Below are 60,948 nucleotides of genomic sequence, written 5' to 3'. Positions count from 1 at the left end.
GGAAGGGCCATACCTGAGGTGATCCTCGACTGGGATAAAGAAAGGGGACAGCGATGCCAGGAAGGAATCATTTCACCAAAAAGGAAGCAAAAGAAGCAAAGCATGGGGACAGAAAAGGATGACTATGTTCAGCGAAGACCGATATAATGGGGATTTTACGTAGGAGAGCTCGATTGCAGCGTTCAGTTTATATAAGCAATAGGCGAGAGACGTCGGACTCCACCTTTGAACAACTTGCTGCGGGTAACCTTGCACTCATGCTGAGGCCAGGCTTCAGTTCTCCCCCTCACCCATAGACATAAGGAGATGTTTTCTAAGGTCCAATTCTACTTTAGTATTTTGGAGGAAAAAAGATGGGCATCAATTAGGGGTCTATCTGGCGGTGTAGGCAAGCCATAGAAGAGTCTGGAATGGTGCAGTGGGAAAAGAGAGAGGGGAAAGCTATGAGAGAAAGAAATGCACGTTGCCTGGAAACCACTGGATGTGGGAATCGTGGGCGACCAGGTTGTTGGATTTCAAGCCCATTTGCTTGGAGAAGGGGTGATGCACCAAGAGAAAGAAGGAAAGTGGCAGGTGCTGGTTTCGTGGCGAGGATGAACTCGGTCTCCGACCTGCCGACTCCGAGGTGTCGGACAAGTCCTGGTGGACACATCCCACAAGTTACAGAAAGACACTTCGGGAGGATGTGCGGGCTGAAGGAGAAGATTCAAGAGTCTACATGGCTGGGGGCGGTTCAGTGCTTTGGGATGGGTGAGAACACAGAGGGAAGAGGGAGGAAGGAAATGCTGTGAGCAGAGGGAGAGTTGGCAAAGGCAGGGGTCTGGGCGAAGTGGGTAGAAAAGCCAGGACAGTAGGGAGGAGCAGCCAGGGCTGCCTTGGGGATGCGGGCGAGCAGGGAGTTTGGAGGGGATGAGAAGAAACCCTAGAAAGTGAAGAGGGGTGGGCTACAGAAAGTCCCTTTCTATCTGACCTGGGTTCACTGATATTCAAGGCAAGCCAAGAGAAAGAGAGAGAAGGGAGGTCAGTGTTGTGAGATGTAGGAAAAGACACGTTTCGGAAACCTTCGAGAGAATTACTTGTTTTCATTTTATAATTTTCTACACACCTTCCCCCTCCTTTTTCTTGTTGCAAAGCTTGGGGGTGCTCCTGGTATCCCCCCTCCCCCGGCCGTGACCAAGGGCTCCACTAGGGTATGCTTTACCGGGGTCCGACTGGACGAGATTTGAAAGTGACACTAACTTGCTTTCCCCCCAGACAGACAGACCTAGAGTTCAATGCTGCCTGCGGGAGGGGGTCGGGCGCTTGGGAGAAGAAAGCCCCAAACTCAGCAAACCCAAAGGCAAACTTTGACCGCTTGACAACAAAACCCAACTGCTGATAAAAGTGTCCCAGGGTGTTTTCTTTTCCTTTCAGGGCTAAGACTCGGGAAACCACAGAACGAAGTCAAAAGGTGAGGGCGGCAAAGCCACCTGGCGCGGGCACCTGAGCAGGTTCCGTGTGGCCCCGCCACTGGGCGCGATTCAAGAGGCGCGGGTTTTGGTTTCTAAGCCTCTTGGCTCTGCGTCGGGTCCGGTAACCTGAGCCCTGTGTCTCCCCGCGGTGCCAGCGCGTGATCAGGAGGGCTCCTGGGCTAATGGTCCCCAGGTTTGGGTTTCAGGGGGTGGGGACTTCAGGCGGGGCGGCTTTGGCAGGCGGCCCAGATTTCTGGAATGTGTGTGCGCTGCCTGGTGGGCTGAGCAGTTTGGCATCAGGTTCCTGCCTGCGAACTCAGGAGAACAATAGGCATGTGGTTCCAGGGCTAATTAGCTGTGTGAAAGCCTCGGGGGCCCCAGCTCTTCTCCCGGATGGCTGTGTGCTTGGCTGGGCCCCCAATCTAGGGGCCACTGCCTCTGGGGAGCCTGCTTGAACACTCCCGGCTTTGGGGACCCGCAGGCAGAGCGGTGCCTGAGGAATTGGAGTCAGAGGGTGGGAATCAGACTTGGGACTCACGTTGGTGACATTAGATCAGGAAGTGGTCCTGTGCAAAGCCATCGTGTTCTCTTTGGCACGTTTACGTGCTCGCTCACGAATAGGTGTGGGTGGAGAGACTCGTTCCCTGTCCGGCCCCTGCCGTATTTGGCTGTGACCACCTCAGAGCACTGTGGTCATCTCATTTTCTTACAGAAGGAAAAGTGTTCTTCTCTATCATTCACCTTCAGCGTGTGTAATATCTCAGGGAGGCGTAGGCTGAAATGAAGGCCAGGCTGTGGAAGGCTCCAGGGGTCATGGGACACCAGCCAAATTCTTGGGGGAATGTACTGTCTGGATTAGTAGAATCTTGGGCTTGAGAGAGTCAAAAGGTCTTGAATACTCGACAGAAGAAACAAGTGTGAGTTTTCATTCAAGATCGTCTAACTCAACGTGGGACAATTCGGCTTGACATAAAGCTAAATTAAGAATGTTCGTGATTTAACAGAAATGTTTGTGACAGGGATCTTCCTGACAGGAGGACTTTTCCAGAGGCTGTGAAACCCGAGGAGAGCTTTAACTTACAGCTTTGAACGTGTTCATCGAGCTTAGCAAACGGGGGCCATCCTTATTCTCACGGTCAGCACCCTCTTTAGTCTGAATGGAGAACACGGGGAGAAGCCTCACAAAGTGTGAATGGAAGGAAAAGCGTTTCTTCATTACTTTCAACCCAAAACGCAACTGCTTTCCTCAGACAGTGCTCCTGCACCTGTCCGTCTTTCGGTAAGCGGCTCGGTCAAGATAGAACACTTGGGCCCCGCTTTAGACAGCCTCGGTGCGGCTGTGGTCGAGGAAACACACGACAATAGCTCCCCCACAGCTCTTCCAAATCCAAAAAGATTCTCACCTTTTTGTAAATTTTTTTTTATCTTTTACTTTTTTTTAACGTTTATTCATATCTTGAGAGACAGAGCGCGAGCAGGGGAGGGGCAGAGAGAGAGAGGGAGACAGAATCCGAAGCAGGCTCCGGGCTCTGAGCCGTTCAGCACAGAGCCCGACGCGGGGCTCGAACTCGCAGACCGTGAGATCATGACCTGAGCCGAAGTCGGACGCTCAGCTCACTGAACCACCCAGGCGCCCCCGATTCTTACTTTTTAAAGGGATGACAGACTCGGTGCCTGTTAATGCATCTGACAAGTTCCGCCCGGTGCTGACCGTGGCTGTTCTACCCGATAGCGAGGTGGCCATCGGATCTACGGCACGGGCACCAGGAGGCAGCGTGTTACAGAGGCAGCAGCTCGGGTCCCACCCAGGCTCCGCTCACACAGACTCTGCCTTTTGGCAAGATCCGCAGGGGATTTGCAAACTCCGGAGGACAGAATAAGCAGGTGCCGCTGTATCTCGAGTGGAAAATTCTCTCTTCTTTGTTCTCCTGTGAACTCTGCTCTCTCCCCTCACCCTTCTCCCGTGTCTCCCCCCGTTTAGACTGTTAATCCACAGAGGTGCACCGGACCACCCTTGGGACACCTAGACTTTTCTCTGTATGAAGCCCGTAAGGTGATTTGACAGCTGGAGACCTTCCTGTTAACAGCCATTATAATAAAACATTCCCCCAAACCAAATTCGACAATTATTAACATGTTTAAACAGAAAACGATGTTTACTAAGGCATTCTTCCTGAGGCTTAACATATCCTGTGAAGAGGGTGGGGTGGGGGTGAGGGGAACAGACGGAAAGGTTAGCTCTACCTGTAGTTCAAGGTAATGTCAGAGCTAGAGGTTTAAGTAAGAAAAAAAAAAACCACCCCCTCTTTCTTAGAAGCTGGAAACGGAGATCCTTTTACAGGTACAATCAGTCAAGGAAAAACCCGTGTTATTAAAGTGACTCGGTTCAAGTAACTGGAGGATGTGCTCAGTAGCCGCGGTTCCCCTAACTCGGTTCTGTGCCGAGTGCACCTGTGGAACACCTTTTTGTCAAGAATGTGAAAGCACTTGGATAGCGGGGGCTGGGGGGGACGGGGCCCCAGCTGCATTTCAGCTCCACGGCAGGTGGGACCCCGGGGGCTTTGTTGCCACCACCCTATTCTCGACGCCTGGCACAAAGCAGGTGCCCAATCAGTACCTCCTTGACGAAGGGTAGCAGTAACTTCCACTTGTGTCTGGGGCCAAAATACCCAAGTCCTTTTTTAAAGTTGATGTATTTATTTTGAGAGAGAGAGAGAGCGCGTGCAGAAGGGCCCGTGCAGAAGGGGCAGAGAAAGAGGGAGGGAGAGAGAATCCCATCCGGGCTCCGTGCTACTGCTGTGGAGCCCGACGCGGGGCTCGAACTCCCCAGCTGTGAGATCATGACCTGAGCTGAAGTCGGACGCTTAATGGACTGAGCCACCCAGGCGCCCCCGAAATACCCACATCTTTTAAGGATATGAAGGTTCCTAATTTGTAAGCCCTTGGAAGCATGTGCTTTCTGTTCCTGGCATGCCACCGACGTGCAGAGGTGATTTGCAGGTGTATGTGGACAGAGGAAATCTGGGACTCCCAGGCCTCAGGGGCGTCTACTTAAGCCCTGCACCCCACGTGGGGATGCTCCTCACAAGGCGGACTCCGCCGTTCGCCAAACGTGTGCCCACCGTTTACGAGGCGCGTGCCCCCCCGGGGCTGCACATGGCCCTCGGCGAGGAGATAAAATGCAGCTCTTCATGGTTCGATAGGAGAGGCACCCATTTAAGCAAATAGTGACACTACTTACTTCTTTAAAAACATATGACATTTCTACTCAGGAGCGCAGAGGAAGGGGTGCCCAGCTATTCCCAAGATGAGGGTGGGAAGGCACGGGTGGCTTCCCAGGCTCGATCCCGTCGTGGACGTGGCTTCTCGAGGATCGGACGATGTTCTCGGGGCAACAAGCGGTCGTTTCTTAAGGGTTTGCTGTGTGCCAGGCACGGCTCTGACTGTTTGGCACGTGCCAGTTCATTTAATCTTTGTAACCACTGCCAGTGTATTGTGCCCAGTCTGCAGATTGGGAAACCGAGGATTGAAAGGCAAGGTACAGGTGCGGCTGGTAAGTGACAGAGTAGGGAGCCGCTGTGGGCTGTGCGATGCCAGAGCCCTTGTTCTCCGGCACAAGGCTACACTCTTGTCCAGCAAGAAGAACAAGCTGCTGGCAGGAGGAAGAGGTGTGTCCAGACCTTCTATGGAGGAGTGAAGGAGCACGGCATGTTCTGGAAGTCATTTGGTGTGACCTCTGCACAGAGCTTGGAAGAGAAAGTAGGGGCTGGGCCGTGAGTTTAGACTTTAACCTTAGGACTCTTTTCTAGGTGATAGTTATGGAAGGATTTCCTTCTTGTTGTGGTTACATATGCGTAGCAGAAAATGTAACCATCTGAAGCATTTTTGTGTGTAGTTCGGTGGCATTCAGGGCCTTCACGTTGTTGTGCCACCCTCACCACCATCCGTCCCTGGGACGTGTTCACCTTCCCAAGCTGAAACTCTGTCCTCATTAACCAATAGCCCCCATGACCCCTCCCCTGGCCCTTGGCACCCACCATCCCACTTTTGGTCTCTATGGATTTGACTGGTCTAGAACCTCACGTAAGTGGGATCCCACAGCATTGTCCTTTTGTGACCGGCTGATTTCGCCTGGCATCACATCCTTAAGGCTCACCACGTGGTAACGTGTGTCAGAATTTCCTCCCCTTTCAAGGCCGAATGACATTCCACTGTAGGTGTAGACCACATTCTGTTTTATCCACTTGTCGGTTGGAGGGACACTTGGGTTGCTTCCCGCTTTTGGCTGTGGTGAATCGAGGGCTTTTAATCTGGGGAACGACAGAATCAGATTTCCATCTTGCAGGTAGGGAGGGGAAAATAAGCCTCTGGCTGCCAGTGCGAAGTTGACAAAGCCGAAGACCGCGTCCCCCTCACGTTTCCAGCTCCAGGCACAGTGCCCAGCGTGTAGTAATTACTCATTGAATGAATGAGTCCGTCTATGTTTTTTTTTTTAATAGCAGAAATCTCTATAAAAGGTGGAAAATCATCTTTACACTTCAAAATTGAGGTAAAGGAGAGGAAAAGAAGATATCGTAAAATGAGGTCCCTGAAAATACATTTAAGCCACCAAGCACTAGCTGCATGCTGGTTATTATCCTCATTATTTTCTCTATGTTTCTGGTGTCCCTGGCGAATTGCAGTTGAGGTCAAAGGCCAGCCTTCATCAGTATCACACAGCTTCACTACAGTGTTGCTGTTCTTTCTTCGCAGCTCCCGCAGCCCAGGTATCTGGGCAGCTATCCCGACTATTCAAGTGAGTTTATGTGAAGTATTTAGAAGCTCAATTTGCGTAGAGGGTGCCTCTTTCTCCAGCTTAAAAAGTACCTGTGTGTCTCCGGGGGATCTGTGTCCTAGTTTGCGTTCGTATTTTACTGGAGTGTAGACAGATTAGAAACCCTGACTCCATTAGGATATCGATTGTACGGTGACAAATTTCAAACACACGGATGTAGGGGAATAAAGAACACGGCGAGCGCTGACTCAGATTTGACGGTTGCCGCTTTGCTTAATGGATCCATTTATAAAATTCTGGATATTTAAAAAAAATATCTCTTCCGTCATTTCGTTTTACTCCGATGAACCTCAGATTGCGTCTCTAAAAAAGCATAATTTTCCTCCGTAATCACAATGCTACTTGCGTGCTTAAAAATTCGTATTGCTTGCATCACCAAGTTTTCTTGATTGACTCCAAAATGCTTTCTTACACTTGGTTGGTTCAGGGGAGGCCTGCAGGTGTTGGTTCGTTAGGGCTGCTTCAGCAGAATACCATTGAGCGGGTGGCTTACACGATAAACACTTCTCACGGGTCTGGAAGTCGGGAGGTCCGAGATCAAGGTGCTGCAAATTTGGTATCTGGGACCAGGGTCCTCTTCCTGGTTTGCAGACAGCAATCTGCCTTCTTGCTGTGTAATTAATGTGGCAGAGAGAAAGCTCTGGTCTCTCTGTTTTTCTAATAAGGGCACTAATCCCATCATGGGGGCCCTGTACTCATGACTTCATCTAAACTTAATTACTTCCCAAAGACTTCAGCTCCTACCACCCTGGGGATTAGGGCTGCAACACGTAAATTTGGGGTGGGGGGGCACAAATTGGCAGTCTGTAACGCCCCATGAATGTATCACCATTGCACCTATTTATAATGTCTCTTGAGACCCTTTTATTACAAAGCAGACCACTCGCCTTCACATCGTTGTTGCAGGAACCGGGTCATATGTCCTCTAGAATGTTCCACATTTGGGATTCGGCCATTGGTTTCCTTGTTCTGTCCTTGAACTTGGTCTTCTGCCTGCCATATTTCCTGTAAGAGGAGGTTACCTCTAGAGAATTGGTCAGGGTTAGCCTCCTCATTTTTGGCAAGAATATTTTACACGTGATTCTGTTGCTCTCTCTGGCCTACGTTGGGAGGCCCACAACATCTGGTCATCCCACCTCAGGGCTGCTAAGAATCATTACGGACTCAGAGTGATCTTTAAAAATATACAGTAAAAAATGGTTTTTCTTCTTACTCCAAAAGTAAGACATATTAATTGTAGAAGATTTACAACATAGAGATAAGCAAAAGAAATAAAACTGTCTTAAAATCCCAACCCTAGGTAACCGCCATCCACATTTTGATGTAGATCCTTCCAGTATTTCTTCATAATATGTATTATATCATAATCATCTCTTTCCACTTACTGTGGCTATCTTTTAAGGTACTGAAATATTCTTTTACAATGTCGTTGGCTGTCTAGTCCTTGTATATTGGAATCAGAATTTATTTAATTAACCCACCACTTTTGTAGAATTCGTGAAAATCGTGAATCTACCGTCCCAAAGCTCCTTCAGAAATGGCCCCAGACCCGTCTGAGAGCAAATGACTACTGCGTGTCTACCTGTTTTCTGGATGGCTGCCCCTCACTTCTGGGAGGGTTGGGGTGAGGTTAGAGGTGCTTAAGGGCAGGAGTGGGGGTGGGGGTGGGGGCTGGGTGCCATTTGAGAGTTTTCCTGAAGCGTTGAACTCTATCTTCTGTGTCTTACCAAATACCCTACCTTGTTCTGGCGTTAGAGACCCCCTTTCCAGTCTGATGGGCAGATTTCTTGCACTCGCCCCACCCCTGCTCCTCAAAATGTCGTCACTGACCAGTAGCATCAGCTTCTCAGAGCTTCTTGGAAATGCAGTCTCAGGCCCTGCCCTAGACGGGCTGAACCGGAACCTGCATTTTAACCAGCGCCCCGGGAGGGACGTGGGAGACTCACTGTTAGAAAGTGTTTCTACTCAATTAATGGCTGGAGAAGCTGGTGCAGTGCGCGATTCACGTGCCGAATTCAGCCATGGAAAAAATCTTCACAAGGGGCCAACTCAACTGGCTTTCTTTGTAAGGACGGAGGAAAAAGCCAGGGGTGCATTTTGGAGAGGTAAACCTGGCGGTGGCCAGGAGCCTGGGATTTGCTGTTCAGACTCAGTCTTGATAACTGTGTGATGTTAATAAGTTACAAGTGGCCCAATCTTGGCTTTCCACCCCAGTATAACAGACTATATTTCTTATTTCATAGGAATGGTCTGAGGTTTAAACTTTTTAAAAAAAGTTTATTTATTTATTTTTGACAGAAAGAGAGAGAGAGAGAGAGAGAGAGCACAAGCAGGGGAGGGGCGGAGAGAGAGGGAGGCATGGAATCTGAACCAGGCTCTAGGCTCTGAGCTGTCATCGCAGAGCCTGATGCAGGGCTTGAACTCACCAATCATGAGATCATGACCAGAGCTGAAGACAGACGCCCAACTGACTGAGCCACCCAAGTGCCCCTTGGGATGGTCTGAGGTTAAATAATACCATGGGCATGAAATACTTAGCACAGGGCCTGGCACATCCTAAGTGCTGAGTCAGCTATTTCATTCATGATCGGAAAATGCTGTTTTAGGAAGTGGCGTTGACAGCAAAGGTTAATTGGTAAATATCACTTTGGGGAATACCAAGATGCTGAACTTTTTCCTTCTAACTTCAGCGGTGAAAGAAGTCACCCACCAAGTTTAGCCGCTGGTCCCATGAACAGGAAGTGATAAACCATTTTAGGTTGAACGTCCATGTTGTGTTTGGAACAACTGCTCACTACATCCCATAAGCTGTCTTATTCTTTTACCCAATGAGAAGGAAAAAAAACCCCACAAAAAAACCCAAATTCCCTTCCCTCTTTTTGTAAAGGTCTTTCTCTTCAGTACAGGTTGAGGCTTAAATACGCTTTGATTCCAAAGAGACTGTATTTACAAAGAACCTTCATCTTTAAAAAGACCCGTCTAGTTCAATTCTGTAGCGTTCTAAGAGAGCAACTCAACAAAGAACGTTGCAATGAATCACACAGCGGACTATTCTTTTTGAAGTGAGTGAAATAAAACTACTACCAAATGCGGTGTGGACTTTTTCCAACCCCTAAAATAAATATTTGTAAAGCGAGCCTCACTGGCATGAAGGCCATGGTGATAGAGGATTGATCCATGATAACATGTTTCTTAAAGATGGATCTCCTGACAATTAGAGGTGGAATTCTTATCCTGGAATTGAGCCAGAATGAGTAAAATCCTTTTAGGAGTTAAGTACTCCCCTCTGTGAAGGAAACACACTCTCTTGGGGGGCACTACTTAGTTCCAGCGAAAGGCATTGACCCTGTTGCTGGTTGGAGAAATAAGTTTACCTTGTAGGAATCACCCCTAAATTCTTAGGATTCTTTTAAGTAGGCGAAGTGTCGTCCTAAATAATTTTACCTTCAGACAGCACGAGCTATCCTCGCTATCCCTGTAACTATTCTCATCCTAAGATACTTTCTTGCTTCCGGTCGCTCCTGAGAATCTGGTGTTCCCCTTGTGAATTCGTATTATCGAGTGGATTTGCTAAGTACCGTAGGATGAACTCTGTTCAGGGTCCACTCTGCCTACGGGTTTCCTGCGGTCACTGAGGGGACAAGGACAGTCTATGTCACCGTGGAGATGGCATTCCCAACCCGTAATCCGGGTTAATGAGCCTGATCCTGTGGCAGAATCAATAAATATGCACATTTCTAGAACATAGGTGTGGTTTATTTGTATATAATCGGTTGCAGAATTTATGTCCGTCAAAAGGCTTATCAGTAAGCTAAGCATAGTAACGTAACTAATTATACTTGTGTCCTACTTGGGTACTTTTATAGTTTCAAATATTATTAAGCCCACACAAACCCACAAAATGGGTATTTTTTCCATTCTTAGTTTACCATGATCACTGCTTCCTAATGATTTTGCGTCTTTTTAGAGTTTTCTGTGCCTGTGGGCCAAAGATTCAAACTAATCTGCTTATAGCAACATTCTGTTCTTTCACATCCTGTGAATCTCCTGCCACCCCTTCCTCCTGTGCCACCCAAAAAGACAGCACATATCCAATTAAACTCATTGTTTGATTTTCATTAGCGTTGTACACGTTTCTCCTAACTTGCTGACCCACGAGCCAATGTTTATTTCCTAGGAAAGGCTTGCGTTAGTCCTTCATTTCTCTTCTTCGAGTGAATATATTTTCAAAGTTAATTCGTGTTCTTCATTGTCACAAACTTAGAAATATTTAGAAAGGACTTTGTAAAAACATCTGCCTAACCCTCAGGTAAACAAGCGAGGAAAGGCTACACCGGACAGAATTTCTTTAGAGCCAAGTCTAATGCAAAATGTTGATGCTTCCTGCCTTTCTCCAGAGCCTGACTTACTAGAAGGTCCTGATTGTTGTTTAACTGGAACTTGGTCTGAGGAACCCTGAGGATAAATTGTCTTGTGAATATCACTCAGCCGCAGACATTTTTGCTTTGGGTTTTGTAGCGAAAGCCATGAGTTGGGGAAAGTCACCATTTCATTTTGAGGCTACCTACTCAAGGAACTAGACCACTTTAGCTCTGCTGGCTGTTCGGTTGCTGTGTTAGTGATAATCCTGCACGAACATGGTTCACCCCAAGGTCCTCTGGCATGATGGACCCTTTGCTCTTCACCATCCTACTTTCTGTCTCTATGGATCTGACTCCTCTACGGACCTCATAGAAGTGGAGTCACGCTGTCTGTCCTTCTGCGACAGGCTTGTTTCAGCCTGGCGTGATGTCCTTAAGCTTCATGTATGTTTAGGATGAGAGAAGATTTAAGGCTAAATTCCATTGTGTGTAAATTCTGTTTTTATGTGTTTACCACATTTTGTTCACTCATTCATCAGTAGGTAGACGCTTGGGTTGCTTCCCCCATTTGGCTTTCATGGACAGGGCTGCTAGGAACATGAGCGTGCAAATACATGTTCAGGTCCCTGCCTTCGCTTCTTTTAGGTATAGGCGCAGAAGTGTGATTCCTGGGATACGGCAATTACATTATTGTATTTTTGAGGAATCCTCTGTACTGTTCCCACAGCGGCTGCATCATTTTATATTCCCACCAACAGCGCACAAGGATTCCAATTTCTCCACAGACTTACCGACATTTTGTTTTCTGTATTTTTTTTTTTTGTTTGTTTCTTAAATACGATACCCTAGTAGGTGTGAGGTAGTGTCTCATTGTGGTTCTGACTTGCATTTTCCTAATGACTAGCGATGCTGAACATCCTTTCACGTACCCTTCGGCCCTTTGTATATCTTCTTCGGAGTAATGTCCTTTGTTCATTTTTGAATCAGGTTCTTTTCTTTTCTTTGCTTTTCTTTCTTTCTTTTTTTTTTTTTTTTTTTTTCAGTGGTTGGGTCCTTTGCTTTTGCAGACCCAAGAGAAAGTGAAGACAATTCCATCAGTCAGTCAATCAACATGTCTTACCTTAATGAGGGAGGCATTACATAGACTAAGTTGGTGCTAAATTCTGTTTAGTTATTTTTATTATTATTATTTTTAATCTTTATTTATTTTTGAGAGACACACACACAGAAACACACACAGAGAGAGAGAGAGAGAGAGAGAGAGAGAGAGAGAGAGGGAGGAACAGAGAAAGGAGACTTCAGGCTCCGAGCTGTCAGCACAGAGTCTGAGTTGGGGCTCGAACTCACAAACTGCAAGATCATGACCTGAGCCATTGTTGGACGCCCAACTGACTGAGCCACCCAAGTGCTCCTAAATTCTGTTTAGATGGCAACACTGATGGCTGCCTCCAGGTGACAGGACTTGGTATTTTCTCAGAGGCCAGCTACCTGGAATTTACCAAGGGACTTTGGGACTGCCAACTAGGTTGTGGGAAGCAAGGGAGCAAAAAAAACCCAAAAAACCCATAAATCAGCCAGGAAAGCTCGCTGATCAGAAAATCCCCTCTTCCCCTGGTACAACAGCCCCCTGGGTCCTAACTTCAGTCTTTAGATATGATCTAACCACTAGGAGGAAAGTAGGGTCCCTGGAACAAAACACATTTTGGCACTTATGGCTCTTCCAGATAAAAGCTTACATTTTTTTTTTTTTTTTAACATTTCTTTGAAACCAGGGACTTAACATGATTTAGGCTCGTGAAAAGCCATCGTTAACATGCACTCTTCTTCAACTACGACATGGACCTTTACTCCACACGCTCTCTAAACAGAGATAATTACCATGGTAACCACAGTGTCTCACGATCTCACACATACACTTGCACCTTTCTTAAAGAAACACAGAACACAACAATGTAGAATTAAAACAGTAAATCATTGGGATGTTTTTTATTTGTTGTTACATAGTTGTCAGAATTTAGAGAAGAGCTGGACATTGTCATCCGCTATCAATTGTACTTGGAAAAAGTAGACGTTTGGCCAGGCCCTTTGACATCTTGCCAGAAAATAAGGGCTTGTTTGTAACATTGTGTAAGCAGTGACCGATGGGTTTCTAGATTGTTATGGTCAGAAGACTTTCAAAGCAGAAATGTCATGAAGAACAGAAAGTACTGAGCAGTATAGATTTTTACATGACACATTCACTGGGCCCACTATCTTCAGTTAAATTACAGTTATGATTACCCTAAAGTTGGTAAAAGTTTGCGCAAACATGCTTTTTTTGGTAACATCTAATTTTATCTTTGGTTGTATTTGGAAACAGGCACAACAATTTTGTTGTGCCTTCAAGTCTTTCTCCCTCTCTCTCTCTCTCTCTTTTCTGGCTATGTAAACAAGTCTTTTATTGCCCTATGAATACTTGATGAGTGGTCAGCAGAATGAAACCCATATGAAGCTTTCATCAAGAGGCATCTCCAAGCAGCTTCTGACTAACTGCAGCCTCTGGGACACTGGGGACACAGCGAAGCCAAAGACCCATAGGCTGAAGATAAGTAAATTACAAACGCTTTTAGTAAGTCACCTTCCCTCAGTTTTGAATGTTTCACAATGTTCGTCTACGTATGAAGAGAAATATCTCTCCATAATTCCCCATGTGATGAGGGCTACTTTCCTTCTAGCTAATGGAATGTATCTCTGATTCGTCTATCGTTAACCGCTGTGTCTCTGGAATACCAATGTTTTGATGAGAGAGAAAAAGGACCCTCTTCTGTTTGATTGTTTTCTTTTAAATTAAAAGTAGCAATAAATCTAGCTCAACCAAAATAACTGCTGAACATTTCATATTAACACAGCAGTGAAGATGAACTTGGCCAGTGCATGATAAATGTTTCTCTGTGCTTAGATTGGAATGCCTCCAAACCCTTAAACTCCCACACCAATTTGGAAAGGCCTACCTGAGGTTTTTATATCCTTAGCCTGAAGATTCATTTTTCATTTAAAGATTGAGCTCCGAGGTTTCAAGGACAGCCACGCTATACTTCTGTAGAAAGTACACAGAGATAATGTTGGAATGAGAAACTTTTTTTTTTTTTAACCTGGTAAATACATTATTTGTCTTCCAAATCTAACTGCTGTGTGCTTTTCTGTGTTGTCTATAGTTTAATTATAAATCTATAAGCCTACGTTTCATAAATTAAGACACAAAGCAATTGGTGATCTCTTTAGTAAGTGCGTACCTACTATGCGGTGGCTTAAGAACAGATGTGACATGATTCTGATCCTTCCACTGCTATCTTGTTTAAGAAGGTGGTGCATGAAATGATGACATCAGACAGCCCACGTCTGAACCTGACCAGCCAGTTGAATGCTGTCTGCTTTCTTGTGCATAGGCTACAGTAGTCAGGGATGCTTTATGGAGGAGGTGAGACCTGAACAGGTGCATGAGCAATGGATCGAGTTGGGAGGCAGACCAACTGATGATGTGAAAGTGAAGCTGGTTGGTGGACCTCTGTTTGAAATAGTTATCACTTGTTTCACTTTGGGCTCAAAAGTGCCCCAGGTGCTAGATGGTGTGGAGATCTTGTCCTCAAGAGTTTTGCTCACTGTAGTTGGGGGGTGAAGTTGAGGGATGGCCAATTCAGACCCGGGAGATGAGCTCTTCCTCAAGTCTCACATTGGCTATGAACTTGCCCGCACTCCACCCTTGTTCAGCCTTCCTGTTTACTGGACAATTCCCCCTCACCCTCCGGTCTCACTTCACATGTTGCGTCTTTAGGGATACATTTTCTGACATGTCTGGAAAGGTAGAAATCAACTCCCCTCTTATAAGTGTTCATAATCCCTTGTATTTTCATTTGTAGCTGTGGTCACAGCCTATTTATTTATTTTTTTATAAATAATTTATAAAAAAATTTATTTTTATTTTTTTCTATTATTTTTTCTATTATTTTATTCTATTTATTTTTATTTTTTATTTTTAAAAATTTACATCCAAATTAGTTAGCATAGAGTGCCACAATGATTTCAGGAGTAGATTCCTTAGTGTCCCTTACCCATTTAGCCCATCCCCCCTCCCACAGCCCCTCTCATAACCCTCAGTTTGTTCTCCATATTTATGAGTCTCTTCTGTTTTGTCCCCCTCCCTGTTTTTATATTACTTTTGTTTCCCTTCCCTTATGTTTGTGTGTTTTGTCTCTTAAAGTCCTCATATGAGTGAAGTCATATGATTTTTGCCTTTCTCTGACTGACTAACTTCACTTAACATAATACCCTCCAGTTCCATCCATGTAGCTGCAAATGGCAAGATTTCACTCTTTTTGATTGCTGAGTAATACTCCATTGTATATATATCCCACATCTTCTTTATCCATTCATCCATCAATGGAAATTTGGGCTCTTTCCTTACTTTGGCTATTGTCGATAGTGCTGCTATAAACATAGGGGTGCATGTGTCCCTTCAAAACAGCACACCTGTATCCCTTGGGTAAATACCTAGTAATGCAATTGCTGGGTCGTAGGGTTGTTTGGCTTTTAGCTTTTTGAGGAACCTCCATCCTGTTTTCCAGAGTGGCTGCACCAGCTTGCGTTCCCACCAACAATGCAAAAGAGATCCTCTTTCTCCACATCCTCGCCAACATCTGTTGTTTCCTGAGTTGTCACTGTTAGCCATTCTGACAGGTGTGAGGTGGTATCTCATTGTGGTTTTGATTTGTATTTCCCTGATGATGAGTAATATTTATTTATTTATTTACTTATTTATTCATTCATTCATTCAAATTGAGGTATAGTTGGCATATAACATTACATTAGTTTCAGGTGCACTAACTACATCATGATTTGAAATTGTGTTATGAAACTGTCACCACAGTAAGTCTAGTTACCATTGTCACTACACATAGTCACAGCTTTTGTTTTTTCCTTATCTAAAAAAAGTGTTTTTAAAGTTTATTTACTTTGAGACAGTGAGAGAGAGTATACGAGCAAGGGAGGGGCAGAGAGAGAGGGAGAGAGAGAGAATCCCGAGCAGATTCCACACATCAGTGAGAAGCCTGACGGGGGAGGCTCAAACTCATGAACCGTGAGATCATGACCTGAGTTGAAACCAAGAGTCGGACGCTTAACCAACTGAGCCACCTTTTTTCCTTGTAGTACGCTCTTTTGAGATCGACTGAACCACTTTCAAATATGAAACACCGTATTATTAACGATAGTCATCATGCTATACGTCCTCGCGACTTGTTTATTTTACAACTGGAAGTTTGTACCTTTTGACCCCCTTCACCCATTTTCCCACGCCCTTCACAACTACATTTTGGTTTGTGTGATTATTTAATTGTCTATGTAACCCCTGTTAGTCCTGAGCTCCATGAGGCCAGAGACTGCTGTCCGGCGTCGTGAGCCTTACATTTCGAGTGCTAGCATCTAGGACCTAGTACTTGGCATATAGTAGGAGATCAACGAATATTTGACGAATACGTACTGTTGGAGAAAACAGGTGGATTCCTAGTGGATGCTGTCCATGTGTGGGTTAAGCTCTTCCTAATTCTCATACTCATCACCTACCCAGACTCCTTGGGGGTCACCTTTATCCACCTTTCATGTTGTTGTGACTCCCCATAGGCTCCTCAGTGCTTTCGTTGTTTGTGCTTTTGCCCTTTTCCATGAAAACAGTTGCTCATGCCGCAGGAGTAAGCCCCCCAAATACAAAGCTGATCATGCTCCTCTCCACTGAAGGTGAAAACATCCTCCTCCCACGTGGTGAGCTGCTACCGGCTCCACCCCGAGCGCCTGACCCTGTCCCCTCACACCCTCTACAGCGCCTCCTGAGCTCTCTGAGGTGTCTCACACTCCTCTGATTTTCACATGCGATCCTTCCAGGCAGGAATACCTTTGCCCCCTGTCTTTTATCTGGAAAAGTCATACTCATTCTCAAGACCCAACCCAAATAGTTCCCTCCATGAAGACTTCTCTCTAATCAGCTCGATGGCTCTTCCATTCCTGTGGTTTCTTCAACCATGCCTAGTCGTTCTACTTTTCGCTCTTGCCACACTGTGCCGTAATTACTACCCTACGTGTCTATCTCACTTGCTAGGTGGAGTTTCTGGAGGCACAGAGCATGCCAGTCACGTAATCACTCCCATTTTGTCCCTATCACTGAATACAGTGTCTGTCACAATAAATATTTTGAATGAACGAATGGATGAAAGGAAGTTTTTTTAATGGTCTTATCCACATCTTAGGAACTGACTAATCTTTCTTTACAGGAGTATAAGCTCCTCTCTAAAATTATATCCCAAGCTTTTGGAGGCAGAAACAGTTTCTTACATTCTCCTCATGTATCACTTCGTGCTAATCGCACATAATAAGAATGCACTATTTGCTGATTGATTGAACACTTGAGAGCCATTCCTTTTAACATCTGTTTTGGTGCATACAAAAATAATTCTGGCTTATAATAATATTGTTAGAAAAATATCAGGAAATATAATTTCTCACATCAACTTGTAGAAAATGTCACTTTATTTATTTACTTGTTTATTTATAAAGTTTATTTATTTGTTTTGAAACAGAGAGAGAGTGAACACAAACAGGGGAGGAGTAGAGACAGAAAGAATTCCAAGCAGGCTCCGCACCATCAGCACAGAGCTAGACATGGGACTCGAACTCTCAAACTGTTGAGATCCTGATCTGAGCCAACGGAGCCACCCAGGTGCCCCAGAAAATGTCATTTTAAATGATACATCTCCAATTCTCCTTTTGAGAGTTTGCTTCTTGAAAGAAGCGAATGTAATGTACAACGTTACAACTGAAGGTTTTGAAAGTTTTATTTTTGAAAATATTTTATTCCAATTAATAAAATTTCCTATGCAAGTTCATGATTTTTTTTTTTTCTAGAACATGAATTAGAGATTTAGTAACAGATCATTGTAATGAACTTTGAGAGTTCATGTTTTGCAATTCGGAATGGTTAAGTATATTTGATAAAGGCACCTATCACTGAGAGTCCAAAAAAAAAATGCATTAAGAATCCTTAGAGTGGGAACCGAGTTGAGCGGGGATTGTGGGAAACTGCTTAGACCAGTGGTCCCGAGTGTGATCCCAGACCAGCAACATCAGTATTGCCTCTATTCTGGTTAGAAATGCACATTCTCAGGTCCCATCTTGGATCTACTGAGTCAAGAATGCTGGGGGTGAGGTCCAGCAACCTGAGTTTTAAAAACCCTCCAGGAGATTATGGTGCATTCTAGAGTTTGAAAACTACAGCTTTGGTCAAACTTTTCCCCAATTCAGTGACCTTCCTTCCTTCCTTCCTTTCTTTTCTTTCTATCTTAAATTTTCTTAAATGTTTATTTTTCAGAGAGAGAGAGAGAGAGTGTGAGCAAGGGAGGGGCAGAGAGAGAGAGGGAGGCATAGAATCTGAAGCAGGCTCCAGGCTCTGAGCTGTCAGTGCAGAGCCTGGTGTGGGGCTCGAAGTCACCACACGAGAGGTCATGACCTGAGCTGAAGTCAAACCCTTAACTGACAGAGCCACCCAGGTGCCCCGAATGACTTCCCTTTCTTAACAGAAGGCCATTCAACCTCTGCTTGGCTTCTTCCATTAGGTGGAGACCTTATCTCCCAATGAGGAAGCACATCATACTTTGGAACTGGTAAAACATTCTTTTAGTTTTGATTGGTAAAATATTCTGCCGACTTCCTTGTAACTTCCATTCTCTGAGCTATGGTGTACTTTCTGGAGCTCTCTAAACTAAAAAAATTGCTCTCCACGGCACTGCCCAAAGCGTCCGTGCCCCATTCTGCATCCGTTCCCGGGGGAAACACTCCTCAGTCTGCCCGGCAATCCACATAGGTCATCTATCCGTCATGCCCCCGATGTAGTTCTGCTTGTCCCGATTCTCACTGGCATCCTAGATTTGGGCCGAACAGATCGGACAGTGTTTCTATCCACGTGGTTGAAAAACATGTTCGGGGGCGCCTGGGTGGCGTAGTCGGTTAAGCATCCGACTTCAGCCAGGTCACGATCTCGCGGTCCGTGAGTTCGAGCCCCGCGTCGGGCTCTGGGCTGATGGCTCAGAGCCTGGAGCCTGTTTCCGATTCTGTGTCTCCCTCTCTCTCTGACCCTCCCCCATTCATGCTCTGTCTCTCTCTGTCCCAAAAATAAATAAACGTTAAAAAAAAAAAAAAAAAAAAAAAAAAGAAAAACATGTTCGTTGTTTTGGTCCACCGTGTTATAATTTTGAGGCACATTGCTCTTCAAGTAAAACAGAAACGGACAGGGGAAAAACCATTCTATGTTTCTTTGACATGAGCTGCAGTTATTGGTACTTGGGCGTTTGCCTTCTGGTACTGTTTTATTTTTCAAGGTAGTTTTGCTTTTATTAAAGTATCGTTTGCAGAGTGGGTTTATTCATTTCTAAATCTTTAATGGGAAGGTGAGAGAAAATCACCACGTGGACAGATTTAGAAAGCAAAGTCATTGCCATGGGAATTTCCTTCCCATTTTCAAATTGGCCGTGCTTGCTTTTTTAAAAAAAATTTTTTTTTTCAACGTTTATTTATTTTTGGGACAGAGAGAGACAGAGCGTGAACGGGGGAGGGGCAGAGAGAGAGGGAGACACAGAATCTGAAACAGGCTCCAGGCTCTGAGCCATCAGCCCAGAGCCCAACGCGGGGCTCGAACTCCCGGACCGCGAGATCGTGACCTGGCTGAAGTCGGACGCTCAACCGACTGCGCCACCCAGGCGCCCCGGCCGTGCTTGCTTTTAAGCTTCTTGGGATATACAATTAAGTTTATTGACCTTAATAAATTCCACTGTAGGTATACATTAAGTTACAAGATGGGGAGAAATATTCAAATAGAATGATTTAAAAAAATATTTCACTTCTCCCATTATCTTTGAACGTTTTCCCGCTACTTTGCTTATGCTTTAAAACAAATGGGCTCCTTTTTGTATTTCTAGTTCACATATACATATGAATATATTGCTTTTTTAAGCTTTATGGAAGTATAATTGACAAATGAAGTTTTAATATATTTAAAGTGTAAGGGGTGCCTGGGTAGCTCAGTTGGTTGAGCATCCGACTTTGGCTCAGGTCATGATCTCACGGTCCGTGGGTTGGAGCCCAGCGTTGGGCTCTGTGCTGACAGCTCAGAACCCGGAACCTGCTTCAGATTCTGTGTCTCCCTCTCTCTCTGACCCTCCCCCACTCTCGCTTTGTCTCACTCTGTCTCTCAAAAATAAATGTAAAAAATAATTTCTAAAAACAAATAAAGTGTAAAATATAACAATTTGACATAGGTACGCATTGTGAAAGAATTTCCACCATGGAGTTAATTAGCATACCTATCACCTCACACATTTATTTATTAAAAATTTTTTTTAATGTTTTTATTTATTTTTGAGACAGAGGGAGACAGAGCATGAGCGGGAGAGGGGCAGAGAGAGACAGAGACAGCATCTGAAGCAGGCTCCAGGCTCTGAGCTGTCAGTACAGAGCCCGACGCGGGGCTCAGACTCACAGACTTTGAGATCACGACCTGAGCTGAAGTCGGACGCTTAACCGACTGAGCCACGCAGGCGCCCCACATCTATTTATTTTTACTGTTATTTTTTTGGTGAGAAGACTTAAGTTTTACTCTCTTAGAACATTTTGATTACACAATGCAGTGTTATCAACTGTAGTCACCATGTTACACACTAGATCCTCGGATCTTACCCATCTTGTAACTGAAAGTTGGAACACTTTTCCAGCCTCTATCTATTTCCCAGCCCTCAGACCCTGGCAACCACCATTCTAGTCTGTTGCTATCCATCGGGCTTTTTCTCCTCTCTCTCTCTCTGAAAGATTCCACATACAAACGACACCGTGCAGGATTTGTCCTCCTCTGTCCGGCTTATTTCAATTTGCGTAGGTTCATCAATTGTTTTCACGGATGGCAGGATTTCTGTCTTTTTCATAGCTGAATAGTATTTCATTGTGTGCATATACCACATCATTTTTATCCTTTTTTTTTTTTTTTTTTTTTGGTGGACGCTTAGGTTGTTTTCATGTCTTAGCTAGTGTGATGCTGTTGCAGTAGAGTGAGAGCCTAGGTTGCTTTCGGATAGCTGCTTTCATTCCTTTTGATACATACCCAGAAGTAGGATTGCCAGATAAGAAGGTAGTTCTATTTTTAATTTTTGAAGGAAATTCCTTACTGATTCCCAGGGCAGCTGCACCAATGTACCTTTCTGTCAACAGTGTGTAAGGATTCTCTTTTCTCCACATCCTTTCCATTACTTTTTACCTCTTGTATTTTAATTTTTTAAAAATGTTTTTGGTAATAGACATCCTAACAGGTGTGAAATGATATCTAATTGTGATTTTGATTTTATTTCCCTGATGATTAAAGTGATGTTGAGCATTTTTTTCATGTACCTGTGGCCATTTGTATGTTTTCTTTGGAGGAATGTCTGTTCCTGTCCTTCGTCCATTTTTATTTTTGTTTTTTAAAGTTTATTTATTTATTTTGAGAGAGACAGAGACAGCATGAGTGGGGAGGGGCAGGCAGAGAAGGGGAGAGAGAGAATCCCAAGCAGGCTCCCCACTGTCAGTGCAAAGCCTGATGGGGGGCTCAAACTCATGAACTGTGAGACCATGACCTGAGCCAAAAGCAAGAGTTGGATGCTCAACCGACTAAACCACCCAGGTGACACTTTTCCCTATTTTTAAATTGAATATTGTTTTGCTCTTGAGTTATGTGAGTTCCTTGTATATTTTATATATTAACCCCTTACCAGATATGTGATTTGCAAACATGTTCTTCCAGTTGGTAGGCTGCCTTTTCATTTTGTTGACGGTTCCCTTTATTGCATAGAAGCTTCTTAGTTTGGTCTAGTCTCATTTGTTTACTTTTGCTTTTGTTACCTTTACTTTTGGTGTCAAATCCAAAAAATTATTGTCAAAACCAGTGTCAAGGGGCTTACCTCCTATGTATTCTTCTAAGAGTTTTATGGCTGCAGGTCTTAAGTTCAAGTCTTTGAACCATTTGGAATTGGTTTTTGTGTAGAATAAGGTAAGAGTAAAGTTTCATTGTTTTGCATATGGATATCCGGTGTTCCCAACAGTCTCTTTATTAAAGAGATTATCCTTTTCCTCACTGTAGAGTCTTGGATCCTTTATCATGAATTAATTGATATATGCATGAGTTTTTTTTCTGGGCTCTCTCTTCTGTTCCATTAATCTACACATCTGTAATATTGTTTGACATCAGAAAGTGTGATGCCTCAAGCTTTGTTTTTCTTTCTCAAGATTCCTTTGGTTATTTGGAGTCTTTTGCTGTTCCATACAAATGTTAGGATTGGTCTTTTTATTTCTGTGAAAGATGTCATTGGAATTTTGATAGGGATTGAATTGAATCTGTAGATTGCTTTGGGTAGTATGGACATTCTAACAGTATCAGTTCTTCTGATCCATGAGCATGGGATGTCTTTCCATTTATTTTTGTCCACTTCAGTTTCTTTCATCAGTGTCTTATCGTTTTCAGTGTATAGATCTTTTACATCACCAGTTACATTTATTCTTCTTGGTGCAATTATAAATTGGATAGTTTTAATTTCCCTTTCTGATAGTTCATTATTAGTGTACAAAAAAGCAACTTATTTTTGTATATTGATTTTGTGTCATGAAAATGTACTGAATTTGTTTATTAGTTCTAACAGTTTTTTTGGTGAAGTCTTTGGATTTTTCTAAAGACCAAAGTTTTCACCTGTAACCAGAGGCAATTTTATTTCTTCTTTTCCTCTTTGGATGCTTTTTGAAAAAATTTTCTTTTTCATGCCTAATTCTTCTGGCTAAGACTTCCAGAACAAAAGTGTAATAAAAGTGGCAAGTGTCTTGTTCCTGATTGTAGAGGAAAGATTTCAGCGTTTCATTGAGTATGGTGTTAATTGTGGGCTTGGCATAGATGCCTTTATTATGTTGCAGTACATTCCTTCTATACCTACTTTGTTGGAGGTTTTTTTTTTTTTATCATGAAAGGGTTTGAAATTTGTCATATCTTTTTTTCTGCATCTACACAGATGGTCATGTGTTTTTCATCCTTCTCTTTGTTAATGTGGTATATCATATTGATGTATTTGTGTATGTTGATTCATTTTTGAATTCCAGGAATAAATACCACTTAATAGTGGTGTATGATCCTTTCAGTGTATTGTTGCATTTGGTTTGCTAATATTTTCTTGAGATTATCTACATTTATGTTCATCAGGAATATTGGCTTATAATTTTCTTTTCTTGCAGTGTCCTTGTTTGGCTTTGATATCATGGTAATGCTGGCCTCAGAAAATGAGTTTGGAAGTTTTCCTTCCTCTTCTATTTTTTGGATGAGTTTGAGAAAGATTGGTATTAATTCTAAATTAGATGTTTGGTGAAATTCACCAATGAAACCATCTGGTCGGGACTTTTGTTCATTGGGAATTTTTTGGTTATTGATTCAACCTCCTTACTAGTAATTAGTCTGTTCAGATTTTCTATGTCTTCATGATTCTGTCTTGGTAGGTTGTATGTTCCTAAGAATGCATCCATTTCTTTTAGGTTGACCAATTGTTGGCTTATAATTGTTCATTGTACATATTTTTGGATGGCAGTTTTTATCTTTCAGCACTTTGAACACATCATGGCACTCCCTTCTGGCTTGGGAGGTTTTTGCCTAAATATCTGCTAATAGTTTTATGAGGGTTTCCTTGTATGTATCAAGTTGCTTTTCTCTTGCTACTTTTAAGATTCTCTTTGTCTTTAACTTTTGACAAGTTAATTGTAATGTGTCTTGGTGTGGATGTCTTTAGATTTATCTCATTTGGAACTTTCTGAGCTTTCTAGATCTGGATGTCTGTTTAGGTTAAGGAGGTTTTCAGCCATTATTTCTTTGAACAAATTTTTGTTTGTTATTTATAAATATTTTTAATATTTTGAAATTCTCACTTTGTTCATGCACTGCTCTCCTCACTGGGCAATCATCTTTATGACCATTATTGGAATTCTTTATCAGATAATGCACTTATATCCATTTCATTAAGATTGGTTTCTGGAAATTGATCTTGGCCTTTTGTTTGGAATGTATTTCCCTGTTTCTTCATTTTCCTTGACACTCTGTGTTGGTTTTTCTGCATTAGATGAAACAGCCACGTCCCCCGTCTTGACAGACTGGTCTCATATAGGAGATCAACCTTGTCAGCCTGGTAATAAGCTCCTTGTTGTCTCTCAAACCTTTGTGATTATCAACACCATCATCATTGTTCCCAGTAACTCCCAGTAGTTGAGAATGTTCTAAGGCCCATCAGTGTCCCAAAGGGGAGTCACAGTTGGCACCTAGGTGCAGGCTTATTAGGTAGGAGCATCTCCCTCTGGCTACAGCTGGGAGATTGCAGATTTAAATTTCTTTCAGGGAGAAACTGGGAGATGGGCACTTTTGCCTACTCCCTCTGCACTGAGCCTGGGTATATAGCCACTGGCAGGGGTGGGGCAATTCTGTGCCCATTTAAAAACTGCTTTTTTTTTGTTTGATATAGTCTTGTGGAACTCATGAATGCAAAGCTCATTAGCTATCAGAGTTGGTTGTTAGGGGGGGGGCCTATCCTACCCAGGACAGCTATAAAGGCTGGAATTCCAGACATGTATGCAACCTCTTTCCCGAGGGATGTTGGTGTTGGTTTTATTGTTGGAGTGAGTTGGAGAAAGAAGATGGTGGAAGTGTCCACTGGCTTCCCTGGGTTCTAGGAAGATGTGTGCTCTAGATGTGTGCTAATTAGGAGCCAGGCTCTAAGATAGCAGCTTGTCAACATGTAGTCAAGCCCCTTCCAAGCAGGCATTTTTGCCTGCTTCTTCTGCACTGAGTCTTGGGGGGGATAGTTATGGGGATTGTTAAGACTACTCCTTTGCTACAGTCTAGTGGGACTTACGGATGCAAGCCCGACTGGCTTTCAGAGCTAGATGTTTCGGCAGCCTGTCCACGGGGTGAGAACCTTAAAAGCTGGGGCACTAGATAATATGGCCCAAACCCTTTGCTCCGCAGGGAGCTGCTGGGGATTGGAGATTCTGTGCTGATTTCATGGCATTCTGCCAGGAAAGGGGTTTATGGCGAGAATGTGTCTCAGTCTTCTCTATGCATTTTGATACAGGCATTTTTCTCATTCACCCAACAGGTAGGAGTCACCACGGATTTCTCTGAGACAATCGCTCCATGGGTAGCTACATATTTGGTGCACCTCCGGGAGCTGGTAAGTTTATGTTTTGAACCTGGTTGAAGCACTATGCGATTTCCCTTAGTGTATCTGATATTGTTGTTTTGGGCTCATTTGTTCCAGTCTATTGAGATCTTCTAAATCTCGACTCTGCTATACAACGTATCGCCTACTGGCTTGAGAATTGTGTTTTCTGTTTCCTTTTCTCCTTCTTCTTCTTCTTTTTAAATAGAAATGTCCACCAAGTCAAGCCCATGAGCTAACACTTGAGCATATCACTGGGAATTCAAATCGACCTGACTGTGTTAATTGAAAGTCTTTGGCAATTCAATCAGAAATCTACAAAGCTTTATTTTTAATTTTCTAATTTTTATTCCTACCCACAAAAAATACTACAAGAGACTTGCTAAATACCGGATTGAAATTAAGAAACCGAGTGTCTATGGCATACTTCTGCTTCACCACTAGCTGCTCTGACAATCTTAGCCAATAAGTAGCAGTGGGGATCATTGTCAAAGTGCGCTCTTAGTGAATCAGTGCTGATTCTCAGTGATAAGAGCCTCCTTTTGAAAGTGTTTACAGGCCTACATTTAATAATTTATTCAAGGATTTTTCTGGAGATTGACATTCGCTCTTGAATTATAATTTTTTGCCATTTTCCTTTAGCCTTTTCCCTCGTGTTTGGAAGGCAGGACATTTCTCGTTTCTCATTTTTTCACATTCTCTGTTGAAATACAATGGCTCTGTAGTATCACATTTAAAAAAATATTTATTTGTTTTGAGAGAGAGAGAGAGGGTGTGTGAGTTTGCGTGCAAGTGGGGGTGGGGCAGAGAAAGGAAGAGAAAGAGAGGGAGACAGAGAATCCCAAGCACTGACAGTGAACAGCCTGGCAAGCTAACCTTGAAATCATGACCTGAGCCGAAATCAAGGCTGCTTAACTGACTGAACCACCCAGGTGCGCCTATATTTGCACATTCTTTTAGTATTTTTTTTTTTTAACGCTTATTTATTTTTGAGACAGAGAGAGACAGAGCATGAGCAGGGGAGGGGCAGAGAGAGGGAGACACAGAATCTGAAACAGGCTCCAGGCTCTGAGCTGTCAGCACAGAGCCCGACGCGGGGCTCGAACTCACAGACCGCGAGATCATGACCTGAGCCGAAGTCGGTGGCTTAACCGACTGAGCCACCCAGGCGCCCCTCTTTTAGTATTTTGAATGTGATCCATTTGGACTTAGAGACCTAAATTCATCTAAGTGATGAGGTTATTTCTAACTATTGGTATTTATTTTGGCTTTTAGTTCCTTGAGGCATTTTTATTTTGCTTTTTCAATTTTAAGACCCTCCTCTATGAGGGTTCAGAAACTTATCTGTTTTACTCATTATTATTCCATGGTGCCCATAACAGGCTCTTACTAGACACTTGTTAAATAAATGAATGAAAATTAAATCATACACAGACTCTTGTTACTAGACTTGTAACCCAATGAAGACTGTTACAGGTATGGATCACTTGTAATTCTCAGCTCAAACATGTATTATTTTGTTTTTTTTTTTTGTTTTTGTTTTTCTATTGTTTTGTTTTTACTTGCTTTAAAATAAATTGGTTCACATAAAAATCCTGTTAATGCCTTAAAATGCAAACTTTACTTCTAAACCAAATTTATTTTCATTTACAATATTGTTAAATGTTTATTTCCAGTAAGAATATCATCATTAAACACGTTCTCAAGGTTTGTAGTTTTTTCCCTTATAAAATCTGGATCTGTGACATAAAAAAATTCATCAGAATGATTATAATATGCTTCTAATCATGTGTCTCTTAGTCACTGGCATTCAACAAGAAGAATGATCTGTATCATCATGAAATCAGATGCTTTGTTCAATCAGATATGTGTTCATTCTTTGCTTATATGAATGGGCGATAACCTTTGTTTTTCATAGATCAAGAATGTCACTTTGATTCAGTTATTTACAATAATACCTTTTTTTTTTATTAGCACCTGCATCCTTAAACCGGTGGCAAGATGGAAAACACAGACGTCACAGATTGAAATGCAAGAGAATCTATACTTAGAAGACTTAAAGATTTGCACCTGGAAAACAAAACAAAACAAAACAAATGACTGTCTTGCATAGTCAGATAAAATAAAAGAGAATTACAGATGTTACTTGTGACACTGATGCTTTCCCCAAGGATGCCTGGGGGTACGGTGGGGTAGGATGGAGACTCATCTAGAATGAGTCCTACAAAATATTGATGGGGGAATACATTTCAGATTTTCTTTTATCTCATTTCATTAAAAAGGAATAAAAACACTTTTCTTTCAAAGTATTGATTCTACAGCCTGGGCCAGTGGGTGAACTATGTATTAGGCAAGGTGAGTGACAACACAACCACAATCTGGAAACGGGAACATTGAGAAGAGGGCAAGAGGGTCAAGCTGTGGGGATAAAGAAAAAAAAAAAGAAGTGAGAATAAACTGAATACATAAATTTCACATCAGAATATGAGGGTGAGGGAGAAGGGAAGCCAGGAAGAAGGAAGAGAGCGAATGAGCCGGAATGGCCTGCGTTCAGTAGACGCAGCTCGAGCCCTAGCGCTCAGAAAAGTTGGTGGTTGAGTCTGTCGCATATAGACATCAGGTTCCCTTCCAGCCACTCCTAGGAGCCAACCTCCACCTGAAATACACCAGAGTCGGGGACGCAGGGGCGTGACCTGAACGCTCAGGGAAAGCGGGTCAGTGTTCTCATCACGTGGTTGCCACCTTTCTTGGTTTGACGTGGAGTTTCTGCTGGGTGGAACAATCCACTCCGAAGCTAAGGAAGATATTGCAGAGGATGATTTTCTTTCGCTTGAATTGGATGGGACCTGTTGTTAAATTGACTTCTAAATGACACGAATAAAACATTTGGTTGAGACTTACCCTATAAAGCTTCAGCAAATTCTCCACTCCCCAGCACACGGTTTCCAAAGTCTTGCTTTTCTAGGCCTGGCGGGGTATGTATTCTTTCTGCTGCAGAACCCCGTCCTTTGAGACGGCAAGGGCAAGGGAATGCCTCCCACAGACCCACGGAGCTGGAGCAAGGGCTGGTGTGGGGTCAGGCATCCAGGATTGTCCCCAGGCATGATACCTCTGTTTCCGGCTTGCCATTCTATATTGAGAGCAGTTTCTGAAACTTGGAGAGTTGACTCTTCTGGAAGCATTTTTTCAGGCATGTGTTTTTTTCCTTAACACATACTTCAATTAAAAAGGCATTGATCTATTACTTTTTTCCCTTTCTCGTGCTGTAATATTGATTTAATTTTTAATTTTTATTTAATTTTATTATTTTTATGGAGCTGTGTTCTTGCCTAGTGCTCATCTCCTCTCTGTTTTGGTGGAAGTCAAACCACCGTTGGCCTAGGGGCTGAAAATGCCCTCTGGGGCCCTCCCCAACCTTCATCTCCAGCTAGTGAGAGAGGGCATTTCTGCTTCTAGCTGCAGGTTCCAAAACCTGTCCTTTGCTTTTCCCAGCCCCCACAAGGTGGACTTTCCAGGAGTAGCACAAGGCCTCTGAGAAGGAGCAGATGAATTGGGACAAGTAAACTTGAAGTGGAAGAAGCTGGAGCAGCTGTGCTATCAGGAGAGTAAAAAGTGAGGTAAAAATTTTCAAAAATTCTGCTGTTTTATATAAGTATCAGAATTTGACAAGTCTGGGAAAAGTTACACATTCAAAAAACATGTTATTACGATATCATACAGTGGAGTTTTCTTGCATGCAATTTCAGGTAAGGTTCCTGACAGCATTTGGGATAGGAAAACAAAGAGGTTTCCATTATGAGCGTTTCAGCTCACATTTAACAGTAAAGGAACTTCTTAGATTATTTTCTGTCCTGAGTATGTGTTCCCTTCTAAAAAGAACTGTTTGTTCTTTTTCTATTCAGTCTACATGAGTTGTTTAATTAGATATGTACATCACACAAAGGAAATCTCTTTGGTATCATTGTACTATGTGGTGGACCCAATGAGCTTAGATGAACCGAAATAGCACCTTTTTTGTATGAAGCACAATTGCAAAAATCACTAGTTAATATGAATATTAGCCATAATATTCATATTAACAATAAACAGGTTTATATTACTGTATTTAGAAGGCCAACAATAGTCTTGGCATAGCAGATCTCTTTTAAACAAATTTTATGTTGTGACACTTCGTAAAGCACAAAGATGCATACTGGGATCAAAACCAGAGCAAATGGGTTCTTGGGACAGCAGCAGATACAGCCTGCAAAGATTCGGGCTACTCCCAGAATCCCACCTTAAGACCGTAAGAGCTTAATCTTTTTCGGCCCCCTTTTCCACATCTTGACAGTCCTTAAGGTATCGTGTGGCCCTGAATGCCATGATTCTATGAATTCTTGACTTAACTCAAAGTTTACGAGGTGGTGTTGCCCACAGACTCTTTCTTTTCCAGGTTAGTGGAGCGGGTAGAAGGAGAAATGTCTGTTTGCTTGTCTTTCGCCTCCGCTAAACTGTAAGCTGCTTGAGGACAGGGTCTGTGCTTGTCCGTCATCATGTCTCAAGCATCCAACAGACAGGGCCTCAAAGAATAATGGCGGAATGAGTGAGTCGATCGCTTGTAATTGAGGGCAGGGGGGGGCCAGAAGCGACGTTATGAGGAAAAGCCTCATGTGACAATGAGGGTGTGCTGCTGTTTCTGGCTAGAAAATGCTCCTGCTTATTTTCTTTTTTTCAAAGATGGACTTTTACTGGCTGGAGACTTAGATCCAAAGAGAATATTAATCTGAAAGTAACAAAGTGTGAGTTTTATAGGCTCTGGACCACTCCGGACCCAGCTGTTTCTTTTTAATGAGGATAGCTTTTTCATCACTCCCCCATTCTCTGGCAGAGGGGTTGGTGCATTCTGATATCCTCTTGGAAAGTGAAGGCCTTTCTTTGTTATTCTTTCCTCACTTTAGAAGACATTGAGTTTTATTTAAAGAGCTAAGTCTCCCGTAAGATTTTATTAGCAGCCTGAGCAGAGTCCTTATCATTCTCCACTGAAATCTGTAACCTCTCTAACAGTCCAGTTAAAGTGTCTGTGTGTCCATTGGCCTCTCTGGTTGTCCCAGTTCATAATGTCTTCCTCTTCTGAATTTCTGTCATACTTGTGACGATGGTACCTCTCGTCAGTGGCTCACCACAGACCAATCTGAGGTAGGTCCCATCCTTTTTGCAAGACCCAATCTGCTCCAGGGCAGACACTGGCTTTTCCATATATCTTCTAGTGCTGTGCACTGCCCCTTTCACACACTCCTAACAGATACTTGCTGAGCTTGTGAATGAACATGCATGAGTGAACAATGTCTAGAAAATTTTAGAAATGGAGCTAGTCCCATTTCATTATTCCGGGCAAGTCATAGACTTTTAGAGGTGTCAGGAGTCTGAGCGCCTATATAATCCAAGTTCCCCATTTGATATTCTAGCTTTATTTCTTAGAACATCCTCCCTGTGCAGCACATTCTATGAGTTCAACACGACTCCAAAGATGTGAGAAATTTTCAATAGCACCAAGAGTTGTAGTTGCAAATGCTTTGTTTAGAAAGTAGAATGGGAGCCTACTTCCGTGGGATGGAAAGTAGCAGTCAAAGGCTTACTCAATGTGGGTCATTTTAAATATGGAGGGATCTGTACATCAATTCTGTAGTGGTGCGGTCTCTTTCCTCCTCTCCTTCAACTCCTCCGTTTAACATTTTGCTTTACTATTATTTGGTCTCCTGTGTCAAATAAAGCACCTTTTATATTTAGTACAATAGGCCCAGTGTCAAGTCTGTCTAGTCCAAAGTGCTGAACAAACATTAACCCATCCGACTCCCCTTGACCCCATATTGCACACCCTTGTTTAAACACTACAGTTGTTTTAGATAACCATTCTAGGCAGTAGCTAGGAAAATTATAGAAAGCACATGAGAGTTTAAATATGTTAGGGTGTGTTGTGTAGTGAAGTTTCCCCTGATGTTAAAGGTCTTAAATCCTGATTGTTTACAGTTCAAAAGTCTTCCGGAGGGATGATTAAGAACAAAATGCATGAAATAGGAAATGGCTGAATGCCTTTTAGGAGGTGAGGGCTTTTGATGATGGACTGTCTAAAATATTTCCAAATAGTGATATCCAAAGATTTTATTACCAAAGTAGAATTAAGCAACAAATTCTTGAGACTCTCCATAAATCAGAAGTTACCAGCCCCCCCCCCTCAACAAAATAAAAATATCTGGCTGAGTTTTGGGGAGTGAAGATATTCATTTATCTAAATGGCATGTTGACTGCAGCTTGTTTTTGGGAGATTGTTTTTTTTCCTCTTCCATCTGAGATGTCTTAGCTCTTCCCTCATTTCTGCCTCTGGAATTTGTAACACACTGTAAAAGGTCCATTCCAATTCTATCACAAGGAATGGAATTCGAGGACTTCCCAGTCATTTCAGCTCTCTAAACTTAAAAAAAAAAAATCTCATAAAAGAAATACCGTATGCTATGATTAGGAGAATTTTTTGAAGATTCAAAAACTGTAATTGCAATGAAACTTTAACAGTTGCCCACAGTTCTTGTCTCTAATTTATGTACCACATTTAACAAGCCACTTCAGTTCTGAGGCTGTTTCCTTGTCTGTACAATGGAATGTATCTAATGAGCTTAAATGCTACGCTTCATCGTTAGGCAAGATTATGGTAACATATCACACCATTTTTGCTTTCTCTTTGCTGTGTGTGTGTGTGTGTGTGAGTATTTGTATATATCTTCTACCTAGAGGAGAGCAAGCATCGTCAATGTACCTAATGGCTTCAAATGTTTCTAATGAGCCAGAGGAGAGAAGATGCTGGAGCAGCATGGAGGTCCTCAGCTTGTCTCGTCCCTTAAGTGCAGCTGCATAGGACACCTAGGAAATTGATCCGAGGATGAACACAACAATCTGCACAACTTGAGCCACAGAACTCGGCAGGTACACAGTGAGGAGAGGGGAACTGGGGAAAAGAAAAGCCGTGAAGGGTAGGGAGCTGCTTCTGTGGAGAGAAGACAGAGAAAGGGGGAGAGTGTGGTGCGTCAGGACGGGGCAAGCAAAGCACTCTTCCAAAAGTAGCTGGAGAGAAAGAGAGAGGAAGAGTGAAAACACTTGCAGGGGACTGAACAAGAAATCTCTTCTCCAAAACCACTGGTGGGAGGAAAGGAGAGGGTTTCAAGACCACCGGGATTCTGTAAACAGTGGAGTGCAGAGTCTGAAGTTTTGGAGCTCAGTGCCTGGCGGTGTTCTGGTGAGAAATTAAGGTGAATCCCCAGGTGCAGGGAGAGGGGCTCGAGGGGTCCATGTGCCACACGGGGAGAAGTGGCTCCCCTGCCTGAAGAACATTTTGTAGAGGCCATATGGCCTCCCCACAGGCAAGGGTCCCAGCGAGCCCCAGAAAGCTGTCACATTGCTGGTATTGGGACAAAGACTCCAGAGTGTGGTAAAATCTGGCGCTGGCTGTGTGTTGTGATTTGCCACAATCTCTGAACCTCTGCCATCTTGCAATCACATGAACGTTTTCTGGGGCAAGCCAGCACCCGGCCATTGCTCAGCAAGCCCCTACCCCAGAGAGTTGGCACGGGTCCAAGCCGCAGGGGTCTCTGAAGTGAGGGGTTTTGTCTGAGATAAAACTGAGATAAAACTCCGGAGGAAGCTTCTGCCTGACAGACTTCTTGGAAAAGGACAGGGTGGGAGGTGGGGAGTGGACAGAGGCCTGAGACAAAGGATGGGTGCTTGATAGCGGGTCGGTGAGAACACGGAGTTCCTATTCCAGAGATTAGGGAGCTGGGCAAAGCCATTGCTACCTGTCCCGAACACATGCCTGAGGGCACATGCACTCCCCCGCCACGTGGATCCACCCCAATAAGCCAAACAGCGCCACCTACAGAAGAGTGGAGCCGTTACACCAAGTCCCTCCCAGCTACACCCTCCAAGCAGATCCCCTAGAAGACAAGCACAAGTCTCTCCACCTGCTTAGTGTTTGGACATAGAGTGCTACATAGTTTCAGTTCTAGAGGAAACTGGATGAAACTTCATTTGCGTTTCATTATGTTTGCTGGTTCATTTATTAGCTTGCTTTTTTTGCTTCTGCTTTTGCTTGCATTGTTTTTCCCCCTTTCTTTTCTTTTTCTTGGATACAGAAGAGAAAATTTTGTTTTTCTCTTCTTTTTTTTAAATTAAAAAATTTTAATTACGTTTTTATTTTTAAAAATTTTTTATTTCTATTTCACTTTATTTCATTTTATTCTATTTTACTATATACTTTTTCAATTTTAAAATGTTTTCTTACCTCCCCCCCCCCCTTTTGCTATTCTATCAAGCTTCTTTCAACAAGCACACCAAAACACACCTAGGACCTAGCTTCCTTTATTTGATTTTTTCTTTTGTTTTTCATTTTTTCATTTTTATTTTATTAATTTTTTTCTTCCTCCAAGATGACAAAGCAAAGGAATTCATTCCCCCCTCCTCCCAAAACAAGAACAGGAATAAATGACAGTTAGGGCCTTAATCAACACAGGTATAAGCAAGATGTCTGAACCAGGATTTAGAACCATGATAATAAGAATATTAGCTGGGGTTGAAAAGAGCATAGAAGCCCTTTCTGTGTAGATAAAAGAAGTAAAATCTAGTCAGGATGAAATTTAAAATGCTGAGATGTAATCTTGAATGGATGCCACAATGGCAAAGATGGACAAAGCAGAACAGTGAATCAGTAATATGGAAGACAAAATCATGGAGAATAATGAAGCAGAAAAAAAGAGGGAAACAAAGACAAAAGAGCACAATGCAAGACTTAGACAACTGCTTGACATATTAAAAAGGAATAACATCCAAATCATAGGAGTCCCAGAAGATGAAGAGACAGAAAAAGGGGCAGAAGGTTTATGTGAGCAAATTACAGTGGAAAACTTTCCTAATCTGGGGAAGGACACAGGACCTCAAAATCCAAGCACAGAGAGCTACCATTAGACAACAAGAACCGACCACCAACAAGGCATATCACAGTCAAATTCACAAAATACACAGACAAGGAAAGAATAATGGAAGCAACAAAGGAAAAAAGTCCTTAATCTATGAGGGAAGACAGATCAGGTTTGTAGTAGACCTATCCACAGAAACTTGGCAGGTCAGAAAGGAGTGTCAGGATATACTCAATGTGCTGAATCAGAAAAATATTCAACCAAGAATTCTTTATCCAGCCAGGCTGCCATTCAAAATAGAAGGAGACATAAAGAGTTTTGCAGACAAACAAGAACTAAAGGAGTTCATGACCACTAAACCAGCCTTGCAATAAATTTTAAAGGGGACTCTTTAAGTGGAGAAAAGACAAAACAAAACAAAAAAGATGAAAAGCGACAAAGACTAGAAAGGACCAGAGAACATCACCAGAAACACCAACTCTGCAGGCAACACAGTGGCACTAAATTCATATCTTTCATTGCTCATGCTAAATGTCAATGGACTAAACGCTCCAGTCAAAAGACATAGGGTATAAGAATGGATAAGAAAACAAGACCCATATATATGCTGCTTACAAGAGACTCATTTTAGACCTAAAGACACCTGCAGATTGAAAGTAAAGGGATGGAGAACCATCTATCATGCTAATGGTCATCAAAAGAAAGCTGGAGCAGCCATACTTATATATATCAGACAAACTCGATTTTAAAATAAAGACTGTAACAAGAGATGAAGAAGGGCATTATATCATAGTTAAGGGGTCTATCCACCAAACATATCTAACAATTGTAAATATTTATGCCCCCAATATGAACACCCAAATATAAAAATCAATTCATCACAAACATAAAAAAACTTATTGATAATAATACCATAATAATATGGGACTTCAACACCCCACTTGCAACAATGGACAGACCATCTATGCAGAAAATCAACAAGGAAACAACGGCTTCGAATGACACACTGGACTGGATGGACTTAACAGATGTATTCAGAACATTCCTCTTAAAGCAGTAGAATACACATTCTTCTCGAGTGCACATGGAACATTCTCCAGAGTAGATCACATACTGGGACACCAATCAGCTCTCAACAAGTACAAAAAGATTGAGATCATACCTTGCATATTTTAAGACCACAACATCATGAAACTAGAAATCAACCACAAGAAAAAATTTGGAAAGACCATGAATACTTGGGGATTAAAAGACATCCTACTAAAGAATGAATGGATTAACCAAAAAATTAAAGAGAAAATTAAAAAGTACATGGAAGCCAATGAAAATAAAAACAGCCCCAAACCTCTGGGAGGTAGCAAAGAGAGAAGTATATGGCAATCTAGGCCTTCCTAAAGAAGAAGTTTGTCTCAAATACACAACCTAAACTTACACCTAAAAGAGCTGGAAATAGAATAGCAAATAAAGCCAAAAACCAGCAGAAGGGAAATAATAAAGATTAGAGTAGAAATCAGTGATATCAAACAACAACAACAACAACAGAACAGATCAATGAAACCAGGAGCTGGTTCTTGGAAAGAATTAACAAAATCGATAAACTCCTAGCCAGAGTGATCAAAAGAAAGAGGAAAGGACCCAAATAAATAAAATCACGAATTAAAGAGGGTTGATGGGGAGTGGGGGGCAGGGAAAGTGGGTGATGGGCATTGAGGAGGGCACCTGTTGGGATGAGCACTGGGTGTTGTATGGAAACCAATTTGACAATAAATTTCACAAATAATAATAATAATAAAAGAGGAGAGATCACAACCAACACCACAGAAATACAATAATAAGAGACTATCACGAACAATTAAATGCCAGTGAATTGGGAAATCTGGAAGAAATGGACAAATTACTAGAATCATATTAACTATCAAAACTGAAACAGGAAGAAATAGAAAATTTGATCAGACAAATAATCAGGAAATAAATTGGGTCAATAATCAAAAATCTCCCAACAAACAAGAGTCCAGGGCTGGATGGCTTTCCTGGGGAATTCTACCAAATATTTAAAGAAGAGTCAACACCTACTCTTTTGAAGTGGTTCCAAAAAATAGAAATGGAAGGAAAACCTCCAGACTCATTCTTTGAGACTATCATTACTTTGATTCCAAAACCAGACAAAGACCCCACTAAAGAGGAAAACTACAGACCAATTTCCCTGATGAACATAAATGCAAAAATTCTCAACAAGATACTAGCAAACCGGATACATTAAAAGAATTATTCACAATGATCAAGGGCTGGTTCAATATCCACAAATCAATCAATGTGATACATCACATTGATAAAAGAAAGGATAAGAAACACATGACCTCTCAATAGATGCAGAGAAAGCATTTGACAAAATACAGCATCCTTTCTCGATAAAAACCCTCAAGAAAGTGGGGATAGAAGGGTCATACCTCAAGATAATAAAAGCCATATATGAAAGACCCACCACTAATATCATCATCAATGGGGACAAACAGAGAGCTTTCCCCCTAAGGTCAGGAACACGACAAGTATGTCCACTTTCACCACTGTTATTCAGTATTGTGTTGGATGTCCTGGCCTCAACAGAAAACACAAAGAAATAAAAAGCATCCAAGTGTGCAAGAAGGAAGTTAAACATTCATTCTTCACAGATGACATGATACTCTATGTGGGAAACCCGAAACACTCCACCAACACTGTTAGAACTGATCCATGAATTCAGCAAAGTCGTGGGACATAAAATCAATATACAGAAATTGGTTGCATTTCTATACACCAATAATGAAGCTGCAGAAAGAGAAATCAAGGAATCGATCCCATTTACAATTGCACCAAAAACCATAAAATACCTAGGAATAAACCTAACCAAAGAGGTGAAAAATATGCACACTGAAAACTATAGAAGACAGAAAAACATGGAAAAGCATCCCATGCTCATGGATTGGAAGAACAAATATTGTTAAGATGTCAATACTACCCAAAGTAATCCACACATTCAATGCAATCCCAATCAAAATTGCACCAGCATTCTTCTCAAAGCTAGAACAAACAATCCTAAACTTTGTATGGAACCAGAAAAGACCCTGAATAGACCAAGAAATCCTGAAAAAGAAAACCAAAGCAGGAGGCATCACAATTCTGGACTTCAAGCTGTATTACAAAGCTGTAACCATCAAGACAGTATGGTATTGGCACAAAAACAGACACATAGATCAATGGAGCAGAATAGACAACCCAGAAATGGACCCACAAATGTATGATCAACTAATATTTGACAAAGCAGGAAAGAATATCCAATGGGAAAAAGACAGCCTCTTCAGCAAATGGTGCTGGGAAAACTGGACAGCGACATGCAGAAGAATGAACCACTGTCTTACACCATACACAGAAATAAACTCAAAATGGATGAAAGACCTATGTGTAAGACAGGAAACCATCAAAATCCTAGAGGAGAAAACGGGCAACTACCTCTTTGACCTCAGCCACAGAAACTTCTCACTTGACACATCTCTGGAGGCAAGGGAAACAAAGGCAAAAATGAACTATTGGGACCTCATCAAGATAAAAAACTTCTGCACAGTGAGGGAAACAATCAGCAAAACTAAAAGGCAACTGATGGAATTGGAGAAGATATTTGCAAATGACATATCGAATAAAGGGTTAGTATCCAAAATCTATAAAGAACTTATCAAACCCAACACCCCCCAAAAACAAAGAATCCAATGAAGAAATGGGCAAAAGACATGAATAGACACTTCTCCAAAGAAGACATCCATATGGCTAACAGACACATGAAAAGATGCTCAACATCCCTCATCATCAGGGAAATACAAATCAAAACCACAATGAGATACCATCTCACACCTGTCAGAATGGCTAAAATTAACAACTCAGGCAACAACAGATGTTGGCGAGAATGCAGAGAAAGAGGAACCCTTCTGCACTGCTGGTGGGAATGTAAACTTTCCAGTCACTCTGGAAAACAGTTTGGGGGTTCCTCAAAATATTAAAAACTTAACTACCCTACGACCCAGCAATTGCACTACTAGGTATTTATCCAAAGGTTATGGGAGTGCTGTTTAGGAGGGGGACATGCACCCTAATGTTTATGGCGGCACTATTGACAATAGCCAAAGTATGGAAAGAGCCCAAATGTCCACTGACAGATGAATGGATAAAGAAGATGTGGTATGTATACACAATGGAATATTACTCGGTGGTTAGAAAGAATGAAATGTTGCCATTTTCAACAACACGGGTGGAACTAGAGGGTATTATGCTAAGCTAAATAAGTCAGAAAAAGACAAATGTCATATGACTTCACTCATATGAGGAACTTAAGATACAAAACAGATGAGCATAAGGGAAAGGAAGCAAAAATAACATAAAAACAGAGAGGGAGACAAACCATAAGAGGCTCTTAAATACAGAGAATAAACTGAGGGTTGTTGGAGGGGTGTTGGCGGGGGGATGAGCTAAATGGGAGAGGGGCATTAAGGAGGACACTTGTTGGGGTGAGCACTGGTGTTATATGTAAGTGATGAAGCACTGAATTCTATTCCTGAAATCATTATTACACTATATGTCAACTAATTTGGATTTAAATTAAAAAAAATAAAGTGAAATGAGTTTGAAAAAAAAGTCTCTTGTCTACTCAGCAAATGAGTATTTGCTGTTTAAATGACAGTTTAATGGGAAATCCTTTTATTTTTATTTTTTTTTTATTTTTTTATTTTTTTAAATTTTTTTTTCAACGTTTATTTATTTTTGGGACAGAGAGAGACAGAGCATGAACGGGCGAGGGGCAGAGAGAGAGGGAGACACAGAATCGGAAACAGGCTCCAGGCTCTGAGCCATCAGCCCAGAGCCCGACGCGGGGCTCGAACTCACAGACCGCGAGATCGTGACCTGGCTGAAGTCGGACGCTTAACCGACTGCGCCACCCAGGCGCCCCTGGGAAATCCTTTTAAAAAATGGACTCAGTGTTGTGATAGTTTCAAAACTAATGAATATTATAATTTTAGCTCCGTTTTTGTCCAATAAATAGAATGTAAAGGTATGATTGTCATCTAAGATAAATGGAAATTGCCATCCATATCTTTTGAATGGTCTCTTGTGGGTTCGATAAATATTGCAGCTCCTCATGGAAAGTGATGGAATCCTGGTACCAAGGGTCAAGGCTAACAATGTATCATGAGCTTTTCCTGTATTAGTGAGAAACTAGCGAAAGGCCCTAAGTAGTGAAGAGATTATTGTTGATGTCCAGTCTTCCATGCATTCCAAACTTCTAACTTCCATCTATCATTTTTTCTATGACTTAAAAAATATTCAAGTGTAACATTATTTCAAAAATTATTGTTTCGATGTTTGGGTACCAGTACCTTGCCTTGATATGTGTTCAGAGTGCTACTGAAATGTACTCATGGGTCATGGTGAAGGGCAACATAAAATAAAGCCATGGTGAGGACAGACATTCTTATAGACTAGCTGTACTGGATTGGAGACGAGCCATTAGATAATTGTGCACTTATGCAGGTATTGTAAACTATTGGGCAGATATGGAGCATAGCTTAGCTCCTGGCCCATTCTTAGTTTCATATCCATATAGCATTTTTCTACTTAGGAATGTTGATAAGTCAAGGAATAATGCCAATAGTTACAAAGTGCACACATGATCATATCTATATACAGAAATGTCTCTGAATGTTATAAATCTTCAAATGAGGGTTACACAAATTTGGAAGAACGGGTCTTCTGCCCGAGTGTGTTTTTTCACTGTGCAGTAGAGATGATTTGTTCTGCTTTTCCCTTTGTGCTGCAAGCAGGGTTTTTCAAAGTTTTGTTCCAATCTTCATGCTTTTTCACTCCTTCAGAATAGGTTTTCTTATTTTTTTTGCATAACATTATAAAGTTGTAAAATCCCAATGGTGAAAATAAAATCATTGCTTGAAAGAAGTAAAAACTTCTCCCGATGAATGACTACGCTGGTAGAGAATGTGGAAAAACATTGTGTTCAGTTTCTAGTTAAAAAAAAATCATTCTTTAACATTATGTCGTGCAGTTCTGCTACACACATAGGAATCTACTATGGACCAAATAATGTTTTTTTTGAGATTAGCTATAGTAAAGGCCTTTTATAAAATTATTAAGAAGACTGACCTTAAGTGAATACCTCGTTTGTTAGGTGGGCAACAATCTTATTTCAGAATGTGAAAGTGAGTAAGAATTCCACTATATGGCAAGGTCACTGTTTCCGAATCTCTCAATTTAATATAATTTGAGGCCGATGAGAATGTAACCTCTGAAGTAACATGTGACATATTAGAATGTAGTTAAGTGCATTAAATCAGAAGAGTGTTTTAGCATATTTATGGAATTACTTGCTCCCTAGTAAAGTCAGTATCTCAGAGATTTGCCTTGAATTTTATTTTGTATTTTCACATGTTATGAAGTAGCTTAGTAAAGTTTGAGAAGAAAAAGTTAATTTAGTTATAAAGTTACGCCAAGATGGAAAACATACTTTGATTCAATATGAAAAATAGCCAAAATCCTTTTTAGTGTGTTTGCATAGCAAAAATAGCTGGTGCTATGAGTTTCATTTTTGCCAAAATTGTGACATTCATCAAGGAAGAAAATGGGGCATGTGAACCATTTATGTGCATGAATTTTTGCTCCAAATTGTGAGGTAGTTTGGTGAAGGCCACTAGGAATCTTTCTTCCTCCAGCCGAGATTTTCAATTCTCTTGGTGCTGTGTTCTACAAAAAAATGACTCTTTAACATGACTGTCTTGAATTTGGAGAAGTTGAGATCTTTTGGCTTTGGATGCTGATTTTTTTTTTTTCTCTTTTTATCTGTAGTGGATTTATTTAGATACTGTGTTTATCATGTTGATTTTAGACTTTTTTTCTGTGCCTTTTATGGGAAAGGCAATCTCTACAGTTATGTCAACAAACCACATGGTTTATGGAATAAAGATATTTTCCTGTTCTTATTTGCTAGTTGATTTCTAATGATTTCTGCAGAGCCATGAAATGATTATTAATGCAACCTGTAATATGCTAAATTAAATATATATTTTCAAGAAGCCATGTCTTAAGGAGTATGGTGACTTTGTCTGGCCCCTTTTGGACCCTTGGGCTTTGCCAGCGATTTTCAACAGTGTCCTCCTGGCTCAGGAATCTCTCTTAATAATGCTTACACACATTCTTTAACTCAGGATTTTATAATGATGACAAAAACCACACTATGACCAAGAACCGTATACTGTTTATAAACATTTCTCTCCAGTGTACAGACAATCATAAAAACTACATCTGCAAATGGTGGGCACGAGAGTCAACATTGAGACCATTCTTTTTAAGGAATTTGTGAACTCTTAGTCAAGAAGCTGTTCTTATCCTGGGCTTTCTCAGAAGGTCTCTTCTTTCTACATTTGTTAAAGTCTTTCCTGTCCCCTACTTTTTCCATCCCACCTCTTCGGCATTGGGATGGTCAGCCCCTTGTGTTGGGGCAGTTCTTAAACATTTGTCAAATGCCTGGTAGGTGTCAGGTGCCGTGTGAGGCTGGAAGTGGCAGATGGAACAGGGTCCCTGTCCTCCAGAAGCTCCAGCTGGTGGGAGCAGATACCTGGGGATCCTCTAACTGCACGGTGGTGACATTGCCACCACAGGGCTGAACGTGGAGATCGCGGAACAGAGATAACTGAGGGAGCTGGGGTGTTGGGGAGCTATTACAGGAAGCCAAGCAAATCCTACCCACAAGAGGGAGGCTGTAATGGTGGTTTTCAGCTTTACATCATATTGGAAGAAGTACGTGCTTTTGAGTTTGTAAACCGAGACATAAATGATAGCTTTGTCAAATAACTCATAAAAAGAACTAAAGCTAACACATATAAACTAATATTCTAGGGGGATGCATGCTAGGGTAACAATCATTACCAGTTTACCGCATTTTGTCTTTGCGACCCTATAACTACTTCGTAAAACCATCGCTTCTGTGGTATCTTTAGAAGGCCATTTCTAAATAGCCTAAATAGAGGCTGCTTGCCTCTAAAACCAACCTTTCACTCACGTATGTACTTTAAATACTTTAAATTTAGGATATTTCTGAAAGCATTTAAACCACAAGGATTAAATCAAAATAGGGAAGTTGCTTCCCGCTCGTGTCATTAGGCAACCTCTCAAAGAAAGCCCATAAGGCCCAACTATTTGTAAGCAGATTTTTTTTTAAGGTGTAGATGAGTAGTTTGAGTGTATGTGAGTAGATAAGAGGGCAAGGCTACACACAATTACTGCGTTATCCTAAGAGTGACTACCAGGTGATAACTTTAGAATCTTTAAGCTCCTTTTCTGGCTTATGGGCTGATTGGGAAGTTATACTGGTTGTTTATTCCTTTGTTTTTCAGGTCTAAAAAAACAAACCAAGCCAAAACAGAACACAACACAACAGAATCCCCAGTCCCCACATCCAGCCCTGACTTTGGATGGAAAAAGAAAAACAAAACTCTTCCCCATCATGTTTCCCAGATACGGTTGGTTTTTGCCTGAATGTCTGCCTGTGGTCCCAGAGGATCTTCAGTTCAGTATTTTGAAAACATACATGTTAAACGTTTGTGCCAAAATGGATTTGAACAATGTGGACTGGTGTGAAAATACCCACAATTCCCTCATCTGTATTAGCTTACAACCACCTAATTCTTCTATTGTTTTTGTCGATTCTTTACCATTACGCCACGGCGTTTTGGCCACACAAAGTGTGCCGGTCTTTAGATGGTTGTTGTGTTAGACACTCTCATCTCTTGCGTTGCTTTGGAAGAATTTTTTCTAATTTCTATGGAGCCGCTTATAGAGTTCCACATCTTTCTGTCCCAATAGAGAGGGCTTTGTAGCTTCATTGCAGTATTTCATACCCATCTATTTTATTTGGTGTGTTATTGAACTTAAAAAAAAAATGCTCCTAGTTTCTGCTGTCACTGGTTTTAGCTATTTGGATCAAATCCTATTCTGATCTTTCTGATCTCCTGGTTGATTTTTTTCCACGAAGGTCACAACACATAAGCCTCATAAATGACACTTACCAGAATATAATCCAGTGTTTTTAGGTAATTGTAAGTGTTTTTCACCTTTAAATGATTAATGGGGAAACACATATGAGATTTCACTTCTTGAAAACACTAACTTTGATTAACAGCTAACGTTTATTCAGTCTGTTGGTTGCTAACTCTGAATGGAACAACTACAGACCCAATATCTGATAGTTTTTCAAATTCAGAAAAGGAAATAAAAGCAAATTAAACTAACTGAATGCCTAGCGACGAACAGATTTTATCCAAGTAACCAGGTAGATACGCAGAAGCCGGATTCGGGAAGGACACAGTCTGGGGACAGCTGTGTCAGAGTGCGGGGCTGCTGGCTGCAGTCATTGGTGGTGACAGAGCTTGCGGCTCAGCCCTCCCTGCTTGCTGCCTCAGTGACTGTGGCCACATCACATAAATCTGCCCGTGTCCTTTGCTGTCAAATGGGAAAAATAGTCCTTCATGTGAGGATTCGATGAGGTGGCATTTGGATGCTGACACATGCCTGGCAGAAGGAATCTGTCCTCCCCTGAGATGGCACAGCCCTGAATTGTTTCTCTTTGGGAGCTCTCACTACTTTTTTACCACAAGGTAAAAAAGTACCTTTCGTATTCAATGTTCAATATTCAATATTCAATATTCAATATGCCTTCTACTTTTCCTAGTAGAGAATCTGTCCTGTGACTATTCGTTGAGTGACTATATGAATGAGTTTTTACATGTAAGTGTTGTTTAAATATTTTAACTCTTCCTGGTAGGAATTTTAAGATTTGATGTCTGATACTGGCTGACTTAGATGTATGATCTGGACACAGAAGTATATTGTATCCTAGATCTGAACAGCATGAATTAGCTGGGCACAATCTTGAAAGGCTGCAGATACAAGCTTTGTATTGTCTCAAACCTAGAATCCTAGCAAATCTTAAAATAACCTATGAGCGTGATGCCCCCAATGGAGTTCCCAACTACTGTGGAAGGAATCCATCAAGGGCCTGAAGTCTTGGTAAGGTGGATTTGATTTCCCTACCAGTGAGTGATAGAGAAAGCCCTTTTTTTTTTCATAATATTAAATCATTACAGGTTCAACCACTTTAAAATCTTATTCTGCTCTTTGAAATTTTTAGGCTAGGCTATTGCCAGGCAACTGGCAGATTTGTCCCTGAATCTACTAGAGGTTCAAAGAACCATCTTTTGTTGGACTTCAGTCTCGAAGGAGACCCATGTGAACCGTATTGATTTGTGTTCCCCACTGAAGGCTTTGGGAACCTTAAGGGACACATGCAGTCATGATCATTGTTTCTGCTTCCTGGAACACATTACATGTTTGGATATCTGTCACTTGACTACATCTTCATCATAGTGTTTCCAATCACAGATTTACCTCCATGAGTAATATTTTTATCTTATTTACATGAATGTTAATTATTAGCTTTGTGTAGTGAGGGGCAACTCATATTAAAATAAATGTAATCCTGACTCTGATGTCAACTATATCTCATTGCTTTTTTTCTCTTTTTTTTTTTTTTTTTAGCAGAGGTAACTACTCTGATATGCTCCCAGATAATTTCCTCCATATAATTCAAAGTCGTCTCGGAGATGTACAAAACAAGACAGTTTCCACGCTTCTCCCTTTGCAATCACTTTCTGTCCAATTATAATAGTCTATTTTAGCTTCTCATTATTTTCCTGAATTTATACTAAAGGCTAGTAAGTCACTGTTTAAAATGAAGATCAAGGATTTAAAAAAAATCATTAATTATTAATTATTATTATTATTAGAGTATACCTTAAATGCCGTGGAGAAGGTATTTCTGAACACTGAAAGAAAATGAATTCATTACAACTGCTGTGTGGGAGGGAAAGATTAGCATCTTACCCTTTTAGGCTGGATCCCACTTTTGCCAAGACTTGGCAATGAGCATCTGGCCTGCTGTGGAGAAGGCCAGATCTGGGCCGTCTTGGGATGCTCTCTTGGGGCTACTGATTTCAAGGCTGGGGTGATTTGGGCCATCTTAACAGTCCCACAACTCTCTAGCTGGTACTACCCTTCAGGAGAGGACACTTTTAAAATACAGGTCCATGCAAACATTTTACCCAGAAACACTTGACTTCTGGGTTAAGTTGCAAGGGGACCATTTTTTGCTGCAGGTATGATGCAGAAGAAAAAAATCCAAAGTTATATTGAGGCTTAATTGAATCTAAATGCGTCAGCTAGGCAGGTGAGGAGAACTGCTCCCATGATATATGGAGAGGAATTTGGGGGTGTGTGGAGATGACGTGGTTGGTGGGGACATTAACTGTGTCTACTTAAGCTTCATTTTTATTTTGTTTCCATTTTCAAACCAAGAAAAAAAAATGAAGAGAAGTTAGTAATGGAAAGTAGCTTCAAGTTCCCAGAAATGAACTGCATTTTTAATATTCTTTCTCTATTTTTTGGTCACAAACTTTTTTTTTTTTTTGTGATCAAATGAAAATGAGTGGTGTAGTTCATTAGCTCAGCCAGTAGAGGGGAATGACGCCTCTAACCGCTCATTACCATGTGCAACTACTTCTCCAAATCACTTTCTCGTGCTCCAGTGTGGTAATAGTGCAGCTTTGTGAATACGTGATCTCAAGAGAGCCCAGGGCCAGTGATATACGGTGAGGTGACCTTCAGTTTCTAGACTGTGCTCCTATAACTTCCCCCTTTTCGTGGCTGCCTCTGACTTCTGTCTCTACTTCTGTGTCTCTGTCGCTGCATTCTTGTCCTTCTTTCTCTGTCTTCACCTCTTGGTAAATTCTTGGTATGTCTGGTACTGACCCTCTCTGTGCCCATTAAACCTAGAAAATTCCTAGGTACTTCTTTTTTCTAGAACACTGATTTTCATCAGGACTTTGTTCACAGATGAAAAGTACTAGAGTATTGTCATTTAGTAAACCACCTATTGACCTCAGATGGTTATTTGTATTTAAGTCCAGAATTTGTATTTAGTCCACAGTTTTCTAGACAGTGAAGACCAGACTGCCTCAAGTTTGTAGAATTTATCTATCACTTATACCATTTGTGCCACTGTCCTGACTTTAAAGTTCAACAAATTTGTGGGAGACAAGTCTCTAGAGTGTGAAATCTTGCATCGTATTTCCAATATTCTGACATTGCTTCTACTTTTCATGAAGGTGTGTGTTTGAATGAGCGTTTTGATTTTGACTTTACTGAGGGAAAGTTCTTTTCCATTACTAGGCTATTATGGTGTTGAATAGGTCCTCAATGGGCTGAATATTTGCTCAAAGTACATTCTCCTGGGGTCAGATTTAGGAGAAATTGTGAATTATAGCCTCCAATAAAATTTGGCACTGGATTCCATCTTTTACTTAACCCACCTACATGGAAGTTTGGATTAGTATTTAATAAAAATCGGTTTGGACGATATAGATCCTCCCTCCGATCAACTAGTTGATTGAGACAACAAGCAAGCATGTACCATTCGATTGGTAGATAATGGTATAAATCATTTCTATTTTTTAAAAACTAGTCACCAAGAATCCTACACCTCTATAGACAATTTCAATTGGTCAAATAGTGTCCAACTGGGATTTATCCCTGGGATGTAAGGTTGTGCAATTAATGAATGTGATACACCACATCAAGAGAATGAAAGATGAAAACCATGTAATTATCTCAATAGATGCAGAAAAAGCATTTGGAAAAGTTCAACAACGATTCATGATTAAAAACTCTCAAAAAACAGGCATAAAAGGAAATTTCCTCAACCTAATAAAAGCCATCCATGAAAAGCCTACAGCTAACATCAAAATCAATGGGGAAAAATTAAAGCTTTCCTGTAGGATTTGATACAAGACAAGGATGCCCACTCTCACCACTTCTTTTTATTTATTTTTAAAAAAAAATTTTTTTTTCAACGTTTATTTATTTTTGGGACAGAGAGAGACAGAGCATGAATGGGGGAGGGGCAGAGAGAGAGGGAGACACAGAATCGGAAACAGGCTCCAGGCTCTGAGCCATCAGCCCAGAGCCTGATGCGGGGCTCGAACTCACGGACCGCGAGATCGTGACCTGGCTGAAGTTGGACACCTAACTGACTGCGCCACCCAGGCGCCCCTCACCACTTCTTTTTAACATAGGATTGGAAATACCATAAGAACAATCAGAAAACAAAAGAAGGCATGTGAATTGGAAAGGAAGAAGTAAAATTATTTGTTTGCAGATGATATGATTCTATGTGTAGAAAATCCTAAAGATTCCACAGAAAAACTGTTAGAACTAATAAATGAATTTAGTAAAGTTATGGGATGCAAAATCAACATACAAAAATTAGTTGCATTTCTTTACATCAGCAAAGATCTATCTGAGGAGGAAATCAGGAAAGCAATCTTATTTATGATAGCACTAAAATATGAAGCAAGCAAACTTTAAAAAAATAAAATAAACCCATGGCTGAGAAGACAAAAAAAAAAAAAACACGATAAAATACTTAGGGATAAATTAAATCAGGAGGTGAACGGTCTACACTGAAGACTATAAGACATTAGTGAAAGAAAATAAAGGAGACAAAAATAAATGGAAATATAGCCTATGTTCATGGATTGGAAGAGTTAGTATTGTTAAAAGGTTCATAACACTCCATGTATGTGTACATATACAGTGGAACAGAATAGAGACCCCAGAAATAAGTCCAAGCATACATGATTAAGCAGTTTTAGATAAGGGCACTAGGTAAACACAATGAAGAAAGGAAATCTCCACAATAAATAGTGCTGGGAAGACTGGATATCCATATGCAAAAGAATGAGATCGGAAGCTTATCTTTCACCATGCACAAAAATCAACTCAAAATGGATTAAAGACTTAAACATAAGACCTAGAATCACAAAACTCATAGAAGAAAATAAGGAGAAAGCTACTTGACATTGGCTGTGGCAATGAATTTTTTTAACCATTTATTTATTTATTTATTTAGAGAGTGCACAAGCAGGAGAGGGGCAGAAAGAGGGGAGAGAGAATCTCAAGCAGGCTCCATGCTGTCAGCTTGGAGCCACAGGACTAGATCCCACAAACTGAACCTTGAGTTCATGACTTGAGTCCAAAATCAAGAGTGGTAGGCTAAACTGACTGAGCCACCCAGATGCCCCACAATGACTTTTTTTAAGGTACAATACCAAAGCATGGGCAACAAAAGCAAAAACAAACAAGTGAGACTACATCAATGGCATGTCCATCAATGGATGAATGGATGAATAAAATGTGAGATATATATACATACACACAATGGACTGCCCCTCAACTTCATAAAAAGAGATTCTGCAATTTGCAACCACATAGATGAACCTGGAGAACACTATGCTAAGTGAAATAAGCCAGACCCCACAGAAAGAAATAAAACTGCATGATCTCACTGATGTGTGGCAATGCTGAAAATATAGAAGCAGAGATAGTATGGTGGTTACCAGAAGTGGGGAGACGGAAGAAATGGGGGATGTTGGTCAAGGGCACAAAGTTGCAGTTAAAAAAGATGAATGTCCAGAGATTTAGAGTACAACACGAGTATAGTTAATACTGTTGTCTTGAGTACTGGAACTTTGCTTAGAGAGTAGATTTCAGGTGCTTTCAATCATCCATAGTAAATGGTAACTATTCCAGGAGAAGGTATGTTAATTAGCTTGACTATAATGATTTTTTACCATGTATATGTACATTAAGCCAACATGTCGTTCACCTTAAAAGTAGACCACTTCTGGAGCACCTGGGTGGCTCAGTCGGTTAAGCATCCGACCCTTGGTTTTTGGCTCAGGTCGTGATCGCATGGTTCATGGGATCGAGCCCTGTGTCAGGCTCCACGCTGACCACACGGAGGCTGCTTGGGATTCTCTCTTTCCCTCTCTCTGCCCCTCCCCTGCTCACGCACACACACTCTCTCTCAAAATAAATAAATAAACTTAAAAAAAGACACCTTTTATTAAAAAAATAAAATAAAAATTTAGAAAGAGGGGTCAAATGTAATAAATAGAAGAGTACATGAAGATTTGGTTTACAGCAAACTTCGTTTAAAATGTCATGGCACAGTCTTACATTATGTTTAGGGTCATGGTGCGGGAAGTCAGTCTGGGAAAGGTGAAGAAGCTCATCACACTGAGTTATTATGGATTACACCACAGAAAGGGAAAGGACAGCCACTCTGCCATGTGGCTGCTATGGGCCAACACCATGTGAGAAGTGTTGCAAATGCCACCTTGTGCTATATGTGTTAGAGTGTAGAACCCTCAGGGAGGCTGGGGGCGGGGTGGTGGGCAGGGGTAGGCAGGGCTACCATTATTACACAAATGAGAAAACTAAGGCTGAGAAGGGCTAGGTCACTTTTCTTTTGTTGGGCTGCTGGTCAATGACAGAGCCAAGATGCATACCCACCTTGGTCTGAAACCTGAGCTATTCACTTCCTTCTCCACACCAGGCTGCCTCCCAGACCCTGTCAGGTAATTCTTGTGATCCCTGCATGGCTTTGTGCGTGGCATTGTTCGTCTGAATAGACTGTTCTTTTTGAACTTTCCTCTCTGAGCAATGTTCTTTTCTCGCACGTCTTAAATCATTTTGTTCTATTTACAAATTCCGAGATGGAGGCAATCTTGAATAAGAATCGCAAGTGAAATTAGTTTTCATTTTCTGCTTTGAAAGAGGAGGTGGATTCTTTCACCACGAGATCATATCCAGGGCGTTCAGTGGTAAGACCGGGCCAAGCTTCTTCAAGTTACCAGGGGTCCCGGTGTGCTCCAGGAATCAAAGCACGCTGAGAATTACAGGGTGTGGGGGAGAAGTACACGTAAAAGGGCTACCAAATCAGATAGACGAGACCTCCTACAATTATCGGGGTGGGTCCAGGTTTGAGGACTCCTGCTTGGCAAGGTAGAGTAAAAAATGTGTTTATTAAGAAACGAGCTGTGGAGCATAAATGGATGTTGAAATAGACCAGAACCAGGCCCACCAGCAGATAGCCATAAAAATTAAGGTTACAAAACAGAACACACACTTTGCCCTGCTCCTCTGTCTCTGAACTCAGGGTCAGGCCCTGGCCTGAACCTCTTTTCCCAGCTGGTGTTTGCTTCATTCCAAGCAGGCTTCCTAGGTTTCTCTTCCCAGTCGAGGCTAAGCCAAGGTGTCATTTCTCACCATCTCTTTTAGAATATTTATTTCACATTATTTGTGTGTGGGATGGCTGCCTTTGAGTTTTTCTAGACAAGATACAGACCCCTTTTTGACGTCCTTGACTTGCTGGGAGGAGGACCTAGGAGAGCAGTTGGGAGGTGGGGACAGAGCGGGGAAAGGGTTAGGATCGCCTGAATGCTAACTGGAACTCTGATCCGGGAGACCTCAAGAAGATTTTGCTCCAACCCCATACACCTCACCTCTTCCTCCCACAAATAATTAATGAAACTTTTTGAAGGGTGCCTTCACTCCAGCTCCATCCAAACAAGAAGAATGAATATTTGCTTGTTCTCTGCACTGAGAAGCACTTCACTAAATCCAGACAAGAAGAAATAGCTAAGAATTCGGTGCGATAGGACCCCCGGATCACGTACCGTGGATGCAGGGCAAAAGCTCCTGACAGACAAGGGTCATTTTGCGGACGCAGTTCATGCCTGGCTTTGCCAAAATTAGTCATGGCTCCTACAAGTTTCCACTCTTGCGGGATCTTTGTGCGTGCATGCCAAAAGGGTAGTTTGAATTTTAAGAATTCTGTTTGCACATCAAGATGATTCAAGTTAAATTTCCCCACTTCTGTCATTTTCTATGGCATGTCGAATGTCATGGAGTTTTTCATGCTTCCCATCGTAATACGTACAGAACCTTAAATGTGGTAACGCCATTAAGTCCTTAAGGTTTTATAAGATAGAGATAATTATGGAGGAATTAATTGTTAATGAAAGAATTAAAGTTCATGAGGCCTTCTTCATGATAGTAGATGGCACTTAGGGTGTTGAATAGACTACTTTATACTGTAAAGGTGTCACCTGGGTGTGAAGTCTTTTTCAACCAGCAATATTAACTTATGGGTATGGAATGAAACACAGAGGCATCCTCCATATACAACAATTCGTTATTATCAGTGGCCCTTCAAAGGACTCTCCACAAATTCAAGGTCAGAGTTAGTCCTGGAGAAGCCAGGTAGAAATCAAGGGAAACGAAGACAAGTAAGTATGAACTTTGTTTTCTGTACTTGTGAATATTTAGGCAAGGTAAATACAGGAGGTCATGCAATTTAGCCCCAATTTGCTGTTCTACCTTTTTAGCAGAAAAAGCGAGAAGAGGAGGAGGAATAATAATTTTCCTCTATTTTTTTTTATGGCAGCTATAAATGTCTTCATAAATAGGGCACCTGTTCAAAGGAATTTTTTCTTGTATGTAATGCTAGAGTGATTAAGCCAATGGAAAAATCTAGGAAGAATGAAAGTCCAAGATTTGATACTTTCTGGGGAGGAGGTTGAACAGGCAGTGAGTGATCTTTTTAATTTTAATCCCTTGCAATTTTGCCATTCACCAAAAATCCTTTTCTAGTAATGAGAAACACATTAGGAAAAAGATGTGATGTTTAGTCTGCTTGCTGATATTTGGTCCCAAATGGTCCAGCACTTATGGAAACTTTAACAAAATATCTGTCACAACTGATCTCTGTGTCTGTGCCTCAGTGATGCTTCTTAGTGCAGTAAAGGCCTAGATGTTTACCAGGGCCTTGGTTTTCTTGGGAGTGAAATTCAATGGGAAAGGAAATTGGAGTTTCTAAGTTTATATTGGGACATACATCCCTTGTACTGATTGAGGTCCATGATTTGGAGAAGCATGCAAAGACCCTTTCACATTCAGAATTTGGAAAAACATGTTGCTGTTTTTAAACTAGATGTTTCCTTTCCTCTCTCTCTCCCTGGCCCTTCTCTTCAACATTTCATTGCTTCCTTTCCATCCTCCTTCCTCCCATCCATTCATCCATCCAAAGTAATGGGATCTATGTAACTGCTTAAGTTACTTTTTACTTAGTTTAGCTGGTAGAAAGCTTTGAATTAAGTTCTAGGCTTAATTTCTGTCATAAAAATGGAAATTATAAACTAACATTTATTGAGCCCTTACTAGGTCTCTGTTGAGGTGCTAAGTAAACACTTGACATAATCCTTTCATTTAATCCTTATAACTGCCCTACAGAGTAGCTACCGATAGAATCCTTATTTCCCAGATGAGAACGCTGAGGTTCACCGAGGCACTTGGCTTGTGTAGGTGACAGCTAGTTAGTGGTGGCCCCTTGTTCAAATCCAGGCAGTCCATCCCAGATCCTATACTTATAACATTCCACGAGACTGTCACCTGCTACCTGTTCTAGCCCAGGTCTTCTGTTACAATATCTTCGTTTTGTAGGCTGGTTCTTTTATTCTTATTTAATAAGCAAATTTTAAAGCCTCATTTGTTGTAAAGTGCTTCAAAGTAGCTTTAAAATCAGCTGTGATATAAATAATTAAGAGAAATAGAATAACTATTATTGACACATAAATTTAACGTTTACCTCACCTGGCTGGTATACCCTCTCTCTTTTTTAGTCTTTCAGGTACTGTCTCCTTTTCTTAGTATGAATTTCTACATGGAGCTCCTTCCTACTTCTCTATGATAAAGCTTTATCATTAAAAACGATTTTTTAAAGAAATTATCATGAAATGTAAATGTTTTAAAAGATACCTATGTAACCATTTCTCAGATGGTGTGAATATATATACATAGTGTAAGGTCATACCTATGTATGTATACACACACACACACACACACTCACACACCTGTATGTTTCAGATTTATCATTAAAAATAAATAAAATTTGGGTCATCTGCATGGCTCATTGGTTGAACATCTAACTCTTGATTTTGGCTCAGGTCATGATCCCAGGGTTGTGGGATTCAGTTCTCAGTCGGGATCATGTTGAGCCTGGAGCCAGCTTGAGATTCTCTCTCTCTCTCTCTCTCTCTCTCTCTCTCTCTCTCTCTCTCTCCCCCTCTGCCCCTCTGCCCAGTTTGCACACAATCTCTCTCTAAAATAAATAAATAAATAAATAAATAAATAAATAAAATTTAAAGATATATATTTTAAAAATATTTTTAAAGTTTATTTATTTTGACAGAGAGAGAGAGAGAGAGAGAGAGAGAGAGAGAGACAGCACAAACAGAGGAGGGGCAGAGAGAGAAGGAGAGAGAGAATTACAAGCAGGCTCTACACCGTCAGTGCAGAGCCCAATGTGGGGCTCGATCTCACAAACTGTGAGATCATGAGTTGAAATAAAGAGTCAGACGCTCAACCTCCTGAGCCACCCAGGAGGGTGCTTTGTGCTTTTCCACTTGTAAGTATATATCTACAAACAATATATACTGTTTTTATGCTTTATAATGTACATAAATGATGCCATATTATTTTGCAACTCACTTTTTTCATCAATATGTTTTGAAATATATTTATGTAAATATTATTCATTTATTTAAACTTCCGTGTAATATTCCATAATATTAATAAACATTTTATTTCTCTATTTCCCCTCTGACAAACAGATCGTTTTGCTGTTATGGATAACACTGCAGCCGACGTTGTGTGCATTTCTGATCGGAGGATGTATGAGAGCATTTAGGGTAGATAACCTGAGTGAAATTGTATCTTACAGTATGTGGTCATCTTTAACTTTGACCTGGCCAAATGGCTTTATAAGCATAGGCAAAGCTTATGTTATTGTATTTTGTTTTATTGTGTTTCATGCTTACAAACCCCCGCTTTTTTTTTTTTTTAATTGAAGGTTTATGGCAACCCAGCACCGAGCAAGCCTATCAACACCATTTTTCCTACAGATTTTGCTCACTTTGGGTCTCCGTGTCAAATGTTGGTAATTCTTGCAATATTTTCAACTTTTTCATTATGATTATATTTGTTGTGACAATCTGTGATCAGTGGTCTTTGATGTTACTGCTGTAATTGTTTACAGGGACATTAGCCAAGTTGTGAATGCAAAGGAACAATTTCTGAAGGAAATTAAAAGTGCTCCTCCAGTGAACACACCAATGACAAAAAATGAGACAGATTTCTTGTTGGTATGGATAAAGTTTGAGTGGTCCATATAGAAGATTGATCCAGCCACAAAGTCAAAGCCTCATCCAGAGCAAGGCTGTGACTGTCCTCAATTCTGTGAAGGCTGACAGAGGTGAGGAAGCCACAGAAGAAAAGTTTGCAGGTACAGGGGTTGGTTTGTGAGGTTTAAGGACAGAAGCCGTCTCCACAACATCGAAGTGCAAGGGGAAACAGCGAGTGCTAGGTCTAGATTAGACAATTAACGAAGGTGGCTACACTACATAACAGATTTTCAATCTAAGTGAATCAGCCTTATGCTAGAAAAAGAGGTCGTCTAGGACTTCCATAGCTGGAGAGGAGAAGTCAATGTCTGGATTCAAAGGACAGGCTGTCTTGTTAGGGGCTAACACAGCTGGTGACTCAAAATTGAAGCCAATGCTCATGGCCATTCTAAAAATCCTACACAACGATGCTATATCTACTCTTTCTGTGCTCTATAAATGGAACAACAAAGCCTGAATAACAGCACATCTGTTCACAACATAGCTTCCTGAGTATTTCTAAGCCCACTACTCAGAAAAAAGAAAAAGATTTTTTCCCCCAAATATTGCTGCCCACTGACAATGCACTTGGTCACCTAAGAGCTCTGGTGGAGATGTACAATGAGAGTAATGTTGTCTTCATGCCTGCTGGCACAACATCCCTCCCGTAGCCCATGGATTGAGGGGTACTTTTGACTTTCAAGTATTTAAGAGATACATTTCATAAACCTACTGCTGCCATAGACAGTAAGTCCTTTGATGCAACTGGGCAAAGTACATTGAAAATCTTCTGGAAAGGGCTCACCATTCCAGATGCAACTAAGAACATTTGTGATTCATGGGAAGAGGCCAAACTACCAACATTGACAGAAATACAGTAGATGTTGATTCCAACCATGATGGATGACTTTGAAGGATTCAAGACTTCAGTGGAGGCAGTCACTGCAGGTGTGGTGGAAACAGAGAGAGAACCAGAACTAGAAGTGGGACTTGAAGGTGGACAGCATTGCTGCAATCTTGTGATAGAACGTGAACGGGCGAGGAGCTGCTTCTCATGGCTGAGCAAAGAACGTGGTTTCTCGAGATGGCATCTGCTCCTGGTGAAGATGCTGTGAAGACTGTTAAAATGACGAGAAAGGATTTACAATATTTCATAAACTTAGCTGATAAAAGAGCAGCGGGGTTTGAGAGGATTGATTCCCATTCCTAAAGAAGTTCTGTGGTGGGTGAAATGCTATCAAACAGCATTACATGCTACAGAGAAATCATTTGTGAAACGACAAGCCGACGGATCCGGCAAATGTCATTGTTGTCTTGTTTTAAAAAATTGCCACAACCGTTCCAGGCTTTGGCAACCACCACCCTGATTAGTAAGCAGCCATCAACATCAAGGCAAGATCTTCCACCAGCAAAAAGATTACTATCCACTGAAAACTCAGATAATGGTTAGCAGTTTTTAGCCAAAAAGTATTACAATTTTTTCTTAATGTTAGTTTACTTTTGAGAGAGAGAGAGAGACAGAGTGTGGGCGGCGGAGGGGCAGAGAGAGAGGGAGACACAGAGTCTGAAGCAGGCTCCAGGCCAGAGCCCGACACGGGGCTCAAACCCATGAACCGCAAGATCATGACCTGAGCCGAAGTTGGACGCTTAACTGACTGAGACACCCAGGCACCCCAATAGAGTATTTTTAGTCAAGGTATGTACATTTTTGTAGACATAATGCTATTGCACACTTAGCAGACTACAATATAGTGTAAATGTAAATTTTATATGCACTGGGAAACCAAAAAATGCATTTGACTAACTTTTGGTGGTGGTCTGGAACTGAACCTACAATATCTCTGAGGTATGCCTTGCAGTTGAACCAATTATATTCTAACAAGTGGGATATATCCCATGTTCTGATGCTCTCTTCAACACTTGGTGTTATCAGACTTGCTAATTCTTTTCAATCAGATGGATGTAAGATGTTACATCTTTATTTTAATGTGTCTTTCCCTGGTTACTAGGGAAAGCTTGAAACATTAAAAAAACATTTATTGGACATTTGGTATTCCCTCTATTTGAATTCCTTATTCATATCATTTACTCATGGCTGAATTCACTTCATATTGACTAGTCATATTCTTTATATATTCTGGATAAAAATCTTTTCCCGATTACATGGCTTGGGTTCTAAATATCTTCTCTTTCTTGTGGGTCGGTTCTTTACTTTGTAGTGTCGTGTCATACAGAAGGTTTAATTTTTAATACAACCAACTTTATTAATCTTTTCTTTTATGGCTTATGGTTGTGAGGGGGTATTTTGTAAAATAAATTCTTCCCTGCTGCAATATCATAATCTCCTATGCATTTGTACAGTTTTGCTTTTCATTTTCAAATTAAAATGTCCATTTTCAAGTTCTTTGTGGAACTTGTATTAGAAGATTGCAAAAGAACAGCTAAAAGAAGTTCTTGGGAATGAAAATCATAAAAAGGAGAGGAATGACTGATATTACAGTGTTTTAAGCTTCTAATGTAAATTGGATCTATTCATTTTATTCTATTCAATCCATGTTGATTATTCTCTTTTGTATATGTTCTGTCTCTGTGTGATGCATTCTTGGTAATTTCCTCAGAACTTTTGGTATAATAATTTTTCATTAACCTGTGCTCTGTAGTTGGACCTACTGAATTTTATATTTTAGTAACTACAGTTTTTACTTTTGGAAGTTCTAGTTGTTTTCTCTAAGTATTACCTATTCTTTTTATTATGATTGTAAGATATTCTTTTATGTCTTAAATCTATTTAAATATGCCCATATTACAGTCTCTATAAAATTGTTTGATTACATTGTTCTTGAGATTCTACTCTTCTGTTTGCTGTTTGTGTTGACTCTTGCTATTTATGGATTCTTTTTTCATGTTTTGTAGTTTGGGGTTGTGAGCTCATGTTTTGTGGTTTGGGGCATGAGCTCATCTTCAGCAGGACTCTAGCTGTTTGAATCCTGTTGGAATTGAGGTTGAAGGCTAGTCCCTGGCATACAATTTTGTGACTGTCTTTGTGAGAGGTTCTGTTGATGGTTTGGGACTAATCTTTATGTTATTGATTGATTGTGGGGTTCCTAGATCGTGCCGTTAATTTAAATCCCAGACAGTAGTGTTTTGTGGTCTGCAGATTTATAATCTTAGGACTTTTCTTTTTGGTTTTACTTTTCTCCCAGAGCAGAGCCAAGGTGGACAAGAATCCCAGTCCTTGTCCATCCATTCACTGAGCATGAAGGCCTCTGACAGTCCTAGCTCTCTGTGGCAATTTTGGTTTGAACTGCCCACCTCGAATGGGACCAAGGCCTTGTTGCCTATTGCGGTGTGGTCATGAAATCCTAAGCCCCGAGGTTATCAGCCCTACATTCCCGGCTCTTGGCCTGTCAGGCACACAAAACCAGCTTGGGAGATTTCACTTATCTCTTTTTACTTGGGACCTTGAGTTTTCTCTTTCTTCTTGCAAGCTCCCCTGCCATAGGATGGGTTTATTTTTACTATATAATCTATCATTTCTAGGTACTTGTGGTGAAATCATTTTCAGGTTACCTGTGTCCGCTGTCTGTCTGGAACAAAGGTTTTGAAGCTCTCTCACATTGTTTTTTTCAGGAGGTTAGAGGACCCTGCGGACGGACCCCTGGACCATTCACAGCTTTAAGATGGGGTTCTAGGGAGTTTTCAGGATCCTGACTGTTCTGGGGAAACCACTCCAACCTGCTCACAGAAAGCTTGTCCCATATTGCGCGTCAAATGTCTTTGGGCCCCAATTTCTCTTTTTGAACTGTAACAACTGAAATCTGGACGTGTCTCTAAAGCCCTCTTTTCAAGTGGTGAACCCTGTGTATGTTTCTTTTTCTTTCTGTGATCTGCCATTAAGATGTCATTTCCCTTTCACACCTCTTTAGTCTCACATCAGTTTCTAAAATGTCAACATTTCTTTTAAAGACGCCTCTCCTGTCTTCTTTTATTCTGATTTCATTATTAAAAAAACACTCCCCATCTGATAATAAGACTAAGCCTGCTTTTCAAGCCAATATAGCTTCCCTTTGATTATCCAAGCAAACAGAATTCTTGGATGCAGAATATCTTAGGCACAGGCATTTTAAAATGCATTCCTAACTTTTAGGTTTGTGGTCATTTTTTTCGAATTGTTTCTTCACTGCGACTCAAGATCATGGCATCGTTTCTTTTCTCACTAAATGCTTTCCTCCAGGCACTCATTCACAACTATTCATCAGGCACCTACTGTAGACCAGGCACTTTTCTCGATACTTGGGATATACCTGTGGTATATAAAACAATTTCTTTGTGTCATTATAAATAAAACGTGATAATCCTACTGAGGATAAAGCCACAGTTCAGGTCCCTGAAACCTAAAGTCAGCTCCTAATGTAATTCACAAAAATTGGCTGTGCCAGTCTGAGACCTTATAGGTGTGGGGGTGACTTTTGATAGCTGTTGGACAAAACCCCCAAGAAGTCGAACTCAGTCCTTTCCGATTCCTCATTGGGTCCTGGATTCAGATTATGGGGATGGGGGAAGCATGGCTGTCGAAAACAATTTGAGGTCCAACTTCGTGTCGAGTGCTGTAGGGCCCAAGCAGCTCAAACCTGCAGCTTCACATAGCTGTGTCTGGCCTCCCAGCCTGCGGGTACGGCTGAGAAACAGCACAAGCGACTAATCATTTTTCTGTGTCCCAACGATGAAAGGCCCTTGTAGAGAAAGAACGTCTTTCTGCCCTAAGAAAATCCGGGCTTCCACTGCCTTGGCTTGGTAAGGCCTGTGCCAACATCCCCGGCAACCAGCCTGCTTTCTGAGACCCCAGTTTGTCCGCGGGCCTGCTAATGCCCCAAGTGGCCAGAGTTTGCCGAATTCCAACCTGTCATGAAACCCCACGAGCCACATGGACCTGCAGAATTCAAAATCCCACATGACCTGCGTTTACTGCACCTTGAGCCCTAAAGCGGCCTGCCTTTGTGGCCGCTATATCTTCTGCATATTATTTTGGTTTCTAAATGCAAGTCTTGGTCCATTTTTAAAGGTTTCCGGTCCACTCAGCCAGATATTGGGATTATAGGGGGTCGATAAGCCTTCCTTCCCTGAGTTTGGATCAAGTGAGAGAAGGAGGGAAAAGGCCATCAGAGTGGAAGATGGAACATAGCTCCGTGGGTAAGTGGGCTTACGAATAGCTCACTCCAAATCAGAGTCACCCACTGTCTCCCTGGTGAAGCTGGAGAAGAGAGGGAGCTTGTCCAGTGCGGGGCCAGGCCAGTGGACAGGCACCCTGCATGGATCCGAGTCTGTGGGGAGGGGAAGGGGCCAGCGCACTGGCTCCAATTCCTTCTAGACTTCCCTCCCCTGGGAGGCAGTGAGTGAAGGGTAGGAAAAAACCACAAGTATTGTCCTAAGCATAAAGTTCTCGCATGCAAACGTGAGTTTGTGTGTGTGTGTTGGGGGCAGATGTTCCCCCTAACGACGAACACTCTTAATAGAGTTTTTCGAATCTAAGTTTCAGCGTTTGTTTGCCTGTCTCTTTCTACATCCGAACTAGACCCTGTGTAATTCCTGTGTTCCTCAGCATCCTGTGCTGATCACAGTGACACATGCTGATTGAAGGAAGGCGATCTCCACTGGTGGAATGGAGGGAAAAATGCACACCTGCCATCTGCTAAAATGATCACGAGGCACGGCTGTTCTTTTTTTTTTTTTTTTTTTTTAATTTTTTTTTCAACGTTTTTTAAATTTATTTTTGGGACAGAGAGAGACAGAACATGAACGGGGGAGGGGCAGAGAGAGAGGGAGACACAGAATCGGAAACAGGCTCCAGGCTCTGAGCCATCAGCCCAGAGCCCGACGCGGGGCTCGAACTTACGGACCGCGAGATCGTGACCTGGCTGAAGTCCGACGCTTAACCGACTGCGCCACCCAGGCGACCCGTGGCACGGCTGTTCTAACAGATGAACAACTTCCCCGTTGTCTTCTCAGAGTGTTTTCCTACCCTCTCGTAGAAGGACGTTGAAAGTGAATTTCAAAAAGACATTACACATTTGTTCGCACATTTCTCATCCCTCCTGCAGACGAGTAAATTAAAGCCGTAGAAAATGTACACGCGCCGCCTTATAATGAGACTGACTTCCCACTTAATTCAAGACAAACACTCAGTGACTTAAATATATCAAAAAAAACCTCCCCCGACCCCATTTCGTCCGGTAACGGTGTGCCCAGCAATCATGAAAGTTTCTTGTTTTTTTTTTCTTCGTTTCGAACATTTAAGTAGTGTTGCAATAACAACATTTATTTTGAGATTTTGAAACACAAGTTCTGGTGGCCGGGATTGTGCAAGGTGAAGTGCACGTAAGTCTCATGAGACCTCCCAGGTGTGACTCCCACTAAGAGGCGAAGGGCAGAGAGGCTCTGCTCGGGTCCTCACAGCCAGGAAACAGCAGGGTCCGGATTCCAACCTCCCAGCGGGAGAGTGTCTGAGGAAAAGCGTGTCCCTGGATGGGAAGCGGGGTTTGCACCCTGCATAAATAACCTCACCTGAGGGTTCAAAGGAAGCCAACTTCAGTCTGATGTCTGTTTCAACAAAATATTTTCTCTCGGTCGTGTTGCATTTTCCTTCGGACTTAGGAAGCGTCAGTGACTGTCTACACATTTTGAAGGCTGATGTCATGCTGTGTTGGACGTAGACTTTGGGCTCTATTGTAGAACTGAAACCAGGGGGTCAGGGGGAGAGTCGAGCTGAAATGTCCCTGGACAGTATACAACACCGGGAGAATAATAGAACTCTTCAATGATGTCATGGAGAATACTGTAATAATTTCCTGGTGGATGCGATGTCTTTTTGTACATTTTGTTT

At 41.6% G+C, this 60,948-nt stretch overlaps 1 long non-coding RNA gene across 2 annotated transcripts; it reads left to right on the top strand.

Annotated features, from left to right (window-relative positions):
- The first annotated feature begins 1,323 nt into the window (after window positions 1-1,323).
- LOC147584896 (uncharacterized) lies at window positions 1,324-27,073 on the top strand. Of its 2 annotated transcripts, XR_015239935.1 has the most exons (3): window positions 1,324-1,450; window positions 24,866-24,940; window positions 26,930-27,073. It is a non-coding gene; the product is annotated as an uncharacterized LOC147584896 (long non-coding RNA). The 2 variants fall into 2 exon arrangements; XR_015239929.1 differs by lacking the exons at window positions 24,866-24,940; window positions 26,930-27,073 and adding an exon at window positions 2,164-3,569.
- The last annotated feature ends 33,875 nt before the right edge of the window (window positions 27,074-60,948 follow it).

Source organism: Puma concolor, chromosome A1 (genome assembly GCF_028749965.1).
Source record: "Puma concolor isolate L17-30 chromosome A1, mPumCon1.1.hap2, whole genome shotgun sequence".
NCBI classification, from domain to species: Eukaryota; Metazoa; Chordata; class Mammalia; order Carnivora; family Felidae; genus Puma; species Puma concolor.
The sequence above is the reverse complement of the archived record's forward strand: the minus strand, read 5'-3'. Positions and strand labels throughout refer to the sequence as shown.